Source organism: Thamnophis sirtalis, unplaced genomic scaffold (assembly GCF_051295495.1).
Source record: "Thamnophis sirtalis isolate CommonGarterSnake01/CBP01778 unplaced genomic scaffold, rThaSir2_p1.2 scaffold_3, whole genome shotgun sequence".
In the NCBI taxonomy this organism is placed as follows: domain Eukaryota; kingdom Metazoa; phylum Chordata; class Lepidosauria; order Squamata; family Natricidae; genus Thamnophis; species Thamnophis sirtalis.
The window spans coordinates 854951-927039 of NW_028261383.1; the positions used below are offsets into that span (position 1 = coordinate 854951).

The 72089-nt window shown below is 45.2% G+C and overlaps 2 protein-coding genes across 2 annotated transcripts; both read right to left on the bottom strand.

The window, feature by feature from the left end:
* Positions 1-336: 336 nt before the first annotated feature.
* On the bottom strand, positions 337-3178 carry LOC148046988 (uncharacterized). Its single transcript, XM_087711216.1, is given in 3 exon segments — positions 337-481; positions 483-1342; positions 3094-3178. Coding segments are annotated over 2 exon segments (915 nt in total). The 5' UTR covers positions 1253-1342; positions 3094-3178.
* A 2725-nt stretch (positions 3179-5903) lies between these two features.
* Positions 5904-30051, bottom strand: LOC148046989 (uncharacterized). Its single transcript, XM_087711783.1, has 6 exons — positions 29912-30051; positions 24824-26325; positions 18979-19938; positions 11678-12652; positions 6781-7050; positions 5904-6693 (listed from the first exon to the last, which is right to left on the bottom strand). Exons 2-6 carry the CDS (start codon positions 26233-26235, stop codon positions 6030-6032), a joined length of 4281 nt encoding a protein of 1426 aa, XP_087567909.1. The 5' UTR covers positions 26236-26325; positions 29912-30051; the 3' UTR covers positions 5904-6029.
* Between the last annotated feature and the right edge of the window lie 42038 nt (positions 30052-72089).

The window sequence follows — 72089 nt, forward strand, 5'->3', positions numbered from 1 at the left end:
AATGGAGGATGATTTTGTTTTCATTCAAAAAATAAAAAAATTATAAAAAAGAGTATCATTCTGAGAAAAAGCATTTCTTATATTCTCATCATTTATGGGGCTTCTCTCCTGTATGGATTCGGCTGTGACCTCTAAGAGAAGATGACTGAGCAAAAGCTTTCCCACAGTCCAAACTTTATAGTTGTTTTTCTCCTGTGTGAGTTTTCACATGACTTCTAAGGGCTGATGAGCTACTATAAAATCTTCCACATTCGTTGCATTGATGTGGCTTCTCCCCTGTGTGGGTTTTATGGTGTCTGCAAAGGCCCCCCTTTTGAGCGAAAGATTTTCCACATTCTATGCATCTGAATGGCTTCTCTCCTGTGTGGACCCTCTGATGCCTTCCAAGGTCTTGTTTTCGGGAGAAGCACATCCCACACTCCCCACATTTGTACGGTTTCTTCCCCTTGTGGATTTTCTGATGAATCTGAAACACTCCTGGCAAAAATAAACTTTTCTCACACTCCCCACATTGATACGGTTTCTCCTCTTTGTGCGTCTTCTGGTGTCTCTGAAGTTCATAAGAAGACACAAATCGTTTCTCACATTCTGGGCATTCATAGGGTCTCTCTCCAGTGTGACGTCTCTGATGTTGCACCAGAGTTGATTTCAAGGTAAAACTTTTCCCACATTCGAGACACTTTTCATTTTTATCCCCTCTGTGTGTTTTCTGATGAGTCTGAAGACCTGAACTCTGGGTGAAACATTTTCCACACTCAAAGCATTTGTAAGACTTTATTCCTGCATGGATCTTCTCATGGGCCAAAAGATTTGACTTCTGAGAAAAGCTCTTCCCACATTCCCAACACTTGTAAGGTTTCTCCCCTGTGTGGATTCTCTCATGGCCTCTGAGATGGTCTTTTCTACGGAAAAACTTCCCACATTCCAGACATTGATAAGGTTTCTCTCCAGTGTGGATTTTCTGATGTCTAAGAAGGTGTGACTTTTTACGAAGGCATAAGCCACATTCCACACATTTATAGGATTTTAGTGTTGGGGGGCTCTTAAGATGTTTGGAGTTTTTCCCAGAGAAAGATTTCTCGCCCTCCAAACGTTCACTGGATCCACTTCCCACATGGACCTTCCTGTGGGTCAAAAGGAGGGACCTGCGAGCAAAGGATTTCCCACACTCTGAGCATTCATGGGTCCTTTGGTGTTTTTTTGGAGTGCTTCTTGTGTCTGATGGGGGACCCAGGAGTTTCCCACAATCCATCCTTCCTCTTGGCTGCTGCCTTGTGCTGATTTTCTACTGTCTGTTGATAGATGCCTTGCAGGTGAATCTTTGGTCACAATCTTTTACTCTCTGTGAGATGAGGGGGGAAAGAGGAGAAATAAATTTCCTTTTGCGAAATATAGAGAATCACAAAAGCTTTCCCTTGGATGGGATCCTGAAGGTCTTCCAGCCCAACGCATCCCCCAATGGTCCCGTGATCTAAATTCTGATGCTTGGCCACTGACTCGTATTTATGACTGTTGCAGTGTCCTGGGGTTGCATGATCCCCGTTTTGTGACCTTCTGACAAGCAAAGCCAATGGGAAAAAACAGATTCACTTAACAACCGTGGGACTAACTTAACTGCACTAATTCAGTTAACAATTGTGGCAAGGAAGGTCACATATGGGGGCAAAACTCACTTTAAAAATGCTTCACTTAGCAACAGACATTTGGGGCTCCACTGTGGTCGTAAGTTGAGGACTACCTGAATGATATGGGCAAAGTTGAATTTTTTTCTCCTTCAGGGCCATGAAATGCTGGAGGTCTCTGAGGCTGTCCTGTTCCTGAATCTCCTCTTCCTTTTCTCCGCTCCCTCTTTCCTCCCTTCTCTCATTCAAAGCGCAATTGGCTTTTCCTCCCCCTTCCTTTCCCCTCCCCCCATTTCCCTTTCCTCCTCCTTTCCGCCTTCTCTGTTTGCTCCTCAAATGAACACCTAACATCAAAAACGTCATCAAAAAAGCAGAAGAAAGAATGTTCTTTCTGCGCCAACTCAGGAAGCTTAAACTGCCCAAAGAGCTGCTGATTCTGTTCTTCAGAGGAATCATTGAGTCTCTCATGTGCACCTCCATAACTGTCTGGTTTGGCTCTGCAACCCAACAAGACAGACACAGACTTCAGAGGAGAATCAGACGTGCAGAAAAAACAATGGCTGCCAACCTGCCTTCCATGGAGGACCCGTAAACTGCACGAGTCAAAAAGAGGGCTGTGAAAATATCTACAGACCCCTCACATCCTGGACAGAAATTGCACACCAAGACAACTAGACACAAGAACAGTTTTTTCACAAATGCTACATTACTATTACTATTAGTCTTCTCATCGTTCCTATCACCCATCTCCTCCCACTTATGACCGCAAGACTGTAACTTAGTGGCTTTCATCCTTGCATTGATATTGTTTCCTGATTGCTTATTTGTACCCTAGGACTCTCACTAAGTGTTGCATCTGATGATTCTTGATGAAGGTATCTTGTCCTTTTATGTACACTGAGAGCATCTCCACCCAAGACAAATCCCTTGTGTGTCCATTCACACTTGGCCAATAAAGAATTCAATTCCTATTTCTGAATTCTAATTTTAATTCTATTCTGCAGCTTCCTAGCAAGACCAGCCTCCAGTCCAAAGGGCTTTCAAGGGTGTCATTTGTGAACCTCCACATCGCAGCCTCTTCAGCACAAAACCAAACAATAATAATCGTTGGAGTTTAAAAAGTTTTGTTCCGTTTCGCCAAACAAAAGGAAGCGAAAGTAAAGAACATCCGTTTTCTCTCTCTCTTTAGATTAAGAAGAAAGAAAAAAGGACCTTTTCCGGGTTGGGAGATCCTGAGCTCAGTTCAAAGCAACTTAACTCCCCCCCCCTTAAAGAACCCCCCAAACTGAACGGGGGAGGCGAGGAGCCTCTCTGGGGGTTTCCCTTCCATCCCCCCCATAATCCTTAGGGGAAAAGCTCCGTCTGTAGGGAGCCTTCCCTCTGTTCCCAGAGACGCCCAGTCCCAGCCCTCCCATCCCGGGATCCTCGCAGGCTCAGGGACCCTCCGGGGAAGAGGGGCCACTCCAGCTACCTTTCTCCTGCGAAGGAAAAGCCCTCCTGGCAGGAAGGGACCGCAGCGGAAGGAGCCGCAACTGTTCAAGGCGAGGCCGAGGAAAGCGCGGGGATGAACGCGCAGGCTCAGACGGAGACGGGAAGGCCGGGGCGGGGCTTCTGCTCTCCCTTCGGGCTCCGCCTTCTGCAAGTAACCACGCCCCTTGCTCTCAGGAATCCGAACAGAAGGGACCCTGGAGGTCTTCTAGTCCAGCCCTCTCCTCAAGCAGGAGATCCTATCCCATTCCTCACAAGGGACCGTCCAGCCTCTTCTTAAAAGCCTCCAGTGATGAAGCACCCAAAACCTCTGAAGGCAAAGCTCTTCCACTGGTGAATTGTCCTCTTAGGAAGCGTCTCTTTAACTCCAGGTTGCTTCGCTCCTTGATTACTTTCCATCCATTGTTTCTTCTTCTGCCCTCTGGGGCTTTGTAGAATAATTACTCACTCACTCACACACACACAGACACACATACATGCACAATCTTTTCTTTGTTGGCAGCCTTTCAAATAGTTCTTTCTCCCCATCCATTCTGCACGCTGGAAGTGGGGCTCCCCCTCCTTGGTGGGGGGGGAGAGGGAGAGAGAGAGATTGTTGTTTTAATGAGCACAGACACTTTTTTCCTCTTCAGAAACTCCGTTCAAAGTTCCAGTAACTTCTAGCAGCAACAAACAGTTGGCTTTTTCCTGCCTGCCGAAAGACTTTATGGCTGTTTCCTCCTAAGTGGATAAGAAATCTTTCATTTTCCTCCCAGGAGCTTTTCATTCAGTGACGGTCACATCTTACAGTCATCTGCAACAGCCGCTGGGGCAGAGGTTATGGGATGCCCCTCCCTCCTGAGAACCTAAATGGGGGAGGGGTCTCTGAGCGAGGGGGGGTTTCTGCAGAGACTCACATTCTTGGGTGGGTCAGCTGCCAATCACCAGAGCCCTGGAGGGGGGCAGGAAAGAGGGGAGTTTGGGGGAGCAGCCAAGGTCTCAAGCTTCTTCCCAAGGAGGCAACAGAACAGGGAAAGAAGCCTGAAAATGCTGCTCAGCCCCTGCAAAATGGGAATTGTTTATTTTATTTTATTTATATCTGTCTTTATTATTTTTACAAATAACTCAAAGAAGGGAACACATCTTCCTCCGCCTATTCTCCTCACAACAACCCTGTGAGGTGGGCTAGGCTGAGAGAGCGACTGGCCCAAGGTCACCCATTTAGCTTTCATGGCAAAGAGGGGACTGGAACCCATGGCCTCAGGCTTCCTAACGCAGGGCCTTAACCACTAGGCCATACTGGATGTCCTGGGTGTTGGTTTGGAATGGTCATTCTTAAAGACTTAAAGCTCCCGGGATTCATGCCAGTTGGGGGATTCTGGGAGTGGACATCCACGCAGCTGAAAAGTGGTTGAGAAACACGGATGTTGACATAGACATGTATGTACCAATATCCGTGTAGACACACATATGTGTTTGAGGATAATGAACCTTTAGGAAAATTATCCTCTGCTCCAGAAGGAGAAATGTAAGAATTCAAATCCACCTTCAAGGCCAGAAGTTGTTTGAGGTGAGTGTGGCTGGCAGGGCCCTTTCTCACTTTTGAAAGCAGCAGCTGATGAAGGGGACACAAACCATGATCAAAGTTGTAATTAACCCTGATCTTGACCGGTTTCACTTGCCATCTAACAGGACCCAGGTCTGTGTGTGTGTGTGTGTGTGTGGTAATTTCTCCTTAGTTTTAGGTTGCTCCTCTCCTTGATTAGTTTCCCTCCATTGCAGATATTTGCTTGAAATGTCAAGGAAATGCTTGCCAGCATTATCTTGGGCTAAGCACTTGTCAGTCTGGATGAGCAGCCCAGGCAGGCGGTTCCACCACAAAACAGCGAAGCCCTTATCCGTGGAGATATAAGCGCGAAGGGCTAATCCGCGTCATTCGAAGCGCTAAGGAAAAACGCGACTCTACCGCGATGACATAATCGCGGAGGGCAAATCCGCGCCTTCCGAAGCACTCAGCACCCTAAACCTAACCCTAACCCTAAAGCAAACCCCTAAACCTAATCCTAACCCTTACCTTAATTTAAATTGGCTTTCTGCCGCCGCGCTGTTTTAAAGCGCCCTTCCGTCACCGCGCTGTTGTCGCGGCGGAGATGACGCACCGTGATGACGTCGCGGCTTTAGCGACGTGGTTTTATCACCGCTATTTCGATGAGCGCGGTTTTGTTGTTCCACGCAGGCAGGTGAGGGAGGCAAGTGGGCAAGAGAGGAAAATGGGTGAAGAGCATCCGTGGAGATGAAGGCGAAGGAGGCAGGCGGGCGAGGGAGGGAAACTGGCAGAGAGAAGCTGGGCCACTGGGATGAGGATGAGCACAAAAGCAGACGAGGGAGGGAAATGGGCAGAGAGCTGAGACACGGGTGTAAGGATGAGCAGGAAGGCGGGCGAGAGAGGGAAGCAGGCGGGGGAGAACTGGGGAGGCGCAGATAGGCCTTGTGCCTGAGGATGAGCACAAAAGCAGCTGAGGCACGAAAGGGAGGGGCTGGGAGGGGAGGGGGCAGCCAGTGGGGGGATCAGCAGGTGTGCCAAACTGCCCCAAAAGTTAGCTACCTGTTAAGTCCTTTTGCCTCACTGTTTACTCTCTGATGGGATTTCAATAGAAAAAAAATTTTTTTTCCACACCAACATTTTTTAGAATTTCCCTTCTGTTACTGTGAGATGTTTCTAGTGACTTATGTGTCATTGAAAAAAACATGTTTTCACATTGTCAATAACTACACAGGTTTCTCTCTAGTCTAGATTTTCTGGTGCATTTTTAATGTTGATTTGCAATGAAATGGTTTCTCACACCCTGCCCACTTGTAAGGCCTCTCTCCTGTGTGACTTCGGGTGTGGATGCGAAGGGCTGAAGGTTGGGCAAAACATTTTCCACTCCCCAAACATTTCTATAGTTTTTCTCCAATGTGGATTCGCTGATGCCTCACAAGAGAATTTTTCCATGGAAAACATTTATCACACTCTGAGCATTTATGGGGCTTCTCTCCCGTATGGATTCGGCTGTGACTTCTAAAGTGAGATGACTGAGCAAATGCTTTCCCACAGTCCAAACATTTGTAGTTTTTTTCCCCTGTGTGAGTTTTCACATGACGTTTAAGGGCTGATGAGGTACGATAAAATCTTCCACATTCGTTGCACTGATATGGCTTCTCCCCTGTGTGGGTTTTATGATGGATCCAAAGGATTCCCTGACGAGCAAAGCATTTCCCACATTCTACGCATCTGTATGGCTTCTCTCCTGTGTGGACCCTCTGATGCCTTTCAAGACTGTCTTTTCTGGAGAAGCATTTCCCACACTCCCCACACTCGTACGGCTTCTCCCCTGTGTGGATTCTCTGATGAATCTGAAGGTCTCTTCGTGTAACAAAACTTTTCCCACAGTCCCCACATTCATAGGGTTTCTCATTTCTGTGTGTCTTCTGGTGACTCCGAAGTTGAGAAGAATTTACAAATCGTTTCTCACATTCTGGGCATTCATAGGGTCTCTCTCCAGTGTGAATTCTCTGATGTCGCACCAGAGTTGATTTCAAGGTAAAACTTTTCCCACATTCGAGACACTTTTCGTTTTTATCCCCTCTGTGTATTTTCTGATGACTCTGAAGACCTGAACTGTGGGTGAAACATTTTCCACACTCAAAGCATTTGTAAGGCTTTATTCCTGCATGGATCTTCTCATGGGACCGAAGACCTGAGTTCTGAGAAAAGCTCTTCCCACATTCCCAACACTTGTAAGGTTTCTCCCCTGTGTGGATTCTCTCATGGCGTCTGAGATGGGCTTTTCTACAGAAACAATTCCCACATTCCAGACATTGATAAGGTTTCTCTCCAGTGTGGATTCTCTGATGTCTAAGAAGGCTTGACTTTTGACTAAAGCATAAGTCACATTCCTCACATTTATAGGGGTTTAGTCTTGAGGGGATTCTGAGATCCTTGGAGTTTTTCCCAGAGAAAGATTTCTCACCCTCCAAACCTTGACTGGATCCACTTCCCACATGGACCTTCCTGTGGGTCAAAAGGAGAGACTGGAGAGCAAAGGATTTCCCACACTCTAAGCATTCATGGGATTTTTTGTCCTTTGGTGGAGAGCTGCTTGTGTTTGGTGAGGGGTCAAAGAGTTTCCAAGGCTCCATGGTTCCTCTTGGTTGCTGCCTTGGGCTGATTTTCTACCCTCTGTTGTCTTCAAGGTAAATCTTTGGTCACAATCTTTTATCCGCTGTTGGAGGGAAAAAAGAAAACAGAGAAGAGTATTTCCTTTTGGGAAATGCAGAGAGTCACAACATCTCTAGGAGGAAAACACTTATGTTGTTGTGGTCATTAAGTGATTTTTGGGACGTTGTTAAGTAAATGCAGCCATTTCAGCCATCTGCCACTGACCCCAGGACTGGACTTCAGCCCAGTGTCACCGTTGCCACCCAGAAATGCGCCCTTAATCCCCAGACCGGAGGCCTCTGCAGCCTTCGTGCCATCCTCCAAGCCGCCAGTTCCATGTCGTTTCAAGAAGGGAACGGAGCAGCTGTTGGCCATCCAGAGCTTCCCTTGGGGCCCCATCTGGCTCCTTCCACAACCCAGGGATTAGCAGAAGACATGGGACTGTCTGAATGAGACCATCGCTCTGCGTTTCTACCCGGATGGGAGAGAGGCCGGCCGATTCCTTGGGACACCCCAGGTTGCTCCTCCGATGCCCTGCGCGCAACCAGGTCAGACCGAAATGCTGTGTGTGTGTTTGTGTATTAGAAGGAGGAGCTCAGTCAGGCCACCCTAAAATAGACTCGATCCCAGAAGATCCCACAGGAAAAGAGGAGGGGAAATAGCTCCGATTCGGAGTTTCATTTTTCTCCGGGGGTGACAGCACAGGCACCCCGAAAAGGATCATTGCCGATCAGAGCAAATAAAGCTACACATAAAGATTTTTTAAAAGCTTATTTTCCAAACCAAGTTTCAATGACTCACCTTTAATATTGTCTCTGGGTTACTTGTTACCCTTCTGGGTCAAGGCCAGGGAGGATCCTCACCGCCAAACAGTTTGATTTCTCCTTAACCGATTGGCCCTTTGTGCAGGAAGCTCCTCCTCCAAAGGGGCCAAGATTTCCTAATTTTCTAAGATTGAGTCCCAGCCAAAATTTTGGGGGTTCTGATCCAAAATGCCCCTTCTCTTCTCTGGAGTTCACAGCCACATCTTCACTATTCCCCTGCAAAGGGAAATGAAAAGGACTCAGATGCTGAGCTTAATCCATAAACGGCCTGGAGGAGGAAGAGAAAAATAGGGTTGTTTGAGGAGGATACAAAATAACAGGAGACAGAATCGAGGTTCAAGAAGATCTTGATGGGCCATAATGGAGGAAACCAGCAGGATGAAGCCAAGAGGGACCAATGCATAGTTGTGAGTAGGAAACCTCAAAGGAAGGTGAGAGAGATCAGAAAAGGGCTCCTCTTTCCTGCTCTTTTTGGAGGTTGCAAGGCCCCCGAGATTCCAGGCTTCATGGGACCCAACGCTATTTTGGGCATTTCAAAATCAGGCAAGGCAACCTCCTGGCCATCAGCTTCTTCTCTCAGCTGCTCACAAGACCATTCTCAAAACCTCCGGAGAGTTTGTGCTTTCCAAAAGATCCACCAAGGAGGAGCTGCCACATCCCAGCTCCCCATAGCAATGAACTCAGTCTGGGCTAATTGCACATTGCATATCACAAAACATCTTTTAAGGCTCCTATTACTCCATTTTTCCAACTGCACTTGAGGGAGACGGAGGTTCAGAGGCTTCCTGTTCAAAAGGACCACAGAGAGACCTTCTGAAAGCGACCTCCCCAAAAGCTGCTGCCCAGATCCACCCCTCCCCCCGGGGAGCCTTGGCCGGGAGAGGAGGGGGCAGATCAAGCCCGAGGACGGAGCCCCCTTTGCCCCCCTGGAGGGGAGGGATCCGCTTCCTGCAGGCAACGCAGAGCCGGATCTTCCCCACGAAAACCCCGGAAACCCAAGAGCGGAATCCGCAGCTCCCTTCCTCCTGGCGGGGAGAGGATCTCCTGGGAGGCAGCCTCACCTGCCCCGAGCGGGACCCAGAAATCTCTCCCGAGGGATCCAGGGCGATCCTCCTCGTGCAAAGCGGGACACTCGGAAGGAAGCGGAGATGCAGCCAGATGGAGGGGAGAGGGAGGAGCCTTTGCTCTCTTTTTTGCCCCCGCCCCTTGTCCAGGTCCCTCCCCCTCCGCCCCTCCCCCTGCTCCGAAACTTCTTCTGTTCCTCCGATGGGCGTCGATGTCGAGGGTTCCTCTGGCCATGGGAAGAGTGTCCCTTTGCAGCACATTGGAAGCAGGGCTGCCCCGCCTCCTCCAGCGTCTTCCTGTTCTTCTCTATCTCTGTATTTCTGTTTGTGTGTATGTCTGTGTGTGATTGTGTCTGTGTGTGACCTTGTATGAGGACAGACACAGAGAAGCCCCTTTTAAGGTTCTTCTCTTTAGGAACTCCGTTTAAAGAGCCAGAAACCAGCGGGGATCTCTACTTTTTTTTTGGGGGGGGGGTACTTTTACTTTTTTGGTGTTCCTTCCTAACAGGATAATAAATATTTATTTTACTCCCAGGAATTTTTCACTCAGGTATCATCAGGATTTACACTGATCTGGAACAGCCACTGGGGCAGAAGTCACATGATGACCCTCCATCTGAGAATTAAAATTGGGTGGGGGTCTCTGAGCATGGAGGGGTCTTCTCATGTTCCTTTGTTTCCTAATCCCCAGAGACCCCGAGACAGGAAAGAAGAGAGTTTGGGGGAGCAGCTCAGATTTCCTGCTTGTTCCCAACACAATGCAACAGGGAAACAAGGCTGAAAATGTTGCCCAGCCACTGTGGAATAGAAATGATTTGGTTTTTCCCCTCACTTATATCCGGCTTTATTATTTTTCCAATAACTCAAAGGCAGCGAACATATCCCACCCTCCTTCCTTCCCATCTCTGGAGGGACCTGAAAATGGCTCTCCATGGAGGGTCGCCCTCCGACCTGACTGAGCTGGAGAGGATTTGCAAGGAAGAAGGGCAGAAAATCCCCTGATCCAGATGTGCAAATCTTGTCACTTTATATACAAAAAGACTGGAGGCTGTAACTGCTGCCAAAGGTGCTTCAACAAAGTAACTGTGTGAAGGGTGTGAATACTTATGCCAATGTCTCATTTTTTTTTTTTATTTTTTAATTCATTTGACAACAATTCTAAAATTCTGTTTCTTTTCTCATTATGGGGTTACGGAGTAGAGATTAATGAGAAAAACAATTAAATTCAACAATCAGGCTGCAGCATAACAAAATGGGCAAAAGCCAAGGGGGCCTGAATGTCCTAAGTGAGGTGGGGTCCCATTAATCCCGAGCTTGTCAGGCACATTTAGGCAGCCACCCATCATCGGCCCTTAAAGAGCAGGGGCTCCATCCGAATCGCCAAGAGATTTTTCCTAAAGTGAATGGAAAATCTGCTCCTTTTCATTCAGTCCCAAAGTCGGAAGTATCCACCGAGGGAGGAGGGAGGCAAAAGAACCAAGATGGCAGCTGTTTTAAAGGGAAACACACACAAAGCTAGAAAGCAGCAAGACTTTTACTGCAGAGCATGGCACCATCTGACTGCCTTCTCGAGTCTTTTGACCATCCAGTCCGTGCTCTAAAACAGTGTTTTTCAACCACTGTGCCGCGGCACACTAGTGTGCCGTGACATAGTGTAAGGTGTGCCGTGGGAAAAACACTTTATATATAGTCAATATAGGCATAGAGTTAAATTTTTTTAACATTTTCTAATGGTGGTGTGCCTCGTGATTTTTTTCATGAAAAAAGTGTGCCTTTGCACAAAAAAGGTTGAAAAACACTGCTCTAAAAGACACTCATTATTTTGAATAATAATGTTATTAATAAATTATATACGCCGATCAAACAAAGACCTTCAATACAAATGTGTACTAGTATGATTGTGAATATACTGTATGTATGTGCGTGAACGTATGAAAAAACAATGTGAAAAAAATAATCCCTCCGAAAAAGATAATAGGAAAAATAAATGTTTCCTCTTCATCCTCAGCCAGGAGAACTGGGGAGGCGCAGATAGGCCTTGTGCCTGAGGATGAGCACAAAGGCAGCTGAGGCACGAAAAGGAGGGGCTGGGAGGGGGCAGCCAGTGGGGGGATCAGCAGGTGTGCCAAACTGCCCCAAAAGTTAGCTACCTGTTAAGTCCTTTTGCCTCACTGTTTACTCTCTGATGGGATTTGAGGTTGTTTCAATAGGAAAAAAAAATTCTTCTCCACTCCAACATTTTTAGAATTTCCCTTCTGTCACTGTGAGATGTTTCTAGTGACTTATGTGACATTGAAAAAAACATGTTTTCACATTGTCAATAACTACACAGGTTTCTCTCTGGTCTAGATTTTCTGGTGTATTTTTAATTTTGATTTGCAATGAAATGGTTTCTCACACTCTGCCCACTTGTGAGTCCTCTCTCCTGTGTGACTTCGGGTGTGGATGCGAAGGGCTGAAGGTTGGGCAAAACATTTTCCACACTCCAGACATTTCTACGGATTTTCTCCAGCGTGGATTCGCTGATGCCTCACGAGAGAATCTTTCCGTGAAAAAGATTTATCACACTCTGAGCATTTATGGGGCTTTTCTCCTGTATGGATTCGGCTGTGACTTCTAAGGTGAGATGAATGAGCAAATGCTTTCCCACAGTCCAAACATTTGTAGTTTTTTTCCCCCGTGTGAGTTTTCACATGACAACTAAGGGCTGATGAGCTACTATAAAATCTTTCACATTCGTTGCATTGATATGGATTTTCCCCTGTGTGGATGTTATGATGTCTCCAAAGGGCTCCCTTATAAGCAAATGATTTCCCACATTCTACGCATCTGTACGGTTTCTCTCCTGTGTGGAGCCTCTGATGGGTTCCAAGGTTTTGTTTTTGGGAGAAGCACATCCCACACTCCCCACATTTGAATGGCTTCTCCCCTGTGTGGATTGTCTCATGAACCTGGAGCTCTGTTCGTGTAACAAAACCTTTCCCACACTCCCTACATTCATAGGGTTTTTCCTCTTTGTGCCTCATCTGGTGTCTCTTAAGTTCAGAAGAACTTACAAATCGTCTCTCACATTCTGGGCATTCATAGGGTCTCTCTCCAGTGTGACGTCTCTGATGTTGCAGCAAGTTTGATTTCTGAGTAAAACATTTCCCGCATTCGAGGCACTTTTCATTTTTCTCCCCTGTGTGCATTTTCCAATGAGTCCAAAGAGCTGAACTCTGCTTGAAACATTTTCCACATTCAAAGCATTTGTAAGGTTTGATTCCTGCATGAATCTTCTCATGGATCCAAAGATGAGCTTTCTGAGAAAAGCTCTTCCCACACTCCCAACACTTGTAAGGTTTCTCCCCTGTGTGGATTCTCTTGTGGATTCTGAGAGAGGATTTTTCAAGGAAAAAAATCCCACATTCCAGACACTGATAAGGTTTCTCTCCAGTGTGGATTTTCTGATGTCTAAGAAGGTGTGACTTTTGACCAAAGCATAAGTCACATCCCTCACATTTATAGGGTTTTATTCTTGGGGAGCTTTTGAGGTCTTTGGCGTCTTTTCCAGAGAAGGATTTCTCACCCTCCAAACCTTCCCTGGATCCACATCCCACATGGACCTTCCTGTGGGTCAAAAGGAGGGAGTGGAGAGCAAAGGATTTCCCACACTCGGAGCATTCATGAGGTTTTTTGTGGTTTTTCAGAGTGTTGTTTGTATCTGATGGGAGATTCCAGATTTTCCCAGGCTCCATGCTCTGTGGCACCTGCTTCCTTAGGCTGAATTTCTACTATCTGTTGCCAGTTGTCTTGCAAGTAAACGTTTGGTCACAATCTTTTATCCTCTGTTAGAAGGAGAAGGAGAAAAAAGTATTTCCTTTTCAGAAATGTAGAGAGCCACAAAATCCCCAATAAAACATCCACAATAATTGAGTTTAAATAGAGGTTTAAGGACAAGGCACAAGCACTTCAGCTTACTAAACTGTACCCCCAAGTGCATTATGGGACAAGGCACAAACAGCCTGCACAGATCACGGCTAAAAATGTATCCCTGAAACAAGACGCAGTTTGGGCTGAGAGAACATTTCCCCATGGAGGGACAGGATGAAGGCTGGACAGGGGCAGCCCCGCCCCAAGCTGAGTCCCCAGGAAGCCTCTTTCGGCTTCAAGGGTGCATCCACCCAGCCGTTACAACTCCCCCACTCTGTGGCCTTCCCTCCAGGGTCCACCTCCAACTAGACCAAGAGTGGTTTCTTACAACAAGTATCACTTAACTGCATCACTCTCTTGTCAAATTAAGATTAAAATAATTAACATGCTTATAGTCACAGTGCGCATGTGCGAGGCAGGCCGCTGGCTTCCCTTGCTCCGTCCGGTGGAGCAGAAAAACGCCGAAATAAACCAGCAGTTTGGAGCCTTACAAAAAGGGGTCCCTGCAACTGAGCGAGATCCAGGGGACCTGAACAAACGATTTCCTGAAAAGTCGACGCTCCCAGACGTCCTCTGGCCCACGCGGCAGCCCGGAGTGTTCTTCGCAGCGCTCGTCGAGGCTGGTGGAAATGGCGGCGCTGCGCTGAAGGCTTCGCTTCGGCATTTCAAGCTTTTGGCGTTTCAATCACCCACAAGCAGCTTCGGACTGGCATTTTATGATGCTCTATGGTCCTAGCTTTAGCCCTATTTCCCTTGCTGACTGGGAGGAGCCCTGGTGCCTATCTGTCTTCTGGAGGACTACTGTTACCAAAGGAGGTGGGTGACTCGAACGACGCTGGATGAGACAAGGCAGCTGGTTTTCCCCAGCTGCCGTAGTCTCTTTAGCCCCCCCCCTCCTCTACTCTGGCGGATCATATTACTGGAGGCTCCTGGCATTTTTCGACATCTTTGGCCCTGTTTCCTTTGGAATCTTTTTGGACTCTGTTGGCTGACTTTATAGAGGGGTAGTCGGTTTGATATGGGGCGGTATAAGATCTGGCAGTTGGCCTAGCGGACGTTGCCACGGCCCTTTAGTCTACCCCCTAGGCCCTTCCTACGGTGTGGCCTCTCCTTTCTTTCCCTGGCCCTCGGTTTGCTCTTACTCATACGGGGCTTTTGCCATCCGGTTCCCTGCTCACGGCTGCTGGACATTGGACTTGCGATCTGGCCCTGTTGGTACGACCATTGCTGCCTGTCGATGTCAAGGGATTCCATCTCAGCCCCCTTGGAACTTTTTGGACCCCTCTATCTCAATACCATCTATACCATCTATTGCGTAAGGAAGAGGGAAGACGAGACCTTCTCCCCGCTTTATATCTCCGCGAACCCACCGGACTGGACTTTTTGCGAACCCACCTACAAACTTTATGCGAACTTGCACATTCTTTAACAGCTGCACAATTTCTTTCCCTTGTGTGGGGAGTGCATGGGGTATGTATGTGTCTGATTGAATGATCCCACATTAATGAATTCTTATTAGCTATTTTATTGTATCATTGTATTTTAATTATTAGTGGGGTATGTATGTGCAGAATGCTTGGTCGGTTTGGATGGGGGGATTGAGAACGCGGCCCGGAGCCCCCACCACTGAGTGCAGAAGCAGAAGTGGATGGGGCCCCGGACCCGCCTCTTGTCCCAGAATGTATGGTACAAATGGCCTGCCGAGGAGAACGGGGGCCGCGGGATGGGAAGAGGGGTCTACGGGAGCGGGGCCGGGCCGGTGCATACCGGTCATGTTTGGGAGAGGCAGGTACGACGAGAGTTACAGGGCTAGCCATTACCGGGGAAGGAGGGTTCGCTACGTCACAGCGATCCCTCCTTCCGGCCCTGATAGCTCAACTCCAGGACCAGGTGGCGAGAGATGTCCTACGGGATTGGGCAGCATACAAATTTTATTAAATTTAAAATTTCAAAAATTCTCCAGACCAAGGTTTAGCCTAGATTTGTTTACTCACCTTTAAAGTTACGATCAAGAAGTCACTTGTTACCCCTCTGAGTCAAGGCCAGGGATGACCCTCACTGCCGACCAGTTTCATTTCTCCTTAGTCGATTGGCTCTTTGTGCAGGAAGCTGCTTCTCCATCCGGGCCACGATTTCCAAATTTTCTAGAATGGAGTCCCAGCCAAAGGTTGGTGGATCCTGATCCAAGATCTTCCCTTTCTCCTCTGTGGGGTTCACGGCCAGATCCTCACTGGTCCCCTGCAAGGAGAAAGGAAAAAGGCTCAAATGCCGACAGTAATTCTGCACTTAATCTCTAAATGACCTGGAAGAGGAAGCAGAAGGTGGAATTATTTGTTAATGGTAGAAATAAAGGAGAGAGAATTGGGATTCAAGGACATCTTGATGAGCCAAAATGGAGAGAAACTACCAAGGTGGAAGTCCAATGGGGCCATTGCATAGTTGTGAGTAGGAAGACTCAATGGAAGAAGAGAGAGAGAGAGATCAGATGGGCAAAAGAGCATGTGTGAAAAGGGCTGCTCTCTTTGGAAGTTGAAGGATTCCAGGTAGGCGGTTCAAACAAATACAGAGAGTGTTATTCAAGTGAGCCTTCTGGCCATCAGCTTCTCCTAGGAGCTGCTCACAAGACCAGCCTCAAAACCTCCATAGAATTGGTGGGTTCCAAAACATCCACCCAGGAGGGGCTGCCCCATCCCAGCCTCTTCTGGGCAAAAGGAGGAAAATACAAAGCTTAGAAATTAAAACAAAGGATTTCATTGTTGGCCTTTTAGGTGGCGCTCAGAGAAAAAGGATCTCTTGGGGGTTAAGCCAACATGAACTCCATTCAATTCATTTAAAGCCTTTTTTCTTTCCCCCAAACTCTCCCTCCCCCCCATTGCAACGAGGTCAGTCTGTGTTAAGACGACATAAAACATCTAAAAACTGTTTTAAAGCTCCATTTTCCAACTGCCCGTGTGGGATTTCGATGCTCAGGGACCTCTGACGGACTACAGAGAGACTTAAAGCGACTTACCCAAAAATTCCTTTCTGGATCCCCCCCCCCCCCCCCACAGCCCCGCAGGGAGCCTTTGCCGGGCGAGGAGGGAGCAGTTCCAACCGAGGGACGGAGCCCACTTTGTCCCCCTGCAGACAACGCCAAAGACGGATCTCCCCGAGGATAACCCTGCAAACCTAAGAGCGGAATCCGTAGCTCCCTTCCTCCTGGCGGGTGGAGGATCACCTGGGAGGAGGGACGGCCTGGAGGCCGGAAGAAGAGCAGCCCCACCGGCACTGAGAGGGATCCAGGAGCCTTTCTAGAGGGATCCAGCGCCGATCCTCCTCGTGCATAGAGGTAAGCGGAGATCCAGCCAGGGAGAGGGGAAGGGGAGGGGCCTCTGCTGTCTTCGGGCTCCGCCCCCGCACTCCAGCCACGCCCCTTGGCCAACTCCTTCTCCCTCCGCCCCTCCCCTGCTCCGAAACGTCTTCTGTTCCTCCAATGTCGAGGGTTCCTCTGCCCATGGGAAGAGTGTCCCTCTCTGCATGTTGGAAGCAGGGCTGCCCCTCCTTCTCCAGTGTGTTCGTGCGTGTGTGCATGTGTTATTGTTTGTGTCTGTGTGTCCTTCCTAACATGATAATAAATATTTATTTTTACTCCCAGGAACTTTTCACTCAGGTATCATCAGGATCTACACTGATCTGGAACAGCCACTGGGGCAGAAGTCACATGATGACCCTCCATCTGCTAATTAAAATTGGGTGGGGGTCTCTGAGCATGGAGGGGTCTTCTCACATTCCTTTGTTTCCTAATCCCCAGAGACCCTGAGACAGGAAAGAAGAGAGTTTGGGGGGCGGCTCAGATCTCCTGCTTGTTCCCAACACAATGCAACAGGGAAACAAGGCTGAAAATGTTGCCCAGCCACTGCGGAATAGAAATGATTTGTTTTTTTTCCTCACTTATATCCGGATTTATTATTTGTAACAATAAGTTAAGGCAGTGAATATATCCCACCCGCCTTCCTTCCTATCTCTGGAGGGACCTGAAAATGGCTCTCCATGGACGGTCACCATCCAACCTGACTGAGCTGGAGAGGATTTGCAATGAAGAAGGGCAGAAAATCCCCCGATCCAGATGTGCAAAGCTTGTCACGTTATATACAAAAAGACTGGAGGCTGTAACTGCTGCCAAAGGTGCTTCAACAAAGAAACTGAGTGAAGGGTCTGAATATTTATGCCAATGTCTCATTTCAGGTTTTTTTTCTTTTTTAATACATTTGCAGACATTTCTAAAATTCTGTTCTCATTTCTCATTATGGGGCACCGAGTGTAGATTTAATGTGGAAAAAAAAATTAAATTCAACAACTGCACAATCAGGCTGCAGCATAACAAAATGGGCAAAAGTCAAGGGGGCCTGAATGTCCCAAGTGAGGTGGGGTCCCATTAATCCCGAGCGTGTCAGGCACATTTAGGCAGCCACCCATCATCTGCCCTTAAGAGCAGAGGCTCCATCCGAATCGCCAAGAGATTTTTCCTAAAGTGAATGGAAAATCTGCTCCTTTTCATTCAATCCCAAAGTCGGAAGTATCCAGCGAGGGAGGAGGGAGCCAAAAGAACCAAGATGGTGGCTGTTTTAAAGGGAAACACACATAAAGCTAGAAAGCAGCAAGACTTTGACTGCAGAGCATGGCACCATCTGACTGCCTTCTCGAGTCTTTTGACCGTCCAGTCCGTGCTGTAAAAAACACTCTTCGTTACTTTGAATAATAATTTTATTAAGAATTATATACGGACATCAAATAAAGAACTTTAATACAATGGTGAACAGTATGATTGTGAATATACTGTATGTATGTGCGTGAACACATGAAAAAACAATGAAAAAAAATCCCTCCCAAAAAGATAGGAAAAATAAATGTTTCCTCTTCATCCTCAGCCAGCATATTCAACACCAACCCTTTATCACTAAATAAAATAATATGCATCTTCATTCCACTCTCAGCCCATTTTTCTCCTCTCTAAATCTTCAGTTCTCCCTATTCATTAACAAGGGCTAGTAAAAAATAACAAGGATATCTGGGTACAGGTGATGATTCTAACAACTTATGATCAGAAATCCATTCCCATTTATGGTCAGAAATCAAAGACTTCCAGTTCTCTGCCAACACACATATAACTCAGTTCCTGGTGAATTATAACATGTGACGTTAAAGAAAACATATTTTCCACATTGTTCACGACTAAACAGGTTTATCTCTGTTACGGACTTTCGGGTGCATTTTTAACTTTGATTTGCAATGAAATGGTTTCTCACCCTCTGCACACTTGTAAGGCCACTCTCCTGTGTGACTTCTGGTGTCCATGCGCAGTGCTGAAGGTTAGGCAAAACACTTTCCACACTCCAGACCTTTCTATGGTTTTCTCTAGCCGTGGATTTGCTGATGCGTCTCAAGAGTATCATTCCGATGATAGCAATATATATTTATATAAATATATGTGATGCAAAATAGATAATTTGTTATGAATCAAAGGCGATGACTGTGGAAAGGATGCACGAAAGTTCTTTGTAACCAATTGACACACTTTCTACAATTTGTAATGGAGGATGATTTTATTTGTTTTCATTCAAAAAATAAAAAAATTATAAAAAAGAGCATCATTCTGAGAAAAGCATTTATTACATTCTCATCATTTATGGGGCTTCTGTCCTGTATGGATTCGGCTATGACTTTTAAGAGAAGATGACTTAGTAAAAGCTTTCCCACAGTCTAAACATTTGTAGTTTTTTTCTCCTGTGTGAGTTTTCACATGACTTTTAAGAGCTGATGAGGTACGATAAAATCTTCCACATTCATTGCACTCATATTGCTTCTCCCCTGTGTGGGTTTTATGGTGGCTGCAAAGGGCTCCACTATGAGCAAAAGATTTTCCACATTCTATGCATCTGTATGGTTTCTCTCCTGTGTGGACCCTCTGATGCCTTCCAAGGTGGTTTTTTCTGGAGAAGCATTTCCCACACTCCCCACACTTGTACGGCTTCTCCCCTGTGTGGATTCTCTGATGAATCTGAAGCTGTCCTGGCTTAATAAAACTTTTTCCACACTCCCCACATTGATACGGTTTCTCCTCTTTGTGCATCTTCTGGTGTCTCCGAAGTTCATAAGAAGACACAAATTGTTTCTCACATTCTGGGCATTCATAGGGTCTCTCTCCAGTGTGACGTCTCTGATGTTGCACCAGACCTGATTTCAAGGTAAAACATTTCCCACATTCGAGACACTTTTCGTTTTTCTCCCCTCTGTGTGTTTTCTGATGAGTCTGAAGACCTGAACTCTGGGTGAAACATTTCCCACACTCAAAGCATTTGTATAGTTTGATTCCTGCATGAGTCTTCTCATGGGACCAAAGACCTGAGTTCTGAGAAAAGCTCTTCCCACATTCCCAACACTTGTAAGGTTTCTCCCCTGTGTGGATTCTCTCATGGCCTCTGAGAGTGGCTTTATCACGGAAACAATTCCCACATTCCAGACATTGATAAGGTTTCTCTCCAGTGTGGATTCTCTGATGTCTAAGAAGGCTTGACTTTTGACTAAAGCATAAGTCACATTCCTCACATTTATAGGGGTTTAGTCTTGAGGGGATTCTGAGATCCTTGGAGTTTTTCCCAGAGAAAGATTTCTCACCCTCCAAACCTTGACTGGATCCACTTCCCACATGGACCTTCCTGTGGGTCAAAAGGAGAGACTGGAGAGCAAAGGATTTCCCACACTCTAAGCATTCATGGGATTTTTTGTCCTTTGGTGGAGAGCTGCTTGTGTTTGGCGAGGGGTCAAAGAGTTTCCAAGGCTCCATGGTTCCTCTTAGTTGCTGCCTTGTGCTGATTTTCTACCCTCTGTTGTCTTAGGGTAAATCTTTGGTCACAATCTTTTATCTGCTGTTGGAGGGAAAAAAGAAACAGAGAAGAGTATTTCCTTTTGGGAAATGCAGAGTCACAAAATCTCTAGGAGGAAAACATTTATGTTGTTATAGTCTTTAAGTGATTTTTGGGAGGTTGTTAAGGGAAGGCAGACCCAAGGAAGAGGTGGAGGGGTGCCTGAAGTGGGGGGAGCCTGGAAGTCCAGCACAGGCCACGCATGAAGTAGGAGAGCTGCAGCCACCTCCAGAAGCCTCAGTCGCCCCACCTGGGCCCTGCAATGGGGCAGAAGTGCCAAGATGGTGCCTTAAGTGGAGTTCTGGGGCCTTCAGCCATTTCAGCCATCTGCCACTGACCCCAGGACTGGACTTCAGCCCAGTGTCACCGCTGCCACCCAGAAATGCGCCCTTAGTCCCCAGACCGGAGGCCTCTGCAGCCTTCGTGCCATCCTCCAAGCCGCCTGTTCCATGTCATTTCCAAGAAACGTGTCCCAAAGCATCCCTAAGCTTCTCCAGGAACCCCTCAAGTCAAATGCAGACTCTGCTGGGACTCTGATGGCCTCTCTCCCCCACAAGACAAAGCCGTGCTTCTCACCTGGGATTTCATTCACTCAATGACCAGTGAAATCATTATACTAATTGAGCAAAGCCATCACGTGATATCTCACATAATCACCAAGCAAGATTCCAATTCCATTGGTAGTCATAAGTCGAGGACTACCTACAGGCAACCCAAAAGATGAAGGCATCACGGAAGCCAAAGAGGAGGAAAGAGAGTTGAGGTGAGTGTAAGCAACCCATTTTTTCTTCCCTTTTCTGATTATTCCACTTCCAAGCTCCATCCCATCATGACTCCTTCATCCTGGCTTCTTTGTGACACATTGGCTCCCCCTGCCTGGATCCCTTCCACGGCTCAGTCTCTTCCTCTTGGGAAGACCATGCAACTCTCCTTCGTGCTGTTTGTGTGCTGTTTAAATCTGCCTATCTTCCCTATCTCATTGAGGGGCTGCTCCAGGGGACTTATGAGAGTAAAAATGGAGAGAGGAAGATAAGTGTAAACACAACAGTATCAAGTCATGAAATGATAAACAACGGGATAAACAATGAAAGTACAGTAATGTCAAATGAAAAATGGACGGTGGGTGAAGCAGGGAGTGTGGGTAGAAATAGGCTTTGCTATCAGTCTAGTGGCCCCCTCCTCTCTACCTGCCCCACAGGGGTCCTTCAGTAAGAAGTGCCCCACCTGCCTTGGGCACGAAGGGAACGGAGCAGCTGTTGGCTTCTCCATCCAGAGCTTCCCTTGGGGCCACATCTGGTTCCTTCCACAACCCAGGGATTAGCAGAAGACATGGGACTGTCTGAATTGAGACCATCCCTCTGCGTTTCCTACCCGGATGGGAGAGAGGCCGGCCGATTCCTTGGGACACCCCAGGTTGCTTCTCCGATGCCCTGAGCACAACCAGGTCAGACCAAAATGCTGTGTGTGTGTTTGTGTATTAGAAGGAGGAGCTCAGTCAGGCCACCCTAAAAGAGACTCACTCGATCCCAGAAGATCCCACAGGAAAGGAGGACGGGGAAATGGCTCCGATTCGGAGTTTCATTTTTCTCCAGGGGTGACAGCACAGGCGCCCCGAGAAGGATCATTGCCGATCAGAGCAAATAAAGCTACACATAAAGATTTTTAAAAAGCTTATTTTCCAAACCAAGTTTCATTGACTCACCTTTGAAAACCATTTGGGTTACTTGTTACCCCTCTGGGTCAAGGCCAGGGAGGATCCTCACCGCCAAACAGTTTGATTTCTCCTTAACCGATTGGCCCTTTGTGCAGGAAGGTCCTCCTCCAACGGGGCCAAGATTTCCTAATTTTCTAAGATTGAGTCCCAGCCAAAATTTTGGGGGTTCTGATCCAAAATGCCCCTTTCTCTTCTCTGGAGTTCACAGCCACATCTTCACTATTCCCCTGCAAAGAGAAATGAAAAGGACTCAGATGCTGAGCTTAATCCATAAACGGCCTGGAGGAGGAAGAGAAAAATAGGGTTGTTTGAGGAGGATACAAAATAACAGGAGACAGAATCGAGGTTCAAGAAGATCTTGATGGGCCAAAATGGAGGAAACCAGCAGGATGAAGCCCAAGAGGGACCAATGCATAGTTGTGAGTAGGAAACCTCAAAGGAAGGTGAGAGAGATCAGAAAAGGGCTCCTCTTTCCTGCTCTTTTTGGAGGTTGCAAGCGCCCCCCCCCCCCGAGATTCCAGGCTTCATGGGACCCAATGCTACTTTGGGCATTTCAAAATCAGGCAACCTCCTGGCCACCAGCTTCTTCTCTCAGCTGCTCACAAGACCTTCCTCAAAACCTCCGGAGAGTTTGTGCTTTCCAAAAGATCCACCGAGGAATTGCCACATCCCAGCCTCCTCACTGCAATGAGCTCAGTCTGGGTTAATTGCACAGTGCATATCACAAAACACCTTTTAAAGCCCATTTACTCCATTTTTCCAACTGCACTTGAGGGAGACGGAGGTTCAGAGGCTTCCTGTTCAAAAGGACCACAGAGAGACCTTCTGAAAGCGATCTCCCCAAAAGCTGCTTCCCAGATCCACCCCTCCCCCCGGGGAGCCTTGGCCGGGAGAGGAGGGGGCAGATCAAGCCCGAGGACGGAGCCCCCTTTGCCCCCCTGGAGTGGAGGGATCCGCTTCCTGCAGGCAACGCCAGAGCCGGATCTTCCCCAGGAAAACCCTGGAAGCCCAAGAGCGGAATCCGCAGTTCCCTTCCTCCTGGCGGGGAGAGGATCTCCTGGGAGGCAGCCTCACCTGCCCCGAGCGGGACCCAGAAATCTCTCCGGAGGGATCCAGCGGCGATCCTCCTCGTGCAAAGCGGAACACGTGGAAGGAAGCGGAGATGCAGCCAGGTGGAGGGGAGAGGGAGGAGCTCTCTTTTTTGCCCCCGCCGTCAGGCCCCGCCCCTTGGCCAGCTCCCTTCCCCTCCGCCCCTCCCCCTGCTCCGAAACTTCTTCTCTTCCTCCGATGGGCGTCGATGTCGAGGGTTCCTCTGCCCATGGGAAGAGTGTCCCTTTGCAGCACGTTGGAAGCAGGGCTGCCCCGCCTCCTCCAGCGTCTTCCTGTTCTCCTCTATCTCTGTATTTCTGTTTGTGTGTATGTCTCTGTGTGTGTGTGATTGTGTCTGTGTGTGCCCTTGAATGAGGCCAGACACAGAGAAGCCCCTTTTAAGGTTCTTCTCTTTAGGAACTCCGTTTAAAGAGCCAGAAACCAGCGGGGATCTCTACTTTTGGGGCGGGGGGTACTTTTACTTTTTTGGTGTTCCTTCCTAACAGGATAATAAATAACTATTTATTTTTACTCCCAGGAACTTTTCACTCAGGTATCATCAGGAATTACACTGCTCTGGAACAGCCACTGGGGCAGAAGTCACATGATGACCCTCCATCTGAGAATGAAAATTGGGTGGGGGTCTCTGAGCATGGAGGGGTCTTCTCACATTCCTTTGCTTCCTAATCCCCAGAGACCCCAAGACAGGAAAGAAGAGAATAGAAATGATTTGGTTTTTTTCCTCACTTATATCCGGCTTTATTATTTTTACAATAACTCAAAGGCAGTGAACATATCCCACCCGCCTTCCTTCCCATCTCTGGAGGGACCTGAAAATGGCTCTCCATGGACGGTCACCATCCGACATGACTGAGCTGGAGAGGATTTCCAAGGAAGAAGGGCAGAAAATCCCCTGATCCAGATGTGCAAATCTTGTCACTTTATATACAAAAAGACTGGAGGCTGTAACTGCTGCCAAAGGTGCTTCAACAAAGTAACTGAGTGAAGGGTCTGAATACTTATGCCAATGTCTCATTTCAGGTTTTTTTTTAAATTCCCTTGACAACATTTCTAAAATTCTGTTCTCATTTCTCATTATGGGGCACTGAGTGTAGATTTAATGAGGGGAAAAATGAATTTCAACAACTGCACAATCAGGCTGCAGCATAACAAAATGGGCAAAAGCCAAGGGGGCCTGAATGTCCAAAGTGAGGTGGGGTCCCATTAATCCCGAGCGTGTCAGGCACATTTAGGCAGCCACCCATCATCGGCCCTTAAGAGCAGGGGCTCCATCCGAATCACCAAGAGATTTTTTCCTAAAGTTAATGGAAAATCTGCTCCTTTTCATTCAATCCCAAAGTCGGAAGTATCCAGCGAGGGAGGAGGGAGCCAAAAGAACCAAGATGGCGGCTGTTTTAAAGGGAAACACACATAAAGCTAGAAAGCAGCAGGACTTTGTCTGCAGAGCATGGCACCATCTGACTGCCTTCTCGAGTCTTTTGACCGTCCAGTCCGTGCTGTAAAAGACACTCTTCGTTATTTTGAATAATAATTTTATTAATAAATTATATACGCCTATCAAAGACCTTTAATATAACTGTGTACTAGTATGGTTGTGAATAGTTTGCATGTATGTGCGTGAACGTATGAAAAAACAATGTGAAAAAAGAAAAAATCCCTCCCAAAAAGATAGTAGGAAAAATAAATGTTTCTTCTTCATCCTCTGGCAGCATATTCAACATCAACCCTTTATCAATAAATGGAATAATAAGATGCATCTTCATTCCACCCTCAACCCATTTTTCTCCTCTCTAAATCTTCAGTTCTCCCTATTCATTAACAAGGGCTAGTAAAAAATAACAAGGGTATCTGGGTACAGATGATGATTGTAGCAACTTATGATCAGAAATCCATTTCCATGCATGGTCAGAAATAAAAGACTTCCCGTTCTCTGCCAACACACATATAACTCAGTTCCTGGTAAATTATAACATGTGACGTTAAAAAAAAATCCACATTGTTCACAACTAAACAGGTTTATCTCTGTTATGGACTTTCTGGTGCAATTTTAACTGTGATTTGCAATGAAATGGTTTCTCACACTCTGCACACTTGTAAGGCCACTCTCCTCTGTGACTTCTGGAGTGCTTGCGCAGTGCTGAAGATCCGGCAAAACGTTTTTCACATTTCAGACATTTATATGGTTTTTCTCCAGTGTGAATTCTCTGATGCGTCTCAAGAGAATGTTTCTGAGAAAAACATTTATTACACTCTGAGCATTTATGGGGCTTTTCTCCTATATGGATTCGGCTGTGTATTCTAAGGGAAGATGAATTGGAAAATGCTTTCCCACAGTCCAAACATTTGTAGTTTTTTTCTCCTGTGTGAGTTTTCACATGACTTCTAAGGGCTGATGAGGTACGATAAAAACTTCCGCATTCATTGCATTGATGTGGTTTCTCCCCTGTGTGGGTTTTATGGTGGCTGCAAAGGGCTCCACTATGAGCAAAAGATTTTCCACATTCTATGCATCTGTATGGCTTCTCTCCTGTGTGGAGCCTCTGATGCCTTCCAAGGTTCTGTTTTTGGGAGAAGCATTTCCCACACTCCTCACACTTGTACGGCTTCTCCCCTGTGTGGATTCTCTGATGAATCTGAAGGTCTCTTCGTGTAACAAAACTTTTCCCACAGTCCCTACATTCATAGGGTTTTTCCTTTTTGTGTCCCTTCTGGTGTCTCTGAAGATGAGAAGAATTTACAAATCGTCTCTCACATTCTGGGCATTCATAGGGTCTCTCTCCAGTGTGAATTCTCTGATGTTGCACCAGAGTTGATTTCAAGGTAAAACATTTCCCGCATTCGAGGCACTTTTCGTTTTTATCCCCTGTGTGTGTTTTCACATGACTCCGAAGAACTGAACTCTGGGTGAAACATTTTCCACACTCAAAGCATTTGTAAGGTTTGATTCCTGCATGAATCTTCTCATGGTTCCAAAGATGAGCTTTCTGAGAAAAGCTCTTCCCACACTCCCAACACTTGTAAGGTTTCTTCCCTGTGTGGATTCTCTCGTGGATTCTGAGATGGGCTTTTCTACAGAAACAATTCCCACATTCCAGACATTGATAAGGTTTCTCTCCAGTGTGGATTTTCTGATGTGTAAGAAGGTGTGACTTTTTCCTAAGGCATAAGCCACATTCCACACATTTATAGGGTTTTAGTGTTGGGGGGCTCCTGAGATCTTTGGAGTTTTTCCCAGAGAAGGATTTCTCGCCCTCCAAACCTTCACTGGATCCACTTCCCACATGGACCTTCCTGTGGGTCAAAAGGAGGGACCTGCGAGCAAAGGATTTCCCACACTCTGAGCATTCATGGGTCTTTTGGTGGTTTTTTGGAGTGCTTCTTGTGTCTGATGGGGGATCCAGGAGTTTCCCATGGTCCATCCTTCCTCTTGGCTGCTGCCTTGTGCTGATTTTCTACTGTCTGTTGATAGATGCCTTGCAGGTGAATCTTTGGTCACAATCTTTTACTCTCTGTGAGATGAGGGGGGAAAGAGGAGAAATAAATTTCCTTTTGCGAAATATAGAGAATCACAAAAGCTTTCCCTTGGACGGGATCCTGAAGGTCTTCCAGCCCAACGCATCCCCCAATGGTCCCGTGATCTAAATTCTGATGCTTGGCCACTGACTCGTATTTATGACTGTTGCAGTGTCCTGGGGTCGCGTGATCCCCTTTTTGTGACCTTCTGACAAGCAAAGTCAATGGGAAAAAACAGATTCACTTAACAACCGCGGGACTAACTTAACTGCACTGATTCAGTTAACTGTGGCAAGGAAGGTCACAAAATAGGGCAAAACTCACTTAACAAATGCTTCACTTAGCAACAGACATTTGGGGCTCTGCTGTGGTCGTAAGTCGAGGACTACCTAAATGATATGGGCAAAGTTGAATTTTTTTCTCCTTCAGGGCCATGAAATGCTGGAGGTCTCTGAGTCTGTCCTGTTCCTGAATCTCCTCTTCCTTTTCTCCGCTCCCTCTTTCCTCCCTTCTCTCATTCACAGCTCAATTGGCTTTTCCTCCCCCTTCCTTTCCCCTCCTCACATTCCCCTTTCCTGCTCCTCTCCGCCTTCTCTGTTTGCTCCTCAAATGGACACCTAACCTCAAAAACGTCATCCAAAAAGCAGAACAAAGAATGTTCTTTCTGCGCCAACTCAGGAAGCTTAAACTGGCCAAAGAGCTGCTGATTCTGTTCTTCAGAGGAATCATTGAGTCTCTCATGTGCACCTCCATAACTGTCTGGTTTGGCTCTGCAGCCCAACAAGAGAGATACAGACTTCAGAGGAGAATCAGAACTGCAGAAAAAACAATGGCTGCCAACCTGCCTTCCATGGAGGACCCGTAAACTGCACGAGTCAAAAAGAGGGCTGTGAAAATATCTACAGACCCCTCACATCCTGGACAGAAATTGCACACCAAGACAACTAGACACAAGAACAGTTTTTTCACAAATGCTACATTACTATTACTATTAGTCTTCTCATCGTTCCTATCACCCATCTCCTCCCACTTATGACCACTGTTCCCTCTAAGGTGCGCGCGTGCGCGGCCGCGCACGTCGCTAGAAACCTCCGCGCAGAGCTTTCTAACTGCCGCGCAGAGCTTTCTACCAAAGCAAACGTGGGGAAGTCCTTTGCAGGCAGCTAGAACTGGCCGCCTGCAAAGGACCTCCCCAGACTTGTTTTGATGAGCCGCCAGTCCTCTTGCTTCTTCTCCTTCACCAGCAAAGCTCCCGCAGTGGTGCCTCTCTCTCCACGCGGAGCACCTGAGCTGGCCCCCGCGTTATCCCTCCCCCTTCCTCCTCTGCCGTGCTTTTGAGGCCGCGGGAGCTAGTAGGAAAGCGGCGGAGGTGGAGGCGATGGCAGGGATAACCCAGAGCCCAGCTGAGGTGCTCCGAGCGGAGGGGGAGGCACCACCGCCGCTGCTTTGCCGGTGAAGGAGAAGGAGCAAGAGGACTGGCGGCTTTGAAATGGTCCCGCCGGCTGCAGATTTGATTCAGCGTAAGCAGGGGCCGAACACATGCTGAGCCGACTTTGCGCAGTGAGGCGGAGTAATTCAACCCCCCCCAAAGAACACGTGTGTGTGTGTGTGTGTGTGTGTGTGTGTGTGTGAGAGAGAGAGAGAGAGAGAGAGAGTGAGAGAGAGAGAGAGAGAGAAAGAGAGAGAGTTGGATCAAAATTGGTGGCCAAAGGAGTGGAGGGAAGGAAGGAAGGAAGGAAGCCCTGCCCCCTGTGAAAAAAACTGAAGATGGAGCAGTGAATGAATAAGCCATAAAAGCAACAAACAGTTAATGCGTAAGTAAGCTGAGGAGCAAGTTCTCAACTAAGGAAGCAATATTAGAAAGAAATATAAAAAGCTCAATATGCCAAAACACTTATTTTAGTCTTCATTTAATTACTTGTATTGTAGTCTGATGTAACATCTTTTTAAAGTTAACGTTAGTTAGAAAAGATAGGGTACAAAACTTAAATAATAATAAAAATTCTACATTCATTTTGAAAAATAAATGCAATACTTGATTAATTTCATATCTTTATTTAAAATAGTTTTGGCATGGCATATCATTTTATTGACTCAGTTGGAAATGATGTGGATGTTGTATCTGATTCTGAGGTATATATATTCTTAAGTAACATAACATATAGCATATTGTCCAAACTTGCTAGACTATTTAATTGATCTTTTTACTTTAAAGGGGGAGAGTTTCATGATAAATTATTTTATTACATTTATGTTGTATTTATATATTATATTTATTACATTTATATTCCACATTATATATTTGTATTGTTATTTTAGTGTTTATTGTCAATTTTGATATATATTGATATATCAATACTGATTTTAATCATACTAAATAACAATTACTGCTATTATTTATCAGCATTAAATATTTACATTTTTAATATCGAGTTGGTCATATTTTAGAATAATAGGATTATCTTTTAATAGGATAATTGGCAAAATCTAATTCAAATGTGATGGGTTGCATTCCAAAGGAATGTGAGAGGACAGGTTGCCTGCAAAATGCCAGGACCCAGGACCTGTTGGTGCCATGTCTAGCCAGTCTAATGATCTAAAAGCTGAGCAGAAGTCTTTTTTTTTTCAGGGTGAGCGGAAAAGTATAGTGTTTGAGTAGCACATTTTCATGCCTGGCATTCATCAGGCTGAAACCTCGCTCGCAATTGGCGCTTGACGCTTGGAATGTTGCGCAAATGTCCAGCAGACGAGACAGAAGTTCAAACTGTTGCTCTCTTAGGTGCTCAGGCATGAAACTGTGCCGCTCAAACACTGTACTTTTCCGCTCACCCTGAAAAAAAATTAGAGGGAACATTGCTTATGACCACAAGACTGTAACTTAGTGGCTTTCATCCTTACATTGATATTGTTTCCTGATTGCTTATTTGTACCCTAGGACTCTCACTAAGTGTTGCATCTGATGATTCTTGATGAACGTATCTTGTCCTTTTATGTACACTGAGAGCATCTCCACCCGAGACAAATCCCTTGTGTGTCCATTCACACTTGGCCAATAAAGAATTCAATTCCTATTTCTAAATTCTAATTTTAATTCTATTCTATTCTGCAGCTTCCTAACAAGACCAGCCTCCAGTCCAAAGGGCTTTCAAAGGTGTCATTTGTGAACCTCCACATCGCAGCCTCTTCAGCACAAAACCAAACAATAATAATAGTTGGAGTTTAAAAGGCTTTGTTCCGTTTCGCCAAACAAAAGCAAGCGAAAGCAAAGAACATCCGCTTTCTCTCTCTCTCTTTAGATTAAGAAGAAAGAAAAAAGGACCTTTTCCGGGTTGGGAGATCCTGAGCTCAGTTCAAAGCATCTAAACTCCCCCCCCCTTAAAGACCCCCCCCCCCAAACTGAACGGGGGAGGCGAGGAGCCTCTGTGAGGGTTTCCCTTCCATCCCCCCCATAATCCTTAGGGGAAAAGCTCCGTCTGTAGGGAGCCTTCCCTCTGTTCCCAGAGACGCCCAGTCCCAGCCCTCCCATCCCGGGATCCTCGCAGGCTCAGGGACCCTCCGGGGAAGAGGGGCCACTCCAGCTACCTTTCTCCTGCGAAGGAAAAGCCCTCCTGGCAGGAAGGGACCGCAGCGGAAGGAGCCCCAACTGTTCAAGGCGAGGCCGAGCGACCCTCTACGGAGGACTCAGCGGCCATGCTGAGCAGCGGAGAAAATCCCGGGGATGAACGCGCAGGCTCAGACGGAGACGGGAAGGGCGGGGCGGGGCGGGGCTTCTGCTCTCCTTTTGGGCTCCGCCTTCTGCAAGTAACCACGCCCCTTGCTCTCAGGAATCCGAACAGAAGGGACCCTGGAGGTCTTGTAGTCCAGCCCCCCTCCTCAAGCAGGAGATCCTATCCCATTCCTCACAAGTGACCGTCCAGACTCTTAAAAGCCTCCAGTGATGAAGCACCCAAAACCTCTGAAGGCAAAGCTCTTCCGCTGGTGAATTGTTCTCTTAGGAAGCGTCTCTTTACGTTGCTTCTCTCCTTGATTACTTTCCATCCATTGTTTCTTCTCCTGCCCTCTGGGGCTTTCTAGAATAATTACTCACTCACACACACACTAATACACACACATACATGCACAATCTTTCAAATAGTTCTTTCTCCCCATCCATTCCCAAGAAGGCAAATCATTCACTCTGCTCGGTGATATTGGTGGTTTCCAAATTAGGTAATAAATAAAAATCAATACCTTACAGGTGATCCTCAACTTATGGTCGTCTGCCCATTATGGACCTCCGTCATAAAGGACCTTTTGTGTGTGTTTGGGGGGCTCTCTTGTACTTTCAAATGGTCGTAAGGTGATGGCTGCCTGTGGTGAACCCCCATGGCTGCCTCTGCCCACCAGCTGTGCCTGATGGGCTCTGGGCTGAAAGGGGGGACCGACCCAAACTCAGCCTCTCCCACTTGAGCTCAGAAGGGAAGGAAGGACAGAGAATCCCACACAGGAGGGGCCACGAATAATGAAACCCCCTTTTTGGCAGGAGGAGCTGAAGGCTGGCAGGTGGAGATGGTGTGTATGTGTGTGTGTGTGTGTGTCTGTGTGTGTGTGTGTGTGTGTGTGTGTGTGTGTGTGTGTGTGTGAAGGAATTAGCAGTGTGAAACAGGCACACTGGGCTCTTTTCCCTACTTCCAGTTGACCTTCTGTGTCTCCCAGGATTGGACCTTCTTCCCAGAGGGCCCGAAATCCATAAGGAGAAAGAGCCTCCATCAGACCTGAGGAGCATCCGGGTACCAGGCGCCTCGGGGGAACCAGGTGTCCGGATCAAGGGGCTCACAGGGGGCGGGACGATGCCAGAAGCCCCACTGAAGTAGCCAATAGGAGTCCGGCAGACCCAACATTCGGAGGACATCAACAACTACAGTGCATGGACTGCACAGCACGGCACCATCTGAAGGTCATCTTGACTCAGTCCATGCTCTAAAAACACTCATTATTTTGAACAATTCTTTTATTGAGGATTTTTCACTATATATCTCCCTCTCTCCCATCTTTCTTTCTCTCGTCTGTCTTTCTTTTTCTCTCTATCTCCCTCTCTGTTACCCTCTATCTTGCTATCCCTCTCATTTCTCTCTCATCTCTCATCCTCCTCTTTCTTTCTCTCCCCCCCCTCTGTCTGTCTGTCTGACTCTCTGTCTGTCTCCCTCTCTCTCTCTTCTCACCCTCTTGGAAAGCCCTGCGTGGTCTCCTTGGGGCTGGGGGAGGAAGGAGTCAACCCACGGTGGAGGCTTCCCTCCCCCTCCTCCTCCTCTCGTGCAAACCCTCCTGGCCCCACCACAGCCGAGGCACCACAGCGAGGCTCTGCGAGTGCAGTGGGCAGACCATGGAGGGGATACTGGGTCTTCCCCACCTCAGAGGAAAGCCAGATGGGCTTCTCCTTCCCTCCTACCCTTCCCCTTCCCCCTGCTCCCCTTCCCCCACTGAATCCTGCTTAGGCCCAGAGAAGTGCCCCAATAATGGTATCCTCTTCACCACCTGTTAGGTAGCGGAAGGGCATCCGCAGAAGGTCCATGATGATGTCTGGGTGGGTGGGCGGAGCCTCGTAATGCCGCCACCAATATGTCCAAGATATTGACGATCCTATTTCTCAAATGGCAGATTATTGAACCTTGTAGGGTTTGTTGCACACACAAAAATGAAAAAAGGTGTTGCCTTTTTCTTTTTAATAAATGCACACAATGGATGTTTTCAGGAGAGGAATTTAATATGTTATTTATAAGGTTTATTATCTAAACAGCTGGGCCTTTGCAATGAGATACGTATCTTCCTAATAATGTCACAAATTGCCAAGCTCCCCATTGAGCTGATTTCAAGGATGCAGGATCAGTGCTGTTAATAATGATTCAATCAGATCAGAATTCATCTACATTCGGAGGGGAAGGAATGAACAATATACAAGATAACATTAGTAAAGATTTTAGTGGGCATGCCACCTATTCTGCCCAAGCAGGGCAAAATAGGTGACATTAACAATATTAATTATTAATGATTTTGTGGGTGTGAAAAAGCACTACGTAAAGCATGTATAATTTCATTTGTAGAAACAATAAGTCAAGTTTGGCTGATTTGGTTACTTTCAAGATTTAAAAATATGAACAACGGGGGAACGATCCAATTTGAATTGTACATTTCGGATCTGAGATGGGCATGATTCAATAAAGGTTTGTTATTTAAGGGCAAACTGATTCAATTCTGACTGTTTTCAGATTCAAGATTTGATTCAGAAAAAGATGAAGTCAACCGGATACATTGGGTAAATGTAAAATGCCTAAAATGGCTTCTTTGTTATTCATTCGTTTATAGAATGTGATGACACAATGAATATTGATATAATTATCCTGGGTCAAGGCAAACACCAACTCATTGACCCTTCACAATGAATGAGCTGAAAATGACTGTCACTTATTTTTTACAAATCAGCAAAATAGAAATAAAAGTAATTAATTCCAGCTACTGTATGAAACTTGCAAAAGACGTATTGGGGAGAGGTGGCAAATACATTAAATTAAATTAATAAATGAATATTGGACTAGAGATCAGATTTTCCATTAGTACAGCGCAGTGTTTCTCAACCACCATAACTTTAAGATGTGTGGACTTCAACTCCCAGAATTCCTCATGCTGGCTGTGAGAATTCTGGGAGTTGAAGTCCACATATCTCAAAGTTGTGGTGGTTGAGTAACACTGCTATAGTGGCCTCGCTGAGCATGAGTGCTCCATCTTCTGCCTGACTTGCTAAAGAAAGAAATCTGCATGACTACCAAAAGGACTTTATCAGCCAAGCAGCTTCTCCTCCTGGTGTGAAACTGGCTTCTGGTAGGCCTATGGGAAGTTGTCACCCTTTGTTTTAATGAAATTTGTTGTCCTCTTTTCAAGTTATACTTTTTTCCCCATTGATGTGCAGTGATGGTGTTACAGAACCATGGTGGTGCAAAGGTTAGAATGAAGTACTGCAGGCTAACTCACAGCTCACTCCAGGAGTTTGATCCTGACCAGCTCATGGTTGACTCAGCCTTACATCCTTCTGAGATGGGTAAAATGAGGACCCAGATTGTTGGGGGCAATATGCTGACTCTGTAAATTGCTTAGAGAGGGCTGTAAAGCAGTGTGACATTGTATATAAGTCTAAGTACTATTGCTATTGCTGTATACCACCCTGAGCATATCCAGTACAATAGATGTCCATATTTATTGTTGGAAGTTCTGGAAGATGTCTCCGAAATGTGGCAAAGATAAAACAACATGGAGAACGGCATTTTAGTCAAAGAAGCCTTCAAACTGTTCAATAGTTACCTTGCATGTTTCACAGCTATTCGAATCAATGGTTGTTCTTCTGTGGATACAGCAGAGTCATAAACTAAGATTATCCTGCCAATGAAGCTGGGAACTTTGGTGCTTTTTCAGTGACATCAATAGAAAACTGTCATGGGGCTCTAGAATTGAATATGACAAGTTCCACATATTCATAATCCCAGCTCAAAAAACACATTCTATTTCATTAATAAAGGTTATTAACACTGTCATAGGATTTATGGGAGTGCTGAAGTGGGAGCCAATCCATGCAGCTTATTGGCAGAGATGAGTGAATTTTCAATGGCAACCTTTAGCATTTAGACCTGAATCAATATTTTAACGGAAACTGTCCTCCTCACTTTTTGCTGCTCAAGTATTGTTCTCCACAGTATTTACAAGACAAATTGTATTTTAGAAGTGACTTTTTCAAAGAATATGAACTTTTAAAAAGTCAGAATCTAATTCTTGTTGTTAGCTTCTGAGTAGCTGACAGTGAACAACGGCAGACAGAGTAGAAGGCAAGCATTCTGGGGGTGAGGTGTCAAAAATTCAAAATGGTGGCTGTGATGCATATGAAAAAGGAACATTACTTCTATTTCTTAGTTGCAGCCATCATTTTAACTATTTTGACCCCATGGGGATCATGGACATCCCTGGCTGGAAGAATTGTCTCAGTGAATCAGAGGTGGGTTCCTATCAGTTCGCACCTATTCGGTAGAACCGGTTCGTCAAATCTACCGAACCGGTTAGAAGAGGTTCCACCAGTGGACCCGGAAAGCAGGTCACACCTACAGAAGAGGTTCCAAATTTTTTTGAAACCCACCACTGGTCCTTGGATATGATTATTCTACACTATCATGCTCATATTTATAAAACTCAGTTCCTCTGTGAAAGGTAAGGATGACTACTGCGTTTGTGGTGCAATCAGAACATTGCATGTGTTGAAGTTGTTTTAACGCAAACCAAAGATGCCTTTTAAAAAACAAGTTTACATCATATTCTTATGCATGCCAGTGCTGTGTGTGAGGTAATTTAAGGTGGTTCTGACAAGTGTCGTCGGCATCTTCATATCCGGTCACATGGGCGGCAAGCCACTCCCATCCCGTCACATGGGTTGCAAACCACTCCCACAAAAGAGGCCGCACCCACAGAGTAGGTTCGAACAATTTTTGAAACCCACCACTGCAGTGAATGCTCCACTATCTTACAGTAGATGCTAGCTTGTCACAGAAGGCATGTCTGTCACTCAGAGGACTCTTGCTTAACAAGCATTGTTAAAATCTCATCCCACCCCACCCACACTGGGGCTGTTCAAAACTTTACTTCAGCAACATTTGAAGGCCCACAAATTGATTAATTCTGTTCAAGAAAGGAGATATAAGTGCAAATCTTACACCACTTTGGAGACCTTTGGGCCAAAATATAAAATAGCAGTTATAGCAATAGCAGTTAGACTTATATACCGCTTCATAGGGCTTTCAGCCCTCTCTAAGCGGTTTACAGAGTCAGCATATTGCCCCCAACAACAATCCGGGTCCTCATTTTACCCACCTTGGAAGGATGGAAGGCTGAGTCAACCCTGAGCCAGTGAGATTTGAGCAGCCGAACTGCAGAATTGCAGTCAGCTGAAGTAGCCTGCAGTGCTGCATTTAACCACTGCGCCACCTCGGCTCTAGATAAATAGAAAGAATTCAAACGAATAAGATGTTTGGTGGCCTAATTTGCTCATGGCACTGAGATGGGACTTTGGAGCTGCAGTTCTGGATGCAGAAAATTACTAAGAAGAGCAGTTATGTTTCCAGAGTTTGGTGCAACTCAGACTGCCACTATGTAAGATGAAATCTTGATTCATCTGACTGCTAACTCAGTACTATTTGCCTTTATTAAATTTAAAAATTCCCAATCTATTTTAATAACTTTAATAACTTTTAATAACTATTCAGACTATGGCTGTTCAGTATTGCTGATGACATTCTTCATCACTATTGACCTGAATCAATTTATAGGATTTCCATGACAGAATTAAACCATAGCTTTATATATGTATATTGATATTCATTATTGTAACTTTAAATGCTAGTGAGCTGACTAATGTAACTTCAAGAACCACTATCCACCTGTATTACCAAGGGGCCATTTTTACCGTCTCTTTAGAGTAACTCCAACTGGGAGGGGTTGGCATTTGGTAATAGTAAACTTAATTTTATAACGTAAAGTTTAGTAGTGAGATAGTAAATAGTAATTTTGTCAATAGGGGCTGTTCTACACTAGAGCTCCAAGTGACATTCTGAATTTACCAGGGGTGAAAAGCATAGGAGCAAAAGCAAGGTGCTTTCAGGGTAGAACAGCTGAATTTGGAGCTCTTGTCCTAACTACTTCTAATTCAGGCTCAAGCATCACAAACAGAATCCCTTACTTTACTTTACTTTACTTTTAATTACTTTTTTTTACTTTACTTTTAATTTATTTGTATGCCGCCCTTTTCCCTGAAGGGACTCAGGGCGGCTCACAACTCAAAAGGGAGGGGAAATACAAACAAAATTACAAAAAACATAGAAACCATACATAGTTAAAAGCACAACAATCATACCATTCGAAGTGGGGCAGCGAGTCTTTAGCCCCAGGCCTGTCGGAACAGCCAGGTTTTAAGGGCTATGCGGAAGGCCTGGAGGGTGGTGAGGGTACGAATCTCCACGGGGAGTTCGTTCCAGAGGGTCGGAGCAGCCACAGAGAAGGCTCTCCTCCGGGTAGTCGCCAGTCGACACTGGCCGGTTGATGGAATTCGGAGGAGGCCTAGTCTGTGGGATCTAATTGGTCTAGTGGAGGTAACTAAACCACTCAGGACCCTGGGCAGTTATATTTCCTTTTTTGTTCTCATTTACCCTGCTGAAATGCTGGCAGGGTCTGTTCACACCAAAGGTCTCCTTTCCTTATTGGTTTTTCTTTTTTTGGGGGGGTGGGGTGGGGAGGCAAAATAAATAAATAATGAAGCAAATGAAACCCAGCCATTATGACACAAGATGCAATCCTCGTGATCTCAGGGTGCTTTGGAAACCACAGATGGAGTTGGGGGGGCTGCAGTCGGAGTGCTGCAGGAGCTAAATCTAATTATGTTCTTCAATTTGCATAATTACCTATGCAAGCAGAAGCATTATGCTGAGCTGCAGGACCAAACCATTACAAAACTGTATTAAATCTCACACAAGAATTTGCACGAGCTCTTCAAATGCTACCCTATTATGCATGGTTATTTGTAACCTTCTACCATTGCTTTTTTTTTGGGGGGGGGACACAGAATGTCGCACTTTAACAAACTGTGAACAAAATAAACTAGTCCAGGCTTAAGCCTAAATCAGCTTCCCCAGTTCAAGGCAGATAAACTGGGCAACTATCCTCTTCATCCTGTGTTAACAAAGGCCATGCTGGTTGAGGATAGTGTGAGTTGTAGTCTCACCCTTCTAAAGGGTACCAAGCTCGGGGAAGATTTAAGTTAGGGAAGGAAAAAAAGAAGAAAGTTGCCCTTGGCATTTTTTTAAAATCAGGAAATCGGAAGAGTGAAATAGTTTGTGGTCTGCCCTCAAGATGCATTTTCCTAGTTATCCATGGATGTTTGCCTTAATAGGCTTTAGTTTTAGTACTTGAATTGTTGGTAAGCGTCCTGAAATGCCCTGAGGTTTCTATTTTGTTCCAGGTATGTGACATGCAGGAACAGAAATATTCTGTCAAAGGCAGGTGTTATTCTATTGCCTTTTAAAATGACATTGCAATCTATCAATCTTAATGGATAGCTTCTTTTACAGCTGCTACCCAAAAAAGCTGCATGCAATGAATGAATCTTTTTTTAACCGTCCACTTTTAATTTTCTTTTCTAGCCTTATTATTGCTAGTAAATCTATGTTTGAGTTTGAGTTTGAGTTTTATTAGTATTTGTAGGCCGCCCTTTTCCCTGAGGGGACTCAGGGCGGCTCACACAAAACCGGGAAGGGGGAATACAGACATTAAGATAGAAACATATAATAAAATAATAGGCAACATACATTCATCATTCGGGAGGGGTAACTATCCTTATCCCCAGGCCTGTCGGGCGAGCCAGTTCTTCAAGGCTATGCGGAAGGCTTGGACGGTGGAGAGGGTACGAATCTCCACGGGGAGCTCGTTCCAAAGGGTCGGGGCTACTGCTGAGAAGGCCCTCCTCCTTGTAGTTGCCAGCCGACACTGGCTGGCCGATGGGATGCGGAGGAGGCCTAATCTATGGGATCTTATTGGTCGCAGGGATGTAATTGGCAGAAGGCGGTCTCTCAAGTATCCAGATCCACTGCCATGTAGGGCTTTATGGGTGACTAATAACACCTTGAAGCGCATCCGGAGATTGACAGGTAGCCAGCGCAGCTCGCGGAGGATAGGTGTTATGCGGGTGAATCGAAGTGCACCCGCAATCACTCGCGCGGCTGCGTTCTGCACTAACTGAAGCCGCCGGATGCTCTTCAAGGGCAGCCCCATGTAGAGCACATTGCAGTATTCCAGCCTAGAGGTCACAAGGGCCCGAGTGACTGTTGTGAGAGCCTCCCGATTCAGGTAGGGTCGCAACTGGCGCACCAGGCGAACCTGGGCGAATGCCCCCCTGGTCACAGCCGTTAAGTGGTGGTCAAATGACAGCTGTGGGTCCAGGAGGACTCCCAAGTTGCGAACCCTCTCTGAGGGGTATAAAATTTGACCCCCCAGCCTGAGTGGTGGAATATTAGTCAAATCTTTGGGAGGAAAACACAACAGCCACTCGGTCTTTTCTGGGTTGAGCACAAGCTTGTTAACCCTCATCCAGTCCATAACGGCCTCAAGGCCCCGGCTCATCACGTCTACCGCTTCATTGAGTTGGCACGGGGCGGACAGATACAATTGAGTATCGTCCGCATATTGATGGTATCTAATCCCGTGCCTGCGGATGATCTCTCCCAGCGGTTTCATGTAGATGTTGAATAGCAGGGGGGATAAGACCGAGCCCTGAGGCACCCCATAATTTAGGGGCCTAGGGGACGATCTCTGCCCCCCCACTAACACCGACTGCGACCTGTCCGAGAGGTAGGAGGAGAACCACCGTAGCACGGTGCCTCCCACTCCCACCTCCCGCAGTCGTCGCAGAAGGATACCATGGTCGATGGTATCGAAAGCCGCTGAGAGGTCAAGGAGGACCAGGATGGAGGAATGTCCTTCATCTCTGGCTCTCCAGAGATCATCAATCAATGCGACCAAAGCGGTTTCTGTGCTGTAACCGGGTCTGAAGCCTGACTGGAAGGGGTCTAGATAGTTTGCTTCCTCCAAGGACCGTTGGAGCTGGAAGGCCACCACCTTCTCAACAACCTTCCCCAAGAAGGGAAGGTTGGAGACTGGACGATAGCTATTAAGAACAGCTGGATCCAAGGATGGTTTCTTCAGGAGGGGTCTCACCACCGCCGCTTTCAGTGCGGCGGGGAAGTTCCCCTCCCGAAGGGAGGCGGTTACAACCGCCTGGATCCAGCCACGTGTCACCTCACTGCAGTTAGTAACCAGCCATGAGGGACACGGATCCAGAGCACAGGTGGAGGTACTTACAGCTCTCATGGCCTTGTCCACATCCCCGGGGGTAACGTCCTGAAACTCAACCCAGAGCTGTTCAACTAGGTCCCCCTGTGCCTCGGCTGGAACTGCGGGTGTGGAGTCCAAGTCCGACCGAAACCGAGCAATTTTGTCCGCTAAGAATTGGGCATACTCTTCAGCTCTGCCCTGCAAGGGTTCCCCCGCCTCCCTTTTGTTCAATAGGGAGCGGGTTATCCTAAACAGGGCGGCTGGGCGGGACTCAGCGGATGCAACCAGGGTGGCTATGTGAGATCGTTTTGCTGCCCTAAGTGCCCTGGTGTATTCCCTGGTGCAGGTGGTTACCATTGCTCGGTTCGATTCGGACTTATCGGACCTCCAACGGTGCTCTAGGCATCTCCTCCGGCGCTTCATCTCCCGGAGCTCCTCGGTGAACCAAGGGGGTCTCCGGGATCCGCCGCCTCGGAGGAGCCGCAGTGGCGCAATCCGGTCGAGGGCCTCCGACGCTGCCGAGTGCCACGCAGCAGCCAGAGTCTCCACCGGACTGTGGGCGAAAGTGTCAGGAATAACCCCAAGCTCTGTCTGGAACCTTGACGGTTCCATAAGGCGCCTGGGGCGGAACCACCTGGTCGGTTCCTCCTCCCTACAGTGGGGGTTTGGCCTCCGGAAGTCGAGCCTCAGTAGGCAGTGGTCTGACCACGACAGGGGTATGATGTCGCTCCCCCTCAGACCAAGATCACAAATCCACTGCTCCGAGAGAAATACAAGGTCAAGCATGTGACCCGCTGAATGGGTTGGGCCTCGAATTACTTGGGTCAAGCCCATGGCTGTCATGGAAGCCATGAACTCCTGCGCCCCATCAGAGTTTTCACCGAGCGACGGCAAATTAAAGTCCCCCAGGACCATCAACCTAGGGAACTCAATTGCCAGCTCGGCTACCGACTCGAGGAGCGAGGGGAGGGCTGCTGCAACGCTGTTGGGAGGCAGGTACGTTAGCAGCAAACCCACTTGACCCTTGAGGTCCAACTTTAACAGCAAAGACTCACACCCGACAATCTCCGGAGCAGGGACCCTACGAGGAACTAACGACTCCCGGATAACGGCGGCCACACCCCCACCCCTTCTTTGGGCTCTCGGCTGATGCAGCACCTGAAATCCTTCTGGGCACAGCTCTACAAGGGGGACTCCTCCCTCTGGGCCCAGCCAGGTTTCAGTAATACATGCCAGGTCTGCCCTCTCATCTAAAATTAAGTCCCGGACGAGAGGAGCTTTATGAACAACAGACCTGGCATTTAGCGACAACAGCCTGAGACCAGGGTCCTGACTACTTGCGCCATCTGGTCTTGGAGTGGGACTCCTAGGGCCGGAAGGAGGGATCTCTGTAATGTAGCGAACCCTCCTTCCCCGGTAATGGCCTGCCCTAAAGTCCCCGCCGTATCTGCCCCTCCCTGTTACGACCGCAATACCCCGACCCTCTCCCGTGTCTCTGGTCCCCTCAACCACCCCCGTGGCCCCCGCAACTCCCGGCAGGTCCTCCGAATCACACATACTCATACACTCCCCCAAACAGTCCCCACGTAAAAGTTAAAAAACACAAAATTTACAACAATATGATCATAAAAGTGGGACATTCATTCATCTCATACGTACCTCATGCATAGCCCATGCAAAGAAAGAAGAAAAAGATGGAAGAAAAGAAAGAAATAAGAAACTAAAATAATTGCGCAATTGATTAAAAGTTTAAAGTGCGAGTTCAGATTGTTGCCATCAGCTGTCCATCCGCAGCCCAGACCAAAGTTTCCTTCTGGGGGTAAAAACCAGTATAATAATGATGGTAACAGTCAGGGCTGAGACAAACAGGATCACAGGCCCTAGATATATGGGTGAGGGAAGTCTGGCAGGCAAAGTCCAAAGCGGCAGGAAACCAATGTTGGTGAAAAAGGCAGCGTTGATAGAAAAGGCAGCGTTGAAGAATAAGGCAGCGTTGGTAGAGGAAACAATGCTGGAGCAGGGGGCTATGTTGCTGGAAAGAGTAATAATAGTACCAGTAACAGCGTTGGTAAAGGGGACAGCATTGGTAAGGGGAGCAGTGCTGTTGAAGGCAATAGTGTCGCTGTAAAGCTGAGCTAAAATATGAGGGGGGGGAGGCATCCGGAAAAGGCTCCAGCCACGGCACGCACAGTCAGCCGCCCGCTTCGCCTAGGCCGAATAAAGCCCCCGTTCGAATTTCCCGACTCCAAACGATAGTAATAGACAGTCGACACAGTCAGAGTCACTATGAGTTCCCCAGGCTCCCCGAGCTGTCCGCCAAGCTGTTCGCCAAGCTTCAGAACTTGTAAAGAAGGGGTTAAAAAACCCCACCACTGCTGAAGCCGCCGCGAAACGCCCTCAATCGCCTCCGCTTCCACCGCTACCATAAGGCCGCTGTACTCGCCGCCAAGGGCGCCCAGCCGCTGCCGAAGCCGCCGCGAAACGCCCTCAGTCGCCTCCGCTTCCACCGCGACCATAAGGCCGCTGCGCCCGCCGGCAAGGACGCCCAGCCGCGTCGGAGAATCCGAGGCCCCAGCTCGGCAGAAGGCATCGGTCTCCCTCAACTCCTGGCCCGCACAAGTCCACCGAATCCCTGTCATCCCGGAGGACCCTGGCAGAGGCGGTAAGAAGCTGGTTCCACGGGCTCCCAATGCTTTTTTCCGTCAGATCATCTGCGACGAAGGAGCCCTGGCCGCCATTCCGATTCTCGCACATGTAGCGTTTTTGTGTGTGTGTCTCTCTCTCCCACCCCCATTTCATCTGCTCTCAGTGGTGGGTTTCAAAAATTGTTCGAACCTACTCTGTGGGTGTGGCCTCCTTTGTGGGAGTGGCTTGCCACCCATGTGACCGGATATGAAATTATGAATTAATATTTAGGTCGGTCCAAGTAGCTATTCAGAAACTCTGGCATTGAAGCATGCAAGTCTTAAAGCTGTCAAGTTACAATAGCCTAACCCTTTAGAAAAAAAAACTAGGGGTCTTCAAACCTGACAGCTTTAAGACTTGTGGACTTCAACTCCCAGAATTCCTCCTCCAGTCACGTTGGCTCAGGAACTCTGACATTGAAGCATGCAATTCTTAAAGCTGTCAAGTTACAAGATCCTTGCACCCCTAACCCTTTAGCAGTGGTGGGTTTCAAAAGATTTTTGGAACCTCTTCTGTAGGTGTGGCCTGCTTTCCGAGTCCACTGGTGGAATCTCTTCTAACCGGTCCGGTAGATTTGACGAACCGGTTCTACCGAATAGGTGCGAACTGGTAGGAACCCACCTCTGTCTGCTCTTATTGCACCCAGTAAATCTTTTTATTCTTTTTTTATACCTTCGAGTCACATGATTCTACATATACAGATGAGGAGTCATTGTTCACCAAATCTTATTTCTATTGGGTTAATGTCTCCAGCCTTACTGGGATCATCCATCACTTAGGCATTATTGCCCTTGAACCATAGTAGTTGCTTTGCCTCTTTCTTTTAACATGCATGAATAAATAGTCCTGGTCTGTCAGCTTTGCGACAGATGCCAAGAAGCCCAGAGCTCTGTTGCTCCAGTATGTAAGTCACTTTCTCCAACATTACAGATGTGTTCCAGATGTGATTTACAGAGTTGGCAAAAAAGGGGGGGGAAGTGCTTAAAAGACTCATTGCCATTTTCTAATATCGATATACATTGGGAAATTTGTGTATTTAAAAATGTGTATTCAAAGTTCAGATTTAGACTTTTACTTAATTTGCTTATTTATTTTTGTGAATGTTTTTATTGTTTTAATGTCTTTTTTAAATTGTTTTCCTTGTTTTAAAATTTTAGAATTGCAAGCCACCCAAACTCACTTGGTTGATTGTGTGGCTATAGAAATTAAATGAATGAGTGAATTGGAGATAATGAAAGAATAGATAAAAGTTAATTTTAATGATGGAAGTTTTATAATTCCATAGGTGACACTGATTTGCTCTTTACACAAGTTACCTCAGCATTTCATTTTTTTAAATTTATATTATTTTTTGTGACACACACACACACACACACACACACACACACACACCAGAAAAATTGATCAGCTGTGGCTCAGACCAACCTCATAATGAAGTTCTCCATACAATAGATTATGAGGAAATTTTTCTTACAACTTCCCAAACATAAATTTCTATGTAACAGAATTTTTGTTTAAAGAGCTTATTTAGAATTACTTCAGATTTTTTTTTCCTTTTAGGATCTTTTTAGATTCTTACCACATATCTTTTGTTCACTCTGAAGCCACCCTGGCTGCTTACATCTATTTTGAGAAAACCCATATGGATGAATTCTCTCCTGATGTCTTTATGGGTGATTAAACAAAGTATGGATATAGTAGATCAGTGATGGAAAACCTCTTTTGGCATCAAATGCTGAAAAGCCTTGTGGAAATGTCATGCACGTGCACGAATGTTTGTTAGGGCCGTGCTCCCAAAAAGCCAAACATTCTAATGCGCATGCACGCCCAACTATCAGCTAGCTGGCGCGCATGCACACACCGGTTTTCGGCACTGCTGCACGCATGAAGGGATTGCCCTCTGGTTTAGCCAAACTTCCAGGTTCTGGTGCATATGCGCATCTGACAATCAGCTGGCCAGCGTGCATGTCTTATATGTCTTATACTGTCTTATATGTAAAAGTCTGTCCCCCGCTTCCTTTTGATTGTGAGCCGCCCTGAGTCCCCCCAGGGAAAAGGGCGGCATACAAATAAACAATACCAAACAATACCAATGTGCACAGCTGATTTTTGGCACTGCCGCTTGCGCGAAGAACAGCTGATCATTGTGCATGCATGTGCCCTAGAAACCCAGAAGACAAACATGCAAAGCAATGCATGCCATGTGACATGACTTCACGTGCCAATTTGGGCACACGTGCCATAGCTTCGCCATCATGATAGTAGAAAAATGCTTGTACAATGAAAGAGAACATATTAACTCACATACATACTCGGCCTTCTTGACTGCATTGAAAATAAATCCAACGATTAAATATTTAATTTAATTGGATGATTTTTTTTTTGTATTTTGTATATGCATATTTTTATAGTATGCCATTTGTATAGTTTGATCTTTTTAATAGTGTAGCCACTTGGAGTTACACTGTGGCAAGATGGGTAACCAATAAATAAATAAGAACAGACCACTGCACTAATGGGAATACAACTGAAATGTTCTCCTTTGAAAGAAAGTTGAACTCTTCTTTTTCTTCATGCTGAATGAAAACTGCTAGGAAAAAAACAGGTTTTTGCTTCCCCCATAATTTTGAAAGAAAGTGAAGGAGGAAGAATAGCCTTCAATAATTGAATGAGGGAAAGTGACTGCTGGGAAAATATGTAGGGAGTACATTTAATATGAACTCTTTGAAATTTGTCATGTCCATAACTATTTCAAATTTAGCACACAGAGTGAAGGACATAATTAAAAATGCTTACTTAGAGGTATGAAGTGATGGGCTCCGAATCCAATGGCGATGACTATTTTGATCAGCAAATTCACAGGGAGCTAACCCTAAGTGGAATTTTCCCCAATGGCATTTCCCCATGTATTTTGCCGGGAAATGTACATAAAGCCACCTCAAAAGGCGTGCTCCCTCCTGACCATACCGATGCGCTCCGAATCCAATTGCGATGTCCGTTTTGTTCTGCGAATTCATGGACAGCTAACCCTAACCCTAAGTGGAATTTTCCCCAAAGGCATTCCCCATGTATTTTACTAGGAAATATACATAAGTCTGGTTAAAAATTCGTGCTCCCTCCTAACCATATTGATGGGCTCCAAATACAATGGCAATGTCCGTTTTGCTCTGCGAATTCATGGACAGCTAACCCTAACCCTAAGTGGAATTTTCCCCAAAGGCATTCCCCATGTATTTTACTAGGAAATATACATAAGTCTGGTTAAAAATTCATGCTCCCTCCTAACCATACTGATGGGCTCCAAATCCAATGGCGATGTCCGTTTTCCTCTGCGAATTCATCGAGAGGTAACCCTAACCCTAAGTGGAATTTTCCCAAAAGGCATTTCCCCATGTATTTTACTAGGAAATATACATAAGTCTGGTTAAAAAGTCATGCTCCCTCCTAACCATACTGATGGGCTACAAATCCAATGGCGATGTCTGTTTTGCTCTGCAAATTCATGGAGAGCTAACCCTAACCCTAAGTGGAATTTTCCCCAATGGCATTCCCCATGTATTTTACTAGGAAATATACATAAGTCTGGTTAAAAATTCGTGCTCCCTCCTAACCATACTGATGGGCTCCAAATCCAATGGCGATGTCCATTTTGCTCTTCAAATTCATGGAGAGCTAACCCTAACCCTAAGTGGAATTTTCCCCAATGGCTTTCCCCATGTATTTTACTAGGAAATATACATAAGTCTGGTTAAAAAGTCCTTCTCCCTCCTAACCATACTGATGGGCTCCAAATCTAATGGCAATGTCCATTTTGCTCTGCGAATTCATGGAGAGCTAACCCTAACCCTAAGTGGAATTTTCCCCAATGGCATTCCCCATGTATTTTACTAGGAAATATACATAAGTCTGGTTAAAAAGTCGTGCTCCCTCTTAACCATACTGATGGGCTCCAAAGCCAATGGCGATGTCCGTTTTGGTCTGCGAATTCATCGAGAGGTAACCCTAACCCTAAGTGGAATTTTCCCCAATGGCATTCCCCATGTATTTTACTAGGAAATATACATAAGTCTAATTAAAAAGTCATGCTCCCTCCTAACCATACTGATGGGCTACAAATCCAATGGCGATGTCTGTTTTGCTCTGCAAATTCATGGAGAGCTAACCCTAACCCTAAGTGGAATTTTCCCCAATGGCATTCCCCATGTATTTTACTAGGAAATATGCATAAGTCTAATTAAAAAGTCATGCTCCCTCCTAACCATACTGATGGGCTCCAAATCCAATGGCGATGTCCATTTTGCTCTGCGAATTCATGGAGAGCTAACCCTAACCCTAAGTGGAATTTTCCCCAATGGCATTGCCCATGTATTTTACTAGGAAATATACATAAGTCTGGTTAAAAAGTCGTGCTCCCTCGTAACCATACTGATGGGCTCCAAATCCAATGGCGATGTCCGTTTTGCTCTGCGAATTCATGGAGAGCTAACCCTAACCCTAAGTGGAATTTTCCCCAAAGGCATTTCCCCATGTATATTACTAAGAAATAAACATAAGTCTGGTTAAAATGTCGTGCTCCCTCCTAACCACACTGATGGACTCCAAATCCAATGGCGATGTCCGTTTTGCTCTTCGAATTCATGGAGAGCTAACCCTAACCCTAAGTGGAATTTTCCCCAAAGGCATTTCCCCATGTATTTTACTAGGAAATATACATAAGTCTGGTTAAAAAGTCATGCTCCCTCCTAACCATACTGATGGGCTCCAAATCCAATGGCGATGTCCGTTTTGGTCTGCGAATTCATGGAGAGCTAACCATAACCCTAAGTGGAATTTTCCCCAAAGGCATTCCCCATGTATTTTACTAGGAAATATACATAAGTCTGGTTAAAAATTCGTGCTCCCTGCTAACCATACTGATGGGCTCCAAATACAATGGCAATGTCCGTTTTGCTCTGCGAATTCATGGAGAGCTAACCCTAACCCTAAGTGGAATTTTCCCCAAAGGCATTTCCCCATGTATTTTACTAGGAAATATACATAAGTCTGGTTAAAAAGTCATGCTCCCTCCTAACCATACTGATGGGCTCCAAATCCAATGGCGATGTCCGTTTTGGTCTGCGAATTCATGGAGAGCTAACCATAACCCTAAGTGGAATTTTCCCCAAAGGCATTCCCCATGTATTTTACTAGGAAATATACATAAGTCTGGTTAAAAATTCGTGCTCCCTCCTAACCATATTGATGGGCTCCAAATACAATGGCGATGTCCGTTTTGGTCTGCGAATTCATGGAGAGCTAACCCTAACCCTAAGTGGAATTTTCCCCAAAGGCATTTCCCCATGTATATTACTAAGAAATAAACATAAGTCTGGTTAAAATGTCGTGCTCCCTCCTAACCACACTGATGGACTCCAAATCCAATGGCGATGTCCGTTTTGGTCTGCGAATTCATGGAGAGCTAACCCTAACCCTAAGTGGAATTTTCCCCAATGGCTTTCCCCATGTATTTTACTAGGAAATATACATAAGTCTGGTTAAAAAGTCGTGCTCCCTCTTAACCATACTGATGGGCTCCAAAGCCAATGGCGATGTCCGTTTTGCTCTGCAAATTCATCGAGAGGTAACCCTAACCCTAAGTGGAATTTTCCCCAATGGCATTCCCGATGTATTTTACTAGGAAATATACATAAGTCTAATTAAAAAGTCATGCTCCCTCCTAACCATACTGATGGGCTCCAAATCCAATGGCGATGTCCGTTTTGGTCTGCGAATTCATGGAGAGCTAACCATAACCCTAAGTGGAATTTTCCCCAATGGCATTCCCCATGTATTTTACCAGGAAATATACATAAGTCTGGTTAAAAAGTCGTGCTCCCTCCTAACCATACTGATGGGCTCCAAATCCAATGGCGATGTCCGTTTTGCTCTGCGAATTCATGGAGAGCTAACCCTAACCCTAAGTGGAATTTTCCCCAAAGGCATTTCCCCATGTATATTACTAAGAAATAAACGTAAGTCTGGTTAAAAAGTCCTGCTCCCTCCTAACCATACTGATCGGCTCCAAATCCAATGGCGATGTCCGTTTTGCTCTGCGAATTCATGGAGAGCTAACCCTAACCCTAACTAGAATTTTCCCCAAAGGCATTTCCCCATGTATTTTACTAGGAAATATACATAAGTCTGGTTACAAAGTCATGCTCCCTCCTAACCATACTGATCGGCTCCAAATCCAATGGCGATGTCCGTTTTGCTCTGCGAATTCATGGAGAGCTAACCCTAACCCTAAGTAGAATTTTCCCCAATGGCATTCCCCATGTATTTTACTAGGAAACATACATAAGTCTGGTTAAAAAGTCATGCTCCCTCCTAACCATACTGATGGGCTCGAAATCCAATGGCGATGTCCGTTTTGGTCTGCGAATTCATGGAGAGCTAACCCTAACCCTAAGTGGAATTTTCCCCAAAGGCATTACCCATGTATTTTACTAGGAAATATACATAAGTCTGGTTAAAAAGTCGTGCTCCCTCCTAACCATACTGATGGGCTCCAAATGTAATGCCGAAGTCCATTTTGCTCTGCGAATTCATGGAGAGCTAACCCTAACGCTAAGTGGAATTTTCCCCAATGGCATTTCCCCATGTATTTTACTAGGAAATATACATAAGTCTGGTTAAAAAGTCGTGCTCCCTCCTAACCATACTGATGGGCTCCAAATCCAATGGCGATGTCCGTTTTGCTCTGCAAATTCATGGAGAGCTAACCCTAACCCTAAGTGGAATTTTCCCCAAAGGCATTTCCCCATGTATATTACTAAGAAATAAACATAAGTCTGGTTAAAATGTCGTGCTCCCTCCTAACCACACTGATGGACTCCAAATCCAATGGCGATGTCCGTTTTGCTCTTCGAATTCATGGAGAGCTAACCCTAACCCTAAGTGGAATTTTCCCCAAAGGCATTTCCCCATGTATTTTACTAGGAAATATACATAAGTCTGGTTAAAAAGTCATGCTCCCTCCTAACCATACTGATGGGCTCCAAATCCTATGGCGATGTCCGTTTTGGTCTGCGAATTCATGGAGAGCTAACCATAACCCTAAGTGGAATTTTCCCCAAAGGCATTCCCCATGTATTTTACTAGGAAATATACATAAGTCTGGTTAAAAATTCGTGCTCCCTCCTAACCATACTGATGGGCTCCAAATACAATGGCAATGTCCGTTTTGCTCTGCGAATTCATGGAGAGCTAACCCTAACCCTAAGTGGAATTTTCCCCAAAGGCATTTCCCCATGTATTTTACTAGGAAATATACATAAGTCTGGTTAAAAAGTCATGCTCCCTCCTAACCATACTGATGGGCTCCAAATCTAATGGCAATGTCCATTTTGCTCTGCGAATTCATGGAGAGCTAACCCTAACCCTAAGTGGAATTTTCCCCAATGGCATTCCCCATGTATTTTACTAGGAAATATACATAAGTCTGGTTAAAAAGTCGTGCTCCCTCTTAACCATACTGATGGGCTCCAAAGCCAATGGCGATGTCCGTTTTGCTCTGCGAATTCATCGAGAGGTAACCCTAACCCTAAGTGGAATTTTCCCCAATGGCATTCCCCATGTATTTTACTAGGAAATATACATAAGTCTAATTAAAAAGTCATGCTCCCTCCTAACCATACTGATGGGCTACAAATCCAATGGCGATGTCTGTTTTGCTCTGCAAATTCATGGAGAGCTAACCCTAACCCTAAGTGGAATTTTCCCCAATGGCATTCCCCATGTATTTTACTAGGAAATATGCATAAGTCTGGTTAAAATGTCGTGCTCCCTCCTAACCACACTGATGGACTCCAAATCCAATGGCGATGTCCGTTTTGCTCTTCGAATTCATGGAGAGCTAACCCTAACCCTAAGTGGAATTTTCCCCAATGGCATTCCCCATGTATTTTACTAGGAAATATACATAAGTCTGGTTAAAAAGTCATGCTCCCTCCTAACCATACCGATGCGCTCCGAATCCAATGGCGATGTCCATTTTGTTCTGCGAATTCATGGACAGCTAACCCTAACCCTAAGTGGAATTTTCCCCAATGGCATTCCCCATGTATTTTACTAGGAAATATACATAAGTCTGGTTAAAAAGTCATTCTCCCTCCTAACCATACTGATGGGCTCCAAATCCAATGGCGATGTCCGTTTTGTTCTGCGAATTCATGGACAGCTAACCCTAACCCTAAGTGGAATTTTCCCCAATGGCATTCCCCATGTATTTTACTAGGAAATATACATAAGTCTGGTTAAAAAGTCATTCTCCCTCCTAACCATACTGATGGGCTCCAAATCCAATGGCGATGTCCATTTTGCTCTGCGAATTCATGGAGAGCTAACCCTAACCCTAAGTGGAATTTTCCCCAAAGGCATTCCCCATGTATTTTACTAGGAAATATACATAAGTCTGGTTAAAAAGTCATGCTCCCTCCTAACCATACCGATGCGCTCCGAATCCAATGGCGATGTCCATTTTGTTCTGCGAATTCATGGACAGCTAACCCTAACCCTAAGTGGAATTTTCCCCAATGGCATTCCCCATGTATTTTACTAGGAAATATACATAAGTCTGGTTAAAAAGTCATTCTCCCTCCTAACCACACTGATGGACTCCAAATCCAATGGCGATGTCCGTTTTGTTCTGCGAATTCATGGACAGCTAACCCTAACCCTAAGTGGAATTTTCCCCAATGGCATTCCCCATGTATTTTACTAGGAAATATACATAAGTCTGGTTAAAAAGTCATTCTCCCTCCTAACCATACTGATCGGCTCCAAATCCAATGGCGATGTCCGTTTTGCTCTGCGAATTCATGGAGAGCTAACCCTAACCCTAAGTAGAATTTTCCCCAATGGCATTCCCCATGTATTTTACAAGGAAATATACATAAGTCTGGTTAAAAAGTCATGCTCCCTCTAAACCATACTGATGGGCTCCAAATCCAATGGCGATGTCCGTTTTGCTCTGCGAATTCATGGAGAGCTAACCCTAACCCTAACTAGAATTTTCCCCAAAGGCATTTCCCCATGTATTTTACTAGCAAATATACATAAGTCTGGTTACAAAGTCATGCTCCCTCCTAACCATACTGATCGGCTCCAAATCCAATGGCGATGTCCGTTTTGCTCTGCGAATTCATGGAGAGCTAACCCTAACCCTAAGTAGAATTTTCCCCAATGGCATTCCCCATGTGTTTTACTAGGAAACATACATAAGTCTGGTTAAAAAGTCATGCTCCCTCCTAACCATACTGATGGGCTCCAAATCCAATGGCGATGTCCGTTTTGGTCTGCGAATTCATGGAGAGCTAACCCTAACCCTAAGTGGAATTTTCCCCAAAGGCATTCCCCATGTATTTTACTAGGAAATATACATAAGTCTGGTTAAAAAGTCGTGCTCCCTCCTAACCATACTGATGGGCTCCAAATGTAATGCCGAAGTCCATTTTGCTCTGCGAATTCATGGAGAGCTAACCCTAACGCTAAGTGGAATTTTCCCCAATGGCATTTCCCCATGTATTTTACTAGGAAATATACATAAGTCTGGTTAAAAAGTCGTGCTCCCTCCTAACCATACTGATGGGCTCCAAATCCAATGGCGATGTCCGTTTTGCTCTGCAAATTCATGGAGAGCTAACCCTAACCCTAAGTGGAATTTTCCCCAAAGGCATTTCCCCATGTATATTACTAAGAAATAAACATAAGTCTGGTTAAAACATCGTGCTCCCTCCTAACCATACTTATGGACTCCAAATCCAATGGCGATGTCCGTTTTGCTCTTCGAATTCATGAAGAGCTAACCCTAACCCTAAGTGGAATTTTCCCCAAAGGCATTTCCCCATGTATTTTACTAGGAAATATACATAAGTCTGGTTAAAAAGTCATGCTCCCTCCTAACCATACTGATGGGCTCCAAATCCAATGGCGATGTCCGTTTTGGTCTGCGAATTCATGGAGAGCTAACCCTAACCCTAAGTGGAATTTTCCCCAAAGGCATTCCCCATTTATTTTACTTGGAAATATACATAAGTCTGGTTAAAAAGTCGTGCTCCCTCCTAACCATACTGATGGGCTCCAAATCCAATGGCGATGTCCGTTTTGCTCTTCGAATTCATTGAGAGCTAACCCTAACCCTAAGTGGAATTTTCCCCAATGGCATTCCCGATGTATTTTACTAGGAAATATACATAAGTCTGGTTAAAAAGTCGTTCTCCCTCCTAACCATACTGATGGGCTCCAAATCTAATGGCGATGTCCGTTTTGCTCTGCCAATTCATGGAGAGCTAAACCTAACCCTAAGTGGAATTTTCCCCAATGGCATTCCCCATGTATTTTACTAGGAAACCTACATAAGTCTGGTTAAAAATTCCTTCTCCCTCCTAACCATACTGATGGGCTCCAAATCCAATGGCGATGTCCGTTTTGCTCTGCGAATTCATCGAGAGCTAACCCTAACCCTAAGTGGAATTTTCCCCAATGGCATTCCCCATGTATTTTACTAGGAAATATACATAAGTCTGGTTAAAAATTCGTGCTCCCTCCTAACCATATTGATGGGCTCCAAATACAATGGCAATGTCCGTTTTGCTCTGCAAATTCATGGAGAGCTAACCCTAACCCTAAGTGGAATTTTCCCCAATGGCATTCCCCATGTATTTTACTAGGAAATATACATAAGTCTGGTTAAAAATTCGTGCTCCCTCCTAACCATACTGATGGGCTCCAAATCCAATGGCGATGTCCATTTTGCTCTTCAAATTCATGGAGAGCTAACCCTAACCCTAAGTGGAATTTTCCCCAATGGCTTTCCCCATGTATTTTACTAGGAAATATACATAAGTCTGGTTAAAAAGTCCTTCTCCCTCCTAACCATACTGATGGGCTCCAAATCTAATGGCAATGTCCATTTTGCTCTGCGAATTCATGGAGAGCTAACCCTAACCCTAAGTGGAATTTTCCCCAATGGCATTCCCCATGTATTTTACTAGGAAATATACATAAGTCTGGTTAAAAAGTCGTGCTCCCTCTTAACCATACTGATGGGCTCCAAAGCCAATGGCGATGTCCGTTTTGCTCTGCGAATTCATGGAGAGCTAACCCTAACCCTAAGTGGAATTTTCCCCAAAGGCATTCCCCATTTATTTTACTTGGAAATATACATAAGTCTGGTTAAAAAGTCGTGCTCCCTCCTAACCATACTGATGGGCTCCAAATCCAATGGCGATGTCCGTTTTGCTCTTCGAATTCATTGAGAGCTAACCCTAACCCTAAGTGGAATTTTCCCCAATGGCATTCCCGATGTATTTTACTAGGAAATATACATAAGTCTGGTTAAAAAGTCGTTCTCCCTCCTAACCATACTGATGGGCTCCAAATCTAATGGCGATGTCCGTTTTGCTCTGCGAATTCATGGAGAGCTAACCCTAACCCTAAGTGGAATTTTCCCCAAAGCATTCCCCATGTATTTTACTAGGAAATATACATAAGTCTGGTTAAAAAGTCGTGCTCCCTTCTATCCATACTGATGGGCTCCAAATCCAATGGCGATGTCGGTTTTGCTCTGCGAATTCATGGAGAGCTAAACCTAACCCTAAGTGGAATTTTCCCCAATGGCATTCCCCATGTATTTTACTAGGAAACCTACATAAGTCTGGTTAAAAATTCGTGCTCCCTCCTAACCATATTGATGGGCTCCAAATACAATGGCAATGTCCGTTTTGCTCTGCGAATTCATCGAGAGCTAACCCTAACCCTAAGTGGAATTTTCCCCAATGGCATTCCCCATGTATTTTACTAGGAAATATACATAAGTCTGGTTAAAAATTCATGCTCCCTCCTAACCATCCTGATGGGCTCCAAATCCAATGGCGATGTCCGTTTTCCTCTGCGAATTCATCGAGAGGTAACCCTAACCCTAAGTGGAATTTTCCCAAAAGGCATTTCCCCATGTATTTTACTAGGAAATATACATAAGTCTGGTTAAAAAGTCATGCTCCCTCCTAACCATACTGATGGGCTACAAATCCAATGGCGATGTCTGTTTTGCTCTGCAAATTCATGGAGAGCTAACCCTAACCCTAAGTGGAATTTTCCCCAATGGCATTCCCCATGTATTTTACTAGGAAATATACATAAGTCTGGTTAAAAATTCGTGCTCCCTCCTAACCAAACTGATGGGCTCCAAATCCAATGGCGATGTCCATTTTGCTCTTCAAATTCATGGAGAGCTAACCCTAACCCTAAGTGGAATTTTCCCCAATGGCATTGCCCATGTATTTTACTAGGAAATATACATAAGTCTGGTTAAAAAGTCGTGCTCCCTCGTAACCATACTGATGGGCTCCAAATCCAATGGCGATGTCCGTTTTGCTCTGCGAATTCATGGAGAGCTAACCCTAACCCTAAGTGGAATTTTCCCCAAAGGCATTTCCCCATGTATATTACTAAGAAATAAACATAAGTCTGGTTAAAAAGTCGTGCTCCCTCCTAACCATACTGATGGGCTCCAAATCCAATGGCGATGTCCGTTTTGGTCTGCGAATTCATGGAGAGCTAACCATAACCCTAAGTGGAATTTTCCCCAATGGCATTCCCCATGTATTTTACCAGGAAATATACATAAGTCTGGTTAAAAAGTCGTGCTCCCTCCTAACCATACTGATGGGCTCCAAATCCAATGGCGATGTCCGTTTTGCTCTGCGAATTCATGGAGAGCTAACCCTAACCCTAAGTGGAATTTTCCCCAATGGCATTCCCCATGTATTTTACAAGGAAATATACATAAGTCTGGTTAAAAAGTCATGCTCCCTCTAAACCATACTGATGGGCTCCAAATCCAATGGCGATGTCCGTTTTGCTCTGCGAATTCATGGAGAGCTAACCCTAACCCTAACTAGAATTTTCCCCAAAGGCATTTCCCCATGTATTTTACTAGGAAATATACATAAGTCTGGTTACAAAGTCATGCTCCCTCCTAACCATACTGATCGGCTCCAAATCCAATGGCGATGTCCGTTTTGCTCTGCGAATTCATGGGGAGCTAACCCTCACCCTAAGTGGAATTTTCGCCAATGGCATTACCCATGTATTTTCCTAGGAAATATACATAAGTCTGGTTAAAAAGTCATGCTCCCTCCTAACCATACTGATGGGCTCCAAATCCAATGGCGATGTCCGTTTTGGTCTGCGAATTCATGGAGAGCTAACCCTAACCCTAAGTGGAATTTTCCCCAAAGGCATTACCCATGTATTTTACTAGGAAATATACATAAGTCTGGTTAAAAAGTCGTGCTCCCTCTTAACCATACTGATGGGCTCCAAAGCCAATGGCGATGTCCGTTTTGCTCTGCGAATTCATGGAGAGCTAACCCTAACCCTAAGTGGAATTTTCCCCAAAGGCATTCCCCATTTATTTTACTTGGAAATATACATAAGTCTGGTTAAAAAGTCGTGCTCCCTCCTAACCATACTGATGGGCTCCAAATCCAATGGCGATGTCCGTTTTGCTCTTCGAATTCATTGAGAGCTAACCCTAACCCTAAGTGGAATTTTCCCCAATGGCATTCCCGATGTATTTTACTAGGAAATATACATAAGTCTGGTTAAAAAGTCGTTCTCCCTCCTAACCATACTGATGGGCTCCAAATCTAATGGCGATGTCCGTTTTGCTCTGCGAATTCATGGAGAGCTAACCCTAACCCTAAGTGGAATTTTCCCCAAAGCATTCCCCATGTATTTTACTAGGAAATATACATAAGTCTGGTTAAAAAGTCGTGCTCCCTTCTATCCATACTGATGGGCTCCAAATCCAATGGCGATGTCGGTTTTGCTCTGCGAATTCATGGAGAGCTAAACCTAACCCTAAGTGGAATTTTCCCCAATGGCATTCCCCATGTATTTTACTAGGAAACCTACATAAGTCTGGTTAAAAATTCGTGCTCCCTCCTAACCATATTGATGGGCTCCAAATACAATGGCAATGTCCGTTTTGCTCTGCGAATTCATCGAGAGCTAACCCTAACCCTAAGTGGAATTTTCCCCAATGGCATTCCCCATGTATTTTACTAGGAAATATACATAAGTCTGGTTAAAAATTCATGCTCCCTCCTAACCATCCTGATGGGCTCCAAATCCAATGGCGATGTCCGTTTTCCTCTGCGAATTCATCGAGAGGTAACCCTAACCCTAAGTGGAATTTTCCCAAAAGGCATTTCCCCATGTATTTTACTAGGAAATATACATAAGTCTGGTTAAAAAGTCATGCTCCCTCCTAACCATACTGATGGGCTACAAATCCAATGGCGATGTCTGTTTTGCTCTGCAAATTCATGGAGAGCTAACCCTAACCCTAAGTGGAATTTTCCCCAATGGCATTCCCCATGTATTTTACTAGGAAATATACATAAGTCTGGTTAAAAATTCGTGCTCCCTCCTAACCAAACTGATGGGCTCCAAATCCAATGGCGATGTCCATTTTGCTCTTCAAATTCATGGAGAGCTAACCCTAACCCTAAGTGGAATTTTCCCCAATGGCATTGCCCATGTATTTTACTAGGAAATATACATAAGTCTGGTTAAAAAGTCGTGCTCCCTCGTAACCATACTGATGGGCTCCAAATCCAATGGCGATGTCCGTTTTGCTCTGCGAATTCATGGAGAGCTAACCCTAACCCTAAGTGGAATTTTCCCCAAAGGCATTTCCCCATGTATATTACTAAGAAATAAACATAAGTCTGGTTAAAAAGTCGTGCTCCCTCCTAACCATACTGATGGGCTCCAAATCCAATGGCGATGTCCGTTTTGGTCTGCGAATTCATGGAGAGCTAACCATAACCCTAAGTGGAATTTTCCCCAATGGCATTCCCCATGTATTTTACCAGGAAATATACATAAGTCTGGTTAAAAAGTCGTGCTCCCTCCTAACCATACTGATGGGCTCCAAATCCAATGGCGATGTCCGTTTTGCTCTGCGAATTCATGGAGAGCTAACCCTAACCCTAAGTGGAATTTTCCCCAATGGCATTCCCCATGTATTTTACAAGGAAATATACATAAGTCTGGTTAAAAAGTCATGCTCCCTCTAAACCATACTGATGGGCTCCAAATCCAATGGCGATGTCCGTTTTGCTCTGCGAATTCATGGAGAGCTAACCCTAACCCTAACTAGAATTTTCCCCAAAGGCATTTCCCCATGTATTTTACTAGGAAATATACATAAGTCTGGTTACAAAGTCATGCTCCCTCCTAACCATACTGATCGGCTCCAAATCCAATGGCGATGTCCGTTTTGCTCTGCGAATTCATGGGGAGCTAACCCTCACCCTAAGTGGAATTTTCGCCAATGGCATTACCCATGTATTTTCCTAGGAAATATACATAAGTCTGGTTAAAAAGTCATGCTCCCTCCTAACCATACTGATGGGCTCCAAATCCAATGGCGATGTCCGTTTTGGTCTGCGAATTCATGGAGAGCTAACCCTAACCCTAAGTGGAATTTTCCCCAAAGGCATTACCCATGTATTTTACTAGGAAATATACATAAGTCTGGTTAAAAAGTCATGCTCCCTCCTAACCATACTGATGGGCTCCAAATGTAATGCCGAAGTCCATTTTGCTCTGCGAATTCATGGAGAGCTAACCCTAACCCTAAGTGGAATTTTCCCCAATGGCATTTCCCCATGTATTTTACTAGGAAATATACATAAGTCTGGTTAAAAAGTCGTGCTCCCTCCTAACCATACTGATGGGCTCCAAATCCAATGGCGATGTCCGTTTTGCTCTGCAAATTCATGGAGAGCCAACCCTAACCCTAAGTGGAATTTTCCCCAAAGGCATTTCCCCATGTATATTACTAAGAAATAAACATAAGTCTGGTTAAAACATCGTGCTCCCTCCTAACCATACTTATGGACTCCAAATCCAATGGCGATGTCCGTTTTGCTCTTCGAATTCATGAAGAGCTAACCTTAACCCTAAGTGGAATTTTCCCCAAAGGCATTTCCCCATGTATTTTACTAGGAAATATACATAAGTCTGGTTAAAAAGTCATGCTCCCTCCTAACCATACTGATGGGCTCCAAATCCAATGGCGATGTCCGTTTTGGTCTGCGAATTCATGGAGAGCTAACCCTAACCCTAAGTGGAATTTTCCCCAAAGGCATTCCCCATTTATTTTACTTGGAAATATACATAAGTATGGTTAAAAAGTCGTGCTCCCTCCTAACCATACTGATGGGCTCCAAATCCAATGGCGATGTCCGTTTTGCTCTTCGAATTCATTGAGAGCTAACCCTAACCCTAAGTGGAATTTTCCCCAATGGCATTCCCGATGTATTTTACTAGGAAATATACATAAGTCTGGTTAAAAAGTCGTTCTCCCTCCTAACCATACTGATGGGCTCCAAATCTAATGGCGATGTCCGTTTTGCTCTGCGAATTCATGGAGAGCTAACCCTAACCCTAAGTGGAATTTTCCCCAAAGCATTCCCCATGTATTTTACTAGGAAATATACATAAGTCTGGTTAAAAAGTCGTGCTCCCTTCTAACCATACTGATGGGCTCCAAATCCAATGGCGATGTCGGTTTTGCTCTGCGAATTCATGGAGAGCTAAACCTAACCCTAAGTGGAATTTTCCCCAATGGCATTCCCCATGTATTTTACTAGGAAACCTACATAAGTCTGGTTAAAAATTCCTTCTCCCTCCTAACCATACTGATGGGCTCCAAATCCAATGGCGATGTCCGTTTTACTCTGCGAATTCATCGAGAGCTAACCCTAACCCTAAGTGGAATTTTCCCCAATGGCATTCCCAATGTATTTTACTAGGAAATATACATAAGTCTGGTTAAAAAGTCGTGCTCCCTCCTAACCATACTGATGGGCTCCAAATCCAATGGCGATGTCCGTTTTGCTCTGCGAATTCATCGAGAGCTAACCCTAACCCTAAGTGGAATTTTCCCCAAAGGCATTCCCCATGTATTTTACTTGGAAATATACATAAGTCTGGTTACAAAGTCATGCTCCCTCCTAACCATACTGATCGGCTCCAAATCCAATGGCGATGTCCGTTTTGCTCTGCGAATTCATCGAGAGCTAACCCTAAACCTAAGTAGAATTTTCCCCAATGGCATTTCCCCATGTATTTTACTAGGAAATATACATAAGTCTGGTTAAAAAGTCATGCTCCCTCCTAACCATACTGATGGGCTCCAAATCCAATGGCGATGTCCGTTTTGGTCTGCGAATTCATGGAGAGCTAACCCTAACCCTAAGTGGAATTTTCCCCAAAGGCATTCCCCATGTATTTTACTAGGAAATATACATAAGTCTGGTTACAAAGTCGTGCTCCCTCCTAACCATACTGATGGGCTCCAAATCCAATGGCGATGTCCGTTTTGCTCTGCGAATTCATGGAGAGCTAACCCTAACCCTAAGTGGAATTTTCCCCAAAGGCATTCCCCATGTATTTTACTAGGAAATATACATAATTCTGGTTAAAAAGTCGTGCTCCCTCCTAACCATACTGATGGGCTCCAAATCCAATGGCGATGTCGGTTTTGCTCTACGAATTCATGGAGAGCTAACCCTAACCCTAAGTGGAATTTTCCCCAAAGGCATTTCCCCATGTATATTACTAAGAAATAAACATAAGTCTGGTTAAAACATCGTGCTCCCTCCTAACCATACTTATGGACTCCAAATCCAATGGCGATGTCCGTTTTGCTCTTCGAATTCATGAAGAGCTAACCTTAACCCTAAGTGGAATTTTCCCCAAAGGCATTTCCCCATGTATTTTACTAGGAAATATACATAAGTCTGGTTAAAAAGTCATGCTCCCTCCTAACCATACTGATGGGCTCCAAATCCAATGGCGATGTCCGTTTTGGTCTGCGAATTCATGGAGAGCTAACCCTAACCCTAAGTGGAATTTTCCCCAAAGGCATTCCCCATTTATTTTACTTGGAAATATACATAAGTATGGTTAAAAAGTCGTGCTCCCTCCTAACCATACTGATGGGCTCCAAATCCAATGGCGATGTCCGTTTTGCTCTTCGAATTCATTGAGAGCTAACCCTAACCCTAAGTGGAATTTTCCCCAATGGCATTCCCGATGTATTTTACTAGGAAATATACATAAGTCTGGTTAAAAAGTCGTTCTCCCTCCTAACCATACTGATGGGCTCCAAATCTAATGGCGATGTCCGTTTTGCTCTGCGAATTCATGGAGAGCTAACCCTAACCCTAAGTGGAATTTTCCCCAAAGCATTCCCCATGTATTTTACTAGGAAATATACATAAGTCTGGTTAAAAAGTCGTGCTCCCTTCTAACCATACTGATGGGCTCCAAATCCAATGGCGATGTCGGTTTTGCTCTGCGAATTCATGGAGAGCTAAACCTAACCCTAAGTGGAATTTTCCCCAATGGCATTCCCCATGTATTTTACTAGGAAACCTACATAAGTCTGGTTAAAAATTCCTTCTCCCTCCTAACCATACTGATGGGCTCCAAATCCAATGGCGATGTCCGTTTTACTCTGCGAATTCATCGAGAGCTAACCCTAACCCTAAGTGGAATTTTCCCCAATGGCATTCCCAATGTATTTTACTAGGAAATATACATAAGTCTGGTTAAAAAGTCGTGCTCCCTCCTAACCATACTGATGGGCTCCAAATCCAATGGCGATGTCCGTTTTGCTCTGCGAATTCATCGAGAGCTAACCCTAACCCTAAGTGGAATTTTCCCCAAAGGCATTCCCCATGTATTTTACTTGGAAATATACATAAGTCTGGTTACAAAGTCATGCTCCCTCCTAACCATACTGATCGGCTCCAAATCCAATGGCGATGTCCGTTTTGCTCTGCGAATTCATCGAGAGCTAACCCTAAACCTAAGTAGAATTTTCCCCAATGGCATTTCCCCATGTATTTTACTAGGAAATATACATAAGTCTGGTTAAAAAGTCATGCTCCCTCCTAACCATACTGATGGGCTCCAAATCCAATGGCGATGTCCGTTTTGGTCTGCGAATTCATGGAGAGCTAACCCTAACCCTAAGTGGAATTTTCCCCAAAGGCATTCCCCATGTATTTTACTAGGAAATATACATAAGTCTGGTTACAAAGTCGTGCTCCCTCCTAACCATACTGATGGGCTCCAAATCCAATGGCGATGTCCGTTTTGCTCTGCGAATTCATGGAGAGCTAACCCTAACCCTAAGTGGAATTTTCCCCAAAGGCATTCCCCATGTATTTTACTAGGAAATATACATAATTCTGGTTAAAAAGTCGTGCTCCCTCCTAACCATACTGATGGGCTCCAAATCCAATGGCGATGTCGGTTTTGCTCTACGAATTCATGGAGAGCTAACCCTAACCCTAAGTGGAATTTTCCCCAATGGCATTCCCCATGTATTTTACTAGGAAATATACATAAGTCTGGTTAAAAAGTCGTGCTCCCTCCTAACCATACTGATGGGCTCCAAATCCAATGGCGATGTCCGTTTTGCTCTGCGAATTCATGGAGAGCTAGCCCTAACCCTAAGGGGAATTTTCCCCAAAGGCATTCCCCATGTATTTTACTAGGAAATATACATAAGTCTGGTTACAAAGTCGTGCTCCCTCGTAACCATACTGATGGGCTCCAAATCCAATGGCGATGTCCGTTTTGCTCTGCGAATTCATGGAGAGCTAACCCTAACCCTAAGGGGAATTTTCCCCAATGGCATTCCCCATGTATTTTACTAGGAAATATACATAGGTCTGGTTAAAAAGTCGTGCTCCCTCCTCACCATACTGATGGGCTCCAAATCCAATGGCGATGTCCGTTTTGGTCTGCGAATTCATGGAGAGCTAACCCTAACCCTAAGTGGAATTTTCCCCAATGGCATTCCCCATGTATTTTACTAGGAAATATACATAGGTCTGGTTAAAAAGTCGTGCTCCCTCCTAACCATACTGATGGGCTCCAAATCCAATGGCGATGTCCGTTTTGCTCTGCGAATTCATGGAGAGCTAAACTTAACCCTAAGTGGAATTTTCCCCAATGGCATTCCCCATGTATTTTACTAGGAAACATACATAAGTCTGGATAAAAAGTCATTCTCCCTCCTAACCATACTGATGGGCTCCAAATCCAATGGCGATGTCGGTTTTGCTCTGCGAATTCATGGAGAGCTAACCCTAACCCTAAGTGGAATTTTCCCCAATGGCATTCCCCATGTATTTTACTAGGAAATATACATAGGTCTGGTTAAAAAGTCGTGCTCCCTCCTAACCATACTGATGGGCTCCAAATCCAATGGCGATGTCCGTTTTGCTCTGCGAATTCATGGAGAGCTAAACTTAACCCTAAGTGGAATGTTCCCCAATGGCATTCCCCATGTATTTTACTAGGAAACATACATAAGTCTGGATAAAAAGTCGTTCTCCCTCCTAACCATACTGATGGGCTCCAAATCCAATGGCGATGTCCGTTTTGCTCTGCGAATTCATGGAGAGCTAACCCTAACCCTAAGTGGAATTTTCCCCAATGGCATTCCCCATGTATTTTACTAGGAAATATACATAGGTCTGGTTAAAAAGTCGTGCTCCCTCCTAACCATACTGATGGGCTCCAAATCCAATGGCGATGTCCGTTTTGCTCTGCGAATTCATGGACAGCTAACCCTAACCCTAAGTGGAATTTTCCCCAAAGGCATTCCCCATGTATTTTACTAGGAAATATACATAAGTCTGGTTAAAAAGTCGTGCTCCCTCCTAACCATACTGATGGGCTCCAAATCCAATGGCGATGTCCGTTTTGCTCTGCGAATTCATGGAGAGCTAGCCCTAACCCTAAGGGGAATTTTCCCCAAAGGCATTCCCCATGTATTTTACTAGGAAATATACATAAGTCTGGTTAAAAAGTCGTGCTCCCTCGTAACCATACTGATGGGCTCCAAATCCAATGGCGATGTCGGTTTTGCTCTGCGAATTCATGGAGAGCTAAACCTAACCCTAAGTGGAATTTTCCCCAATGGCATTCCCCATGTATTTTACTAGGAAACCTACATAAGTCTGGTTAAAAATTCCTTCTCCCTCCTAACCATACTGATGGGCTCCAAATCCAATGGCGATGTCCGTTTTGCTCTGCGAATTCATCGAGAGCTAACCCTAACTTTAAGTGGAATTTTCCCCAATGGCATTCCCCATGTATTTTACTAGGAAATATACATAAGTCTGGTTAAAAAGTCGTGCTCCCTCCTAACCATACTGATGGGCTCCAAATCCAATGGCGATGTCCGTTTTGCTCTGCGAATTCATGGAGAGCTAACCCTAACCCTAAGTGGAATTTTCCCCAAAGGCATTTCCCCATGTATTTTACTAGGAAATATACATAAGTCTGGTTAAAAAGTCATGCTCCCTCCTAACCATACTGATGGGCTCCAAATCCAATGGCGATGTCCGTTTTGGTCTGCGAATTCATGGAGAGCTAACCCTAACCCTAAGTAGAATTTTCCCCAATGGCATTCCCCATGTATTTTACTTGGAAATATACATAAGTCTGGTTACAAAGTCGTGCTCCCTCCTAACCATACTGATGGGCTCCAAATCCAATGGCGATGTCCGTTTTGCTCTGCGAATTCATGGAGAGCTAACCCTAACCCTAAGTGGAATTTTCCCCAAAGGCATTCCCCATGTATTTTACTAGGAAATATACATAAGTCTGGTTACAAAGTCGTGCTCCCTCCTAACCATACTGATGGGCTCCAAATCCAATGGCGATGTCCGTTTTGCTCTGCGAATTCATGGAGAGCTAACCCTAACCCTAAGTGGAATTTTCCCCAAAGGCATTTCCCCATGTATATTACTAAGAAATAAACATCAGTCTGGTTAAAACGTCGTGCTCCCTCCTAACCATACTGATGGACTCCAAATCCAATGGCGATGTCCGTTTTGCTCTTCGAATTCATGGAGAGTAACCCTAACCCTAAGTGGAATTTTCCCCAAAGCATTCCCCATGTATTTTACTAGGAAATATACATAAGTCTGGTTAAAAAGTCGTGCTCCCTCCTAACCATACTGATGGGCTCCAAATCCAATGGTGATGTACGTTTTGCTCTGCGAATTCATGGAGAGCTGAACTTAACCCTAAGTGGAATTTTCCCCAATGGCATTCCCCATGTATTTTACTAGGAAACATACATAAGTCTGGATAAAAAGTCGTTCTCCCTCCTAACCATACTGATGGGCTCCAAATCCAATGGCGATGTCCGTTTTGCTCTGCGAATTCATGGAGAGCTAAACTTAACCCTAAGTGGAATGTTCCCCAATGGCATTCCCCATGTATTTTACTAGGAAACATACATAAGTCTGGATAAAAAGTCGTTCTCCCTCCTAACCATACTGATGGGCTCCAAATCCAATGGCGATGTCCGTTTTGCTCTGCGAATTCATGGAGAGCTAACCCTAACCCTAAGTGGAATTTTCCCCAATGGCATTCCCCATGTATTTTACTAGGAAATATACATAGGTCTGGTTAAAAAGTCGTGCTCCCTCCTAACCATACTGATGGGCTCCAAATCCAATGGCGATGTCCGTTTTGCTCTGCGAATTCATGGACAGCTAACCCTAACCCTAAGTGGAATTTTCCCCAAAGGCATTCCCCATGTATTTTACTAGGAAATATACATAAGTCTGGTTAAAAAGTCGTGCTCCCTCCTAACCATACTGATGGGCTCCAAATCCAATGGCGATGTCCGTTTTGCTCTGCGAATTCATGGAGAGCTAAACTTAACCCTAAGTGGAATGTTCCCCAATGGCATTCCCCATGTATTTTACTAGGAAACATACATAAGTCTGGATAAAAAGTCGTTCTCCCTCCTAACCATACTGATGGGCTCCAAATCCAATGGCGATGTCCGTTTTGCTCTGCGAATTCATGGACAGCTAACCCTAACCCTAAGTGGAATTTTCCCCAATGGCATTCCCCATGTATTTTACAAGGAAATATACATAAGTCTGGTTAAAAAGTCATGCTCCCTCTAAACCATACTGATGGGCTCCAAATCCAATGGCGATGTCCGTTTTGCTCTGCGAATTCATGGAGAGCTAACCCTAACCCTAACTAGAATTTTCCCCAAAGGCATTTCCCCATGTATTTTACTAGGAAATATACATAAGTCTGGTTACAAAGTCATGCTCCCTCCTAACCATACTGATCGGCTCCAAATCCAATGGCGATGTCCGTTTTGCTCTGCGAATTCATGGGGAGCTAACCCTCACCCTAAGTGGAATTTTCGCCAATGGCATTACCCATGTATTTTCCTAGGAAATATACATAAGTCTGGTTAAAAAGTCATGCTCCCTCCTAACCATACTGATGGGCTCCAAATCCAATGGCGATGTCCGTTTTGGTCTGCGAATTCATGGAGAGCTAACCCTAACCCTAAGTGGAATTTTCCCCAAAGGCATTACCCATGTATTTTACTAGGAAATATACATAAGTCTGGTTAAAAAGTCATGCTCCCTCCTAACCATACTGATGGGCTCCAAATGTAATGCCGAAGTCCATTTTGCTCTGCGAATTCATGGAGAGCTAACCCTAACCCTAAGTGGAATTTTCCCCAATGGCATTTCCCCATGTATTTTACTAGGAAATATACATAAGTCTGGTTAAAAAGTCGTGCTCCCTCCTAACCATACTGATGGGCTCCAAATCCAATGGCGATGTCGGTTTTGCTCTGCGAATTCATGGAGAGCTAAACCTAACCCTAAGTGGAATTTTCCCCAATGGCATTCCCCATGTATTTTACTAGGAAACCTACATAAGTCTGGTTAAAAATTCCTTCTCCCTCCTAACCATACTGATGGGCTCCAAATCCAATGGCGATGTCCGTTTTGCTCTGCGAATTCATCGAGAGCTAACCCTAACTTTAAGTGGAATTTTCCCCAATGGCATTCCCCATGTATTTTACTAGGAAATATACATAAGTCTGGTTAAAAAGTCGTGCTCCCTCCTAACCATACTGATGGGCTCCAAATCCAATGGCGATGTCCGTTTTGCTCTGCGAATTCATGGAGAGCTAACCCTAACCCTAAGTGGAATTTTCCCCAAAGGCATTTCCCCATGTATTTTACTAGGAAATATACATAAGTCTGGTTAAAAAGTCATGCTCCCTCCTAACCATACTGATGGGCTCCAAATCCAATGGCGATGTCCGTTTTGGTCTGCGAATTCATGGAGAGCTAACCCTAACCCTAAGTAGAATTTTCCCCAATGGCATTCCCCATGTATTTTACTTGGAAATATACATAAGTCTGGTTACAAAGTCGTGCTCCCTCCTAACCATACTGATGGGCTCCAAATCCAATGGCGATGTCCGTTTTGCTCTGCGAATTCATGGAGAGCTAACCCTAACCCTAAGTGGAATTTTCCCCAAAGGCATTCCCCATGTATTTTACTAGGAAATATACATAAGTCTGGTTACAAAGTCGTGCTCCCTCCTAACCATACTGATGGGCTCCAAATCCAATGGCGATGTCCGTTTTGCTCTGCGAATTCATGGAGAGCTAACCCTAACCCTAAGTGGAATTTTCCCCAAAGGCATTTCCCCATGTATATTACTAAGAAATAAACATCAGTCTGGTTAAAACGTCGTGCTCCCTCCTAACCATACTGATGGACTCCAAATCCAATGGCGATGTCCGTTTTGCTCTTCGAATTCATGGAGAGTAACCCTAACCCTAAGTGGAATTTTCCCCAAAGCATTCCCCATGTATTTTACTAGGAAATATACATAAGTCTGGTTAAAAAGTCGTGCTCCCTCCTAACCATACTGATGGGCTCCAAATCCAATGGTGATGTACGTTTTGCTCTGCGAATTCATGGAGAGCTGAACTTAACCCTAAGTGGAATTTTCCCCAATGGCATTCCCCATGTATTTTACTAGGAAACATACATAAGTCTGGATAAAAAGTCGTTCTCCCTCCTAACCATACTGATGGGCTCCAAATCCAATGGCGATGTCCGTTTTGCTCTGCGAATTCATGGAGAGCTAAACTTAACCCTAAGTGGAATGTTCCCCAATGGCATTCCCCATGTATTTTACTAGGAAACATACATAAGTCTGGATAAAAAGTCGTTCTCCCTCCTAACCATACTGATGGGCTCCAAATCCAATGGCGATGTCCGTTTTGCTCTGCGAATTCATGGAGAGCTAACCCTAACCCTAAGTGGAATTTTCCCCAATGGCATTCCCCATGTATTTTACTAGGAAATATACATAGGTCTGGTTAAAAAGTCGTGCTCCCTCCTAACCATACTGATGGGCTCCAAATCCAATGGCGATGTCCGTTTTGCTCTGCGAATTCATGGACAGCTAACCCTAACCCTAAGTGGAATTTTCCCCAAAGGCATTCCCCATGTATTTTACTAGGAAATATACATAAGTCTGGTTAAAAAGTCGTGCTCCCTCCTAACCATACTGATGGGCTCCAAATCCAATGGCGATGTCCGTTTTGCTCTGCGAATTCATGGAGAGCTAAACTTAACCCTAAGTGGAATGTTCCCCAATGGCATTCCCCATGTATTTTACTAGGAAACATACATAAGTCTGGATAAAAAGTCGTTCTCCCTCCTAACCATACTGATGGGCTCCAAATCCAATGGCGATGTCCGTTTTGCTCTGCGAATTCATGGACAGCTAACCCTAACCCTAAGTGGAATTTTCCCCAATGGCATTCCCCATGTATTTTACAAGGAAATATACATAAGTCTGGTTAAAAAGTCATGCTCCCTCTAAACCATACTGATGGGCTCCAAATCCAATGGCGATGTCCGTTTTGCTCTGCGAATTCATGGAGAGCTAACCCTAACCCTAACTAGAATTTTCCCCAAAGGCATTTCCCCATGTATTTTACTAGGAAATATACATAAGTCTGGTTACAAAGTCATGCTCCCTCCTAACCATACTGATCGGCTCCAAATCCAATGGCGATGTCCGTTTTGCTCTGCGAATTCATGGGGAGCTAACCCTCACCCTAAGTGGAATTTTCGCCAATGGCATTACCCATGTATTTTCCTAGGAAATATACATAAGTCTGGTTAAAAAGTCATGCTCCCTCCTAACCATACTGATGGGCTCCAAATCCAATGGCGATGTCCGTTTTGGTCTGCGAATTCATGGAGAGCTAACCCTAACCCTAAGTGGAATTTTCCCCAAAGGCATTACCCATGTATTTTACTAGGAAATATACATAAGTCTGGTTAAAAAGTCATGCTCCCTCCTAACCATACTGATGGGCTCCAAATGTAATGCCGAAGTCCATTTTGCTCTGCGAATTCATGGAGAGCTAACCCTAACCCTAAGTGGAATTTTCCCCAATGGCATTTCCCCATGTATTTTACTAGGAAATATACATAAGTCTGGTTAAAAAGTCGTGCTCCCTCCTAACCATACTGATGGGCTCCAAATCCAATGGCGATGTCCGTTTTGCTCTGCAAATTCATGGAGAGCCAACCCTAACCCTAAGTGGAATTTTCCCCAAAGGCATTTCCCCATGTATATTACTAAGAAATAAACATAAGTCTGGTTAAAACATCGTGCTCCCTCCTAACCATACTTATGGACTCCAAATCCAATGGCGATGTCCGTTTTGCTCTTCGAATTCATGAAGAGCTAACCTTAACCCTAAGTGGAATTTTCCCCAAAGGCATTTCCCCATGTATTTTACTAGGAAATATACATAAGTCTGGTTAAAAAGTCATGCTCCCTCCTAACCATACTGATGGGCTCCAAATCCAATGGCGATGTCCGTTTTGGTCTGCGAATTCATGGAGAGCTAACCCTAACCCTAAGTGGAATTTTCCCCAAAGGCATTCCCCATTTATTTTACTTGGAAATATACATAAGTATGGTTAAAAAGTCGTGCTCCCTCCTAACCATACTGATGGGCTCCAAATCCAATGGCGATGTCCGTTTTGCTCTTCGAATTCATTGAGAGCTAACCCTAACCCTAAGTGGAATTTTCCCCAATGGCATTCCCGATGTATTTTACTAGGAAATATACATAAGTCTGGTTAAAAAGTCGTTCTCCCTCCTAACCATACTGATGGGCTCCAAATCTAATGGCGATGTCCGTTTTGCTCTGCGAATTCATGGAGAGCTAACCCTAACCCTAAGTGGAATTTTCCCCAAAGCATTCCCCATGTATTTTACTAGGAAATATACATAAGTCTGGTTAAAAAGTCGTGCTCCCTTCTAACCATACTGATGGGCTCCAAATCCAATGGCGATGTCGGTTTTGCTCTGCGAATTCATGGAGAGCTAACCCTAACCCTAAGTGGAATTTTCCCCAATGGCATTCCCCATGTATTTTACTAGGAAATATACATAAGTCTGGTTAAAAAGTCGTGCTCCCTTCTAACCATACTGATGGGCTCCAAATCTAATGGCGATGTCCGTTTTGCTCTGCGAATTCATGGAGAGCTAACCCTAACCCTAAGTGGAATTTTCCCCAATGGCATTCCCCATGTATTTTACTAGGAAACCTACATAAGTCTGGTTAAAAATTCCTTCTCCCTCCTAACCATACTGATGGGCTCCAAATCCAATGGCGATGTCCGTTTTACTCTGCGAATTCATCGAGAGCTAACCCTAACCCTAAGTGGAATTTTCCCCAATGGCATTCCCAATGTATTTTACTAGGAAATATACATAAGTCTGGTTAAAAAGTCGTGCTCCCTCCTAACCATACTGATGGGCTCCAAATCCAATGGCGATGTCCGTTTTGCTCTGCGAATTCATCGAGAGCTAACCCTAACCCTAAGTGGAATTTTCCCCAAAGGCATTCCCCATGTATTTTACTTGGAAATATACATAAGTCTGGTTACAAAGTCATGCTCCCTCCTAACCATACTGATCGGCTCCAAATCCAATCGCGATGTCCGTTTTGCTCTGCGAATTCATCGAGAGCTAACCCTAAACCTAAGTAGAATTTTCCCCAATGGCATTTCCCCATGTATTTTACTAGGAAATATACATAAGTCTGGTTAAAAAGTCATGCTCCCTCCTAACCATACTGATGGGCTCCAAATCCAATGGCGATGTCCGTTTTGGTCTGCGAATTCATGGAGAGCTAACCCTAACCCTAAGTGGAATTTTCCCCAAAGGCATTCCCCATGTATTTTACTAGGAAATATACATAAGTCTGGTTACAAAGTCGTGCTCCCTCCTAACCATACTGATGGGCTCCAAATCCAATGGCGATGTCCGTTTTGCTCTGCGAATTCATGGAGAGCTAACCCTAACCCTAAGTGGAATTTTCCCCAAAGGCATTCCCCATGTATTTTACTAGGAAATATACATAATTCTGGTTAAAAAGTCGTGCTCCCTCCTAACCATACTGATGGGCTCCAAATCCAATGGCGATGTCGGTTTTGCTCTACGAATTCATGGAGAGCTAACCCTAACCCTAAGTGGAATTTTCCCCAATGGCATTCCCCATGTATTTTACTAGGAAATATACATAAGTCTGGTTAAAAAGTCGTGCTCCCTCCTAACCATACTGATGGGCTCCAAATCCAATGGCGATGTCCGTTTTGCTCTGCGAATTCATGGAGAGCTAGCCCTAACCCTAAGGGGAATTTTCCCCAAAGGCATTCCCCATGTATTTTACTAGGAAATATACATAAGTCTGGTTACAAAGTCGTGCTCCCTCGTAACCATACTGATGGGCTCCAAATCCAATGGCGATGTCCGTTTTGCTCTGCGAATTCATGGAGAGCTAACCCTAACCCTAAGGGGAATTTTCCCCAATGGCATTCCCCATGTATTTTACTAGGAAATATACATAGGTCTGGTTAAAAAGTCGTGCTCCCTCCTCACCATACTGATGGGCTCCAAATCCAATGGCGATGTCCGTTTTGGTCTGCGAATTCATGGAGAGCTAACCCTAACCCTAAGTGGAATTTTCCCCAATGGCATTCCCCATGTATTTTACTAGGAAATATACATAGGTCTGGTTAAAAAGTCGTGCTCCCTCCTAACCATACTGATGGGCTCCAAATCCAATGGCGATGTCCGTTTTGCTCTGCGAATTCATGGAGAGCTAAACTTAACCCTAAGTGGAATTTTCCCCAATGGCATTCCCCATGTATTTTACTAGGAAACATACATAAGTCTGGATAAAAAGTCATTCTCCCTCCTAACCATACTGATGGGCTCCAAATCCAATGGCGATGTCGGTTTTGCTCTGCGAATTCATGGAGAGCTAACCCTAACCCTAAGTGGAATTTTCCCCAATGGCATTCCCCATGTATTTTACTAGGAAATATACATAGGTCTGGTTAAAAAGTCGTGCTCCCTCCTAACCATACTGATGGGCTCCAAATCCAATGGCGATGTCCGTTTTGCTCTGCGAATTCATGGAGAGCTAAACTTAACCCTAAGTGGAATGTTCCCCAATGGCATTCCCCATGTATTTTACTAGGAAACATACATAAGTCTGGATAAAAAGTCGTTCTCCCTCCTAACCATACTGATGGGCTCCAAATCCAATGGCGATGTCCGTTTTGCTCTGCGAATTCATGGAGAGCTAACCCTAACCCTAAGTGGAATTTTCCCCAATGGCATTCCCCATGTATTTTACTAGGAAATATACATAGGTCTGGTTAAAAAGTCGTGCTCCCTCCTAACCATACTGATGGGCTCCAAATCCAATGGCGATGTCCGTTTTGCTCTGCGAATTCATGGACAGCTAACCCTAACCCTAAGTGGAATTTTCCCCAAAGGCATTCCCCATGTATTTTACTAGGAAATATACATAAGTCTGGTTAAAAAGTCGTGCTCCCTCCTAACCATACTGATGGGCTCCAAATCCAATGGCGATGTCCGTTTTGCTCTGCGAATTCATGGAGAGCTAGCCCTAACCCTAAGGGGAATTTTCCCCAAAGGCATTCCCCATGTATTTTACTAGGAAATATACATAAGTCTGGTTAAAAAGTCGTGCTCCCTCGTAACCATACTGATGGGCTCCAAATCCAATGGCGATGTCGGTTTTGCTCTGCGAATTCATGGAGAGCTAAACCTAACCCTAAGTGGAATTTTCCCCAATGGCATTCCCCATGTATTTTACTAGGAAACCTACATAAGTCTGGT

Bases quoted from the DNA above. Each gene is read 5' to 3' on its own strand.
- LOC148046989 (XM_087711783.1), bottom strand. From the start codon at position 26,235: ATGGACCATGGGAAACTCCTGGATCCCCCATCAGACACAAGAAGCACT. The intron at 19,939-24,823 runs GTTGTGAACAAT...GTAGAAAATCAG, and splicing joins AACAGAGATAAACCTGTTTA to CACAAGGCAGCAACTAAGAG. The intron at 12,653-18,978 runs TCATAGTGGAGC...CTTATGCTTTGG, and splicing joins GAATGTGGAAAATCTTTTGC to TCAAAAGTCACACCTTCTTA.